This window comes from Panicum virgatum, chromosome 3N (genome assembly GCF_016808335.1).
Source record: "Panicum virgatum strain AP13 chromosome 3N, P.virgatum_v5, whole genome shotgun sequence".
NCBI lineage: Eukaryota > Viridiplantae > Streptophyta > Magnoliopsida > Poales > Poaceae > Panicum > Panicum virgatum.
The window spans coordinates 4,516,991-4,587,384 of record NC_053147.1 but is presented as its reverse complement, the minus strand read 5'-3'; the positions used below and the strand labels follow the sequence as shown (position 1 = coordinate 4,587,384).

At 47.0% G+C, this 70,394-nt stretch overlaps 4 protein-coding genes across 7 annotated transcripts; 1 reads left to right on the top strand and 3 right to left on the bottom strand.

The window, feature by feature from the left end:
- Window positions 1-32,773: 32,773 nt before the first annotated feature.
- Window positions 32,774-39,804, bottom strand: LOC120663791 (chaperone protein ClpC2, chloroplastic). The gene is made up of 10 exons (XM_039942700.1): window positions 39,577-39,804; window positions 38,353-38,937; window positions 36,782-36,897; window positions 36,562-36,684; window positions 36,303-36,488; window positions 35,509-35,724; window positions 35,135-35,352; window positions 34,862-34,937; window positions 34,682-34,771; window positions 32,774-34,132 (listed from the first exon to the last, which is right to left on the bottom strand). The coding sequence occupies exons 2-10, from the start codon at window positions 38,912-38,914 to the stop codon at window positions 32,954-32,956; spliced, it is 2,766 nt and encodes a 921-aa protein (XP_039798634.1). The 5' UTR covers window positions 38,915-38,937; window positions 39,577-39,804; the 3' UTR covers window positions 32,774-32,953.
- Window positions 39,805-41,577: 1,773 nt separating this feature from the next.
- Window positions 41,578-44,670, bottom strand: LOC120663790. 4 transcript variants are annotated; one of them, XM_039942696.1, is made up of 3 exons: window positions 44,570-44,670; window positions 44,419-44,451; window positions 41,578-42,948 (listed from the first exon to the last, which is right to left on the bottom strand). In XM_039942696.1, exon 3 carries the CDS (start codon window positions 42,907-42,909, stop codon window positions 41,731-41,733), a length of 1,179 nt encoding a protein of 392 aa, XP_039798630.1. In that variant the 5' UTR covers window positions 42,910-42,948; window positions 44,419-44,451; window positions 44,570-44,670; the 3' UTR covers window positions 41,578-41,730. The 4 variants fall into 4 exon arrangements, with proteins under 4 accessions (XP_039798630.1, XP_039798629.1, XP_039798633.1 ...); XM_039942695.1 differs by lacking the exon at window positions 44,419-44,451 and having other exon boundaries at window positions 44,570-44,667; XM_039942699.1 differs by lacking the exon at window positions 44,419-44,451 and having other exon boundaries at window positions 41,578-42,930; window positions 44,570-44,657.
- A 14,610-nt stretch (window positions 44,671-59,280) lies between these two features.
- Window positions 59,281-61,975, top strand: LOC120663789. The gene is made up of 3 exons (XM_039942694.1): window positions 59,281-59,814; window positions 60,497-61,015; window positions 61,611-61,975. The coding sequence occupies exons 1-2, from the start codon at window positions 59,300-59,302 to the stop codon at window positions 60,756-60,758; spliced, it is 777 nt and encodes a 258-aa protein (XP_039798628.1). The 5' UTR covers window positions 59,281-59,299; the 3' UTR covers window positions 60,759-61,015; window positions 61,611-61,975.
- Window positions 61,976-63,811: 1,836 nt separating this feature from the next.
- LOC120663788 (protein NRT1/ PTR FAMILY 4.6-like) lies at window positions 63,812-66,449 on the bottom strand. The gene is made up of 5 exons (XM_039942693.1): window positions 66,288-66,449; window positions 65,947-66,164; window positions 65,272-65,712; window positions 64,977-65,098; window positions 63,812-64,885 (listed from the first exon to the last, which is right to left on the bottom strand). Exons 1-5 carry the CDS (start codon window positions 66,373-66,375, stop codon window positions 64,042-64,044), a joined length of 1,713 nt encoding a protein of 570 aa, XP_039798627.1. The 5' UTR covers window positions 66,376-66,449; the 3' UTR covers window positions 63,812-64,041.
- Between the last annotated feature and the right edge of the window lie 3,945 nt (window positions 66,450-70,394).

Below are 70,394 nucleotides of genomic sequence, written 5' to 3'. Positions count from 1 at the left end.
AATTAGTGATCCTTAGGTGCCCTTCCAATCCTATTTAGTTCAAAATTTTGCACTGATTCTGAGATCTCATTTTGAAGAATTAGTACAAAATTTTGAACTAAAGAGGATTGGAGGGGCAACTAAAGATCACCAATTAACACCCCTATCAAGAGCAATATATGGAAAATTGTGACTCCTGTAAAAACACTCTTGGCTTTTATCATATGAACAAAGGTCTAGTTAACCAAAAAAAATTGCTAGACTATAGTAACAGCTCAGAAAGATAGAAATGATGAACTGATCTTACAATGAAAAATTGAACGTTAATCATATCAACTGAAATATGAAATCCCTTAAACTTAACAGAGATGTGGAAAGATATGAAGGATGAAATCGATCGCCTATGTTTAAATGTGAGGTTCAAAACAAGGGAAAAATCTGGTTTATACCCTTAAACTATCGCATAAGTCCTATTTTCAACCTTAAACTACAAAATCAGATAAGATAGGCCATCCAACTATCAAAACCAAGCAAATTTGGCCCTTATGGTGGTTTCGAAGGTGGTTTTGTATTTAAAAAAAATAAAAAGTCTAATTAGATCTAAAAAATCAAAACTAATTCATTTTAAAACAGAAAAATATGAAACTAGTATAAATTTTTTTCTAAAAATGTAATCTATCTATTGTTGCTCTATTTGAATCTTATTTATTCAAAATAATAGGCATAACTATAAGCAAATAAGTACTATGAACATAAAAAAATTAGATTTGAATAACTGACAAGTACAGTGACAATAGATAAGTTACACTTTTAGGAAAATTTTGATACCCGTTTCGTATTTTTTTATTTAAAATGAATTAATTATGAATTTTTTAGTTTAAATTTGAATATTTTTATTTTCATAAAATGGAAAATCATCTTCGAAACCACTCAAAGGGTCAAATTTGCCCGATTTCGATAGTTGCATGGCCTATCTTATTCGGTTTTGTAGTTTAAGATTGAAAATCGAACTTATGCGATAGTTGAAAGGTGTAAACCGAACTTTTCTCTAAAACAACAAGTTTTGACTGGCCCACACAGGTCTATCTATATCCATCTTCGATAACTGACGATGCACATGGTTCTTTATCTTCGTCCATCGCGTGTGGTACGCCAACCACATGCAGCGCCGCAAAGAGCGCAGGCAACGATCGAGCACGCGCGTAGGACAGGCAGTAGTACACAGGTTGTTCATTATATAATCTGTTGTTGCATTGTCTGAATGAAGGGAGCTGCCGAGCTCATTGCACACATAGCAGGACGCATCGACGTCCGAACCACAAGCTAACGATCGATGTAACTACTTTTTCTTAATAAAAAACTAACAATGTACTCAGTTGTGAAGCTATGCACAGAACGAAGCACCCACTAAAGCTATCAAGAAATAAAAAAATCACAAAAGACTTTGGTATTGAATGAAGAATAAGGTTAACACACTTAAATATCAATTGTTATTATCTTCTTTTTTTATTTGTCGTGTGATGATGTACCATCGTCATTTCGTTGTAGTCTGATCGAAGAAAAAGGAATCCGCTGTAGTCCATTATCAGAAAGTTTCTGAAAATTCTGTTTTATTATGTTCGCTGGATCAAAGTCATCCCCGGTGAAGTCGGTGGGACGGAGATGGACAAGGTGGAACCTATCTCGTCCGAAAAAATTAAAGCTAGCACTGACTTTTTATCCTCAGCTCCCAGCACCACATCTACCCGGCCTTGCCGTGTGATGATGTGGTCTATGGCTACTTAGGTAACCGGACAAATAAGTGGTGGGCAAGCATGCAGCAGCAGCTCACCTAACAAAGAGAACAATTGTCGTGTGATGAACTAACTATAGCTCCTTCAAAAAAAAAAAGCTAACTAGCTCGAGCTATTAACAAACCGAGACGAGCGGCTATTTTTGCTCGTTTTTGTTGGCGTAATATGTATGTGAGCGCCACGTATTAAGGAGAGAGTTGAGACTACACATAAAGTGAGCTGCACTACTATCGTGGACCTTTGGACGACAAAAAAGAATTATTGAGATTATATTCCAAATCGCCAAAAAGAAGTTAGCAACATTGTCCGAATCCTTGCAGTTAGCAACGACCGACGAACAGTGGCACAGGCCTGCCAAAAAGAAGTTTATTCCTACCCACCCACACACACCTACGAGGTCGTCAGGTCCGGTCAAGACGAAGACGTGCCGACCTTATTGGTACACGGCCGTTGCCGACAAAGCTCCTCTTCTTACCGGAGCGGATATCGCTAGTACACAAGCGGCCTTTTATCGCCGGTAACAATCCTATTGATCCTGTTTTTAAAACCGGGACCATGAATCCGGACAAAAGGTTCGCACCCTTAGTCCCGGGTCTAATAACCGGAACTAAAGGCCATATATAAGACAAAAAAAATTTTGTGCAATTCATAATGTCTTGCCTTTTGTGTAGCTTCTTTATTACCATACCCCACCTACACAGACTTTAGATATAATGCATTCTTGTTAAACTAACCCGTGAAGGACCTAGTTCTAGTTGGTGTCACCAACCTAAACTTTAGTCTGGATTAGAACCACCAACTAGAGCTAAAATGTCATCCTTTAGTCCCGGTTGATGTTATCGTCCGGAATTAAATGTCCAAGACTTTTGGTCCCAGTTAAAGCCATCAACCGGAATTAAAGGGTGACTTTTAGTTCTAGTTGATGGCTCCAACCGGTACTAAAACTCATTACCGCCTCCTAACTATTACCCGGAACTAAATACTTTATTAGTTCCAGATCCAATGGTGGTCGGGACTAATGGGTTGGATCAACCCAATCGCCGACGACGATCGATCGATTGAGCCCGACGGCGACGACGCCGGGCGAGCATGAGCAGCGAATGATTGCCCGTCGGGAAAGATTTATTATTCGATCCGATAGGTGGTTGCGCGCCTTACTGCTAGTGCGGCCGAAAGAGCGGCGGCCGGAGATCTGCCGGTAAAGCTGCAGCGCCCGGCGCATGCCTGCCTGCGGCGGCGCCGTGCGATGTGCATCCCGCGGCCCGGCCGGGGCCGCCGCCGCGCGCAACTTGCGCGCGCCGTCCGTGTCGGAGCTGCGATCGTATCGTCACCAGGTCCACGCAGCCAGCAGATTGCTACGTGACATCATGTGTGTATGTGTGTATGTGCAGGCAGCACAATTCTCGAGAAAACGTGTGAGCTAACGTGTAATACATGGCCGACCTCGATCTATACATGGGTCTTGTTTAGAAACACTCAAAATTTCACTACTTTACGAGATTTCTCATCACATCGAATCTTTGAATATATGCATGAAGTATTAAATGTAGCTAAATAAAATAACTAATTATACAGTTTGACTATAATTTGCGAAACGAATTTTTTGAGCCTAGTTAACCCATGACGGGACAATAATTACCAAATATAAATAAAAGTGTTACGATACTTTACACCCAAAATTTTTCGCATCTAAACAAAGTCTTGACTGAGGATTCCAGCTGCAATTTCTGTTGCATAGCAGAGGAGGAAAGCATATCAACAAGTACTGTACCAAAAGTGCTGGACCCATCGATCCTGATGCGATCTAGGCACTTTCCTTTCAGCTACACAGAGAACCTTACTAATGCTCATGGACGATCGAGTCGTGAAATTCACCGGGAAACCTGCATGCCTATCCGGCTATCCGTTTTTCAAGTTTCATTAGACGCAACAAGTACTCGTATTTACGGTTAATTATTATTCTTACCACGATAAATGACATATCTGTGCGTGATTATATTATATTTTATAAAAATTAGTAGTAAACACATGCGTAGTTAATAAATCACAGTTGTAGTTTCCATTAAAATTTTCAAATAGATTTAGAACTACTTTAAAATTCGCAGATATTTTAAAGTAGACTACTTGCATTGACTTCCCAATCAAAATTATAGAAAATTTTCTATAGTCAATATAAATGCTTATATGTATATTGGCATTTATTCTTTCGAATCTCACTAGTTTATGTCATCTCACTCTCATAAGCTTCAAGACAAAATGAGGTCAACATCACATAATAATAATTAAAGAGCATAACGACACCAAGCAATTGGTGAAATGGCATCATAACATGGTTCGCATCCCGTGGGAGCGATGTGGCGATGATGGAGGCCTAGTATTAAATAAGCAGCAAGCAAGGTGAATTATTTGTGCAGTATTTTAAAATAATAAGTATTATTATTAAGGTTATCAGGAGGACAATGTCGATCGATACCACCTTAATTTCTAGTCTCACATGTGGATGCTAGTCAAATAAAGCAACGAGAAAATTTGGTCAATTAATTGACTAGAACAAAAAAAATTATTTGTGTGGAACAAAATGTTTGAATACCTATAACAAATAATGTAAACCCATGAAACAAAGTTTCTTTCGAGTGCAACATAACTTTGTGTACAATGAACAAAACGTTTGAATGCCAGAAAACAAAACGTATTATAAGGCCATCAATTTGAAAATAAGGAGACAAAAAGAAGGATAATGAGAAAAGAGTACTCATGAGAAAATAAGAAAGTAATAAGGGAAAAAACAAATTAAATTAGTAGTGGGGTGTTTGCGCTAGCTTCCATTGTATTAATTTAGTGTGCCTATTTGTCAACTGATTGAAATTTTGGTTATCTATCAATCACTTATTGCAACCACTGGATCTGGAAAGAGAAATGAGTTCAACTTCCACTCCTCCTACCTTATCTTCTTCTACTCCAAGGTCTCAGCAACTGCTCGCCACCCACTGCCTGTCTGCCTCCTCCACCGCCAGCCGCCTCCGCACTTGCAGGCGGGAGCTCACCCCCGCCACCTCTGCACCCCGACTGACTTCGGCACCGCCCCACCGCCCGCCGCCGCCCCCATGCTAACCCATCTCGGTGCTCGTTTACCACCCCACTACCGCCGGAATTCGCCTCTGACCTCACCGCCGGCCGGAGCTCACCCCTGTCACTTCCACAGGCCGACCAGCTGTCCACCAGCCTGTTGACGCAGAATTGGCCAACACACAAGCGCTAGAACGCGCGGATCGCAACGATCAGATCACCAGCGACGAAGCTCGGCGACCGGTCAGACCGGTCGCGCCAACCGGTCAGACCAGTTGGATGCAGAGAACGCCGCAAAACCTAGAACCTCAAGCTCGGGAGGGACCCCGCCGGAGCTCGAAGATTTAAGGTTGTCTTGAGGTCGGCAGGCCACTCAAGACGCCCGTGAACGCCGTCGAGACGAGCAAAAAATAGCACGAGGTTGGAAAAGCTAGAGTTTCGAGAAAAATAGGAAAATAATAGATTGATTGATTCGATTGGGTAGAAAGACCTCAATCGGCCATGGCTTTTATATTTATAGGCTGGGGAGGATGTACCACTTCCAAATCGTGTTACAAACGGACTCTACAACTCAGATCTAACCTGATTCGGATTATACAGGACCAGACCGGTCAGACCGGTCAGCCCGACCGGTCAGACCTGTCGGCCTTCGGCAGTACCAATTTTGGCTGCCAACATATGCCCCTGTTTTTTAGTGAGCTCTGCAAACTAAAAAGTAAGTACCAGAAGCTAGCCTAGTTACATAGATTTCTACAGAATATACAAGGCTAAAAATAATGCTAAGAGCGATATTCTATACCGGCCGTCTTCATCCTTCAAGCGTCTTGCCACACACTGGGATAGTATTTCTTCAAGTATCTCCCATTAAGAGCCCTTGGAAGACGCTCTCCTTGCATCTTCTCCACCATATAAGAATTCCCAAAGATAACCTTGACGATCTTGTATGGTCCTTCCCAACTTGGTGACCACTTGCCAAACTTATAGCTCTTTGTCCCAAGAGGTAATATTGTCTTCCAAACCAGCTCACCAACCTGAAAAGATTTTGCTCTTACCTTCTTGTTGTAAGCTCTAGCCACCCAAAGCTTGTCCTTCTCAATTTCCTTCAAAGCTTGTATCCGCTTGTCACTTACTTCATCAATATTGTCCATCATCAAGTCATAGTAATCAACAGCAGAAAGTTCATTTTGTTTAGCCAATCTATAAGCGTCTAGATTCACCTCAACAGGCAAAACGGCCTCTTGACCATAAACAAGCTCAAAAGGAGTAACTTTAGTACCACCATATCTAGATATACGATGAGCCCACAATGCCTCAGATAAAATCTCCTGCCACCTCCTGGGATTTTCTTCTATCTTCTTCTTGATGAGCTTTATCAAGATTTTATTACTAGACTCGGCCTGACCATTGGCCTGAGCATAATATGGAGATGAATTGAGTATCTTAATCTTATATGATTCGGCAAAATCACGTACCTCCTTTGAAATAAAAGATGAACCTTGATCCATTGTCAAGGTTTGAGGAATACCGAATCTATGAATAATATGCTCTGTAATAAACTCAATTACCTCCCGGTGTGTCATATTCTTCAAAAGAACTACTTCGGTCCACTTAGTAAAATAATCCGTAGCAACCAACACGAAGCAGGCACTAACTGAACATTACCAAATCGCTGACATTCTTCACACCCTTTATAATATCTGAAACAATCCGCCATCATAGGTGGCCAATAGAAACCGGCTCTCCTAAGTAACCACTTCATTTTAGGAGCCGATTGATGTGTACCACAGATGCCTTCATGAACTTCCCTCATAGCAACACGTGCCCGATCAGAATCTAAGCACTTAAGAAGTACATCTTCGGCGGTTCGACGATAAAGCTCATCGTTGATCAAAATGTATTTAAATGCCAAATGCCGAATATTCCTCTCTGCGCCATGACCAGGGTCCTTTAAATATGTCACAATAGGCACCCTCCAGTCAGCAACCTCAGCCTTCCCTTTGGAATTGGAAGTGGCGGCCGACTCGCTGTTTTCAGCAGGGCGACCGGTCAGACCGGTCTCTGGACTGGTCAGACCGGTCTGGGCGGTCAGACCGGTTGGGGCATTCGGTCTGACCGGTTCGTCCAGAACCAGTAACTCGGCTGTGGCTCGCATCGGCTTTCTCATGTTAAAATATTTTTTAGTAACATCATAGACAGATGCTTGCTGAGCCAGAGCATTTGCCTTCTTATTATTATCTCTTGGAATATGTCGGATTGCAAATTCATCAAAGCAAGAGATAATATCAAGGCATCTATCAAGATATGCATTTAAAGAACCGTTATAGCATTGGCATACCTTGGATACTTGCTGCACCACTAGAAGCGAATCACCACAAGCTTCCACATGCTTAATGCCCATTGATTCCAAGAACTCCAAGCCAAAAAGAAGTGCTTCATACTCGACTTGGTTATTCGTGCGCTCTTCTTCTAATCGATTTGAGAACTAAAAAATAGTACCATTCGGAGAAATTAGAACGGCACCAATCCCTTGTCCATCATCACAAGCCGATCCATCAAAGAACAACTTCCATGGCGTGCAAGTAACATAGCCGATTTTCAAATTATGCTCATCATTAATCCGATGTTCAACAATGAAATCCGCTACAATTTGGCCTCTAACAGCTCTCAAAGACTTATAGGCCAAATCAAATTCAACAAGCGCATAAGCCCACTTTTCGATTCTACCACTTAAAATTGGCTTTTGTAGCATATGCTTAATAACATCAGCTTGACAAATAACTATGCAAGTTCTTGATAAAAGATAATGCCTCAACTTGGTACAATCATAATATAATGATAAGCACAATTTCTCAATAAATGTATATCTTGTTTCCGCATCAATAAGTCGTCGGCCAACATATGTGATAACATACTCTTTTCCTTCGGTTTCTTGAGTCAAAACAGCACCAATAACCTTGTCTTCCGCGGCCACATAAAGCCTAAAAGGAATACCTCTCTTAGGCAACTTGAGAACCGGTGGTGAAGACAAATACTTCTTGATCTTCTCAAAAGCCTCTTGCTGTTCTGCCCCCCAAGTAAATTCAGCCTCGTTCTTCAACCGAAGAATATAGGAGTAAAAGCATCTATCTTTTCGGACAAGTTAGATATAAACCTTCTCAAGTAATTCACCTTACCCAGAAACTTTTACAAGTCTTTCTTGCAAGCAGGAGCCTCCACTTTCTTCATGGCTTTAATTCTTCTTGGATCAATCTCTATGCCCTTCTCATGAATAATGAAGCCCAAGAACTTCCCAGCCGATGCACCAAGAGCACACTTGAGCGGGTTCATCTTCAATCCATACTGATGCATCCTCTCAAGAGCAAGTCTTAAACCAGCCAAATGATGACCTAAGCTGGCCGATTTAATCACAATATCATCAATATAAACTTCCAATATAATACCAATTAAATCATGGAAGATCAAATCCATAGCTCTTTGATAAGTAGCACCAGTATTTTTCAAACCAAAAGTCGTGACAACCCACTCAAATAAACCAACAAAACCAGGACATTTAAAGGCTGTTTTAGACGTATCCTCTTCGGCCATGAATATTTGATTGTAACCCGCATTACCATCAAGAAAACTGATAACACGATGTCCAGAAGCCTCATTGATCAACATATCGGCTATAGGCATAGGATATTCATCTTTAGGACTAGCTTTATTAAGATCTCTAAAATCAATGCAAACTCTAATCTTGCCCGAATCTTTCTTTTCAATGGGCACAATATTAGAGGTCCACTCCGCATAACGACAAGACCGAATAAATCCAACATCTAATAAACGATTGATTTCTTCTTTTATTCGGTCATACATAATAGGATTATAACGTCTAGAAGGTTATTTATAAGGTCTAAAACTGGCCTTAATCGGCAGCCGATGCTCAACCAAATCACGACTCAAACCAGGCATCTCAAAGTATTCCCATGCAAAATAATCGACATATTCTTTCAATAACTTTATTAAATCGGCTTTACAATCATCCGATAAGTTTGCATTTACAAAAGTCGGCCTAGGAATAGAACCATCTCCAAAATTTACTTTTTCTAAAGGATCAGCTGACGTAAAACCTTGGCCTAACATATCTAAGTCGCCCAGGTCTTCAATAGCCTCGCACATATCGTTCGCCTTGTTCCGATAGTGCTCAATGCATTGCTGTAGCCACTCTGCGCTGGACCGGTCTGACCGGTCTAGTGCACCGGTGTTGGTATTTTGTATCGTCACGAATAAAATCCACAAGCGCACAGATACCTCTGTAGCTTTCACCCCAAGAGTATTCCAGGGTATCGTATCCACTAGGGAACGTGAGTACACTACCTACGGGTTCAGGCTGTCCAAGGACACACACTGGTGTAGGAGGATAGGAGAGAGAGGACTTTCTAAGATCTAGAATCTATGTTTAGAAGAAGAGATCACGTCGCCATTATACTTCGAGCTAAAGGTATCGACCGGCTTATACAAGCCAATAGTTCCAATATGTGCTCTATCCAATATCCGAACGTGGAGGATTACAAAAAGGCTCGAACAGGCTATCACCACCTGCCGGCTACCTCTACAAACCGTGGGACTATCAGACAACTGAGTGGTAAAGTCCAGCCTAGACACCACGTCTACGCCTTTCCCTACTAACTCTAGAGGCGTACAGGGTTATCCTTTTCTATCCGGAGCCCAACTCTAGAGTCAAATGCTACTCGCTAGCATACACATCATCTAATATAAGGCAGAGATGATAACTTGCGATCTAAACTCTAATTCTAAATAAGCAAAGAAAGTCTCGAACACTTACAACCGAATAAGCATCCGTCGAGGTACAAGCAGAGAAGAGCGCCGACAAGCCCGGCACATCCCCCGACTATCTCCCTCACTCTCATAGAGGTACAATTTGGAGAAGAGTGCTGTTGCCGGCGCCCCTCCTGAGTACCTCTACTCCTAAACTCCCTAAGACTATTCTCACTCAAGTGAGAAGAGATGGTGTTGTAATTCTCACCCCCTCCCCTTGTATTTATAGGAGGGAGCCACCCCGGGAATGCAGCCAATCCTCCTCAAACCGCCTTCTAGAGCCAATAGGGAAGTGACACGTGGAAGCTGGAGGTGAGAGGGCCCAGTGCTAGGTCGGGCGACCTCTTGGTCGGCCGACCTCTGGCCACCGCCTTTCGCCCCCAATTTTGGACACGTGACTGATGAGTGGGCCCTTAGGTCGGTTCTTGGTGACTTGGTGCGAAACTATGTTGGTTGCATGCCCTGGTGGGTCCATGGATCTTCTTGCTCGCGTCTGATTGGTCGAGGTGGAATTGCTTTGGATGGATGACGTGTCACGTGTGTGGGCTGAGTTTCCCTCTCATGTGCAGCTGCCAAGTGGGCCCTTTTGGCCTTTGGGCTTGCTTGTGTTTGGCCCAAGAATTTATGCCTTGGATAATATGCTTGTTACATGCAGTTTTGGCCCAAATTCACCTGCACACATTCTCAGACCAGCATCTGTGGAATTCGTTAAATAATAATCATGTGCTAACATTTATTCCATCTGATGCTTGACTTTTGCAGGATAGTTGACAGTCAAAATGGGTCGTTAGTGACCGTCAACAACCGGTCTGACCGGTCGGCTTTGGCCGGTCTGACCGGTCAGAGGAAGCGGTCTGACCGGTCGATTCTGTGTCGTTTCCCTGCTGCATCATAGAAGTAAATGTAGCCAATTCTCCATCGGCTTTAGGACTGCAGAGACAAAACCTTCCTTGGTACAACTGATCAAGTCATAATTGGTCAAGTCCAGGCCTAATAAACACTTGATGTTATCATGTGCACCAACGAACTCGGAGTCGGCGGTACCAATGAAGGAAGAGGCATCACCATGCACAACTTCAACCTCATCGCCGATCCACTGAATAAGAAACTGGTGCAAGGAAGATGGTACACATTGATTGGCATGAATCCAATCACGTCCAAGTATGAGGTTGAAGTTACCTTGCACCTCGGAGACGAAGAACGCTGTAGCAACCGTCTTGCTCCCAACAGTCAACTCCATCGAAGCAACCCCCTTGGGACCAATGGGATCACCTCCTCCAACGCCGCTAACCGTCATGTTCGTCTTGATTAGCTCTTCATCTGTCCCGCTGAGCTTCTTGTAAAGTGAATAGGGCATCAAGTTCACAATTGCCCCACTATCCACAAGCATACGAGAAACTGGCTTCCTGTTGATGTGCCCCCTCATGTAGAGAGCCTTCAAGTGATTATCTGAATCCTTGGGCTTCTGAAATATAGCTTCGCGGGGCCCAAAGTCCAGATGTGCGGTCTCCTCTTCCGGAATCGCCCAATAGTCATCAGAAAAGCGCACAATATTGATCTCCATGTTCGTGCATTCCGGAGAAGCCTCATAATCCACCAACTCCTCATCCTCTGCTGTAGAAGGAGCTGCCGGAACCTCTGATGCGCCAGGAGCCGAAGTGGGAGTATTCTCTTCGGCTTTTTGCTCAGGCTCAGGGTCGACCGGTCTGACCTGTTGCTCTGAGCGGTCCGACCGATCCGGGACACCGGTCAGACCGGTCGGCTGGAGCGGTCCGACCGGTCCTACGGGCTGGTCAACTGCCTTGACCTGCCACACCTTGCCTTGAGGGATTCTTGGCATGTACTTGTCGAACTGTTCATCCCTCAACTTCTCCACCTCCTTTTCCTTCTGTTCTTGGCGGCGAAGACGCTGCAACCTCCTTTTCTGAGTGTGTGCCAACCCCAGTGGGCACCACCTGGGCTGGAAGTACTTCTCCTTGTCTTGGTCTTTGGGGTTGCTGTTGCTGGCCTCAGATCATAGGCCAACACAAGCTTCTGAGAAACATTGACCGGCTTCTCAACGATCACTGGTCCCTCTTGTGCATCTTGAGCTTTTCCTTTCCTGCCTTCAACTTGCACAACCTTCGCAGCTGGAACCTTCTCAGAATCAACTTGCATTGGCACTGGTTTGTCTTTCTTCTCTTTGACACGATATTCTTGGCGAACTGGACGAACTTGGGCCGGCCTCTGCTGAGACCGGTCTGACCGGTCGGGAGAGACCGGTCTGACCGGTCCGGGGTTCTGCCCCTGACCAGATTGGTGCTGACCCAATCGGTCATGAACCAGCTGCTTCAACCTGTCAAACACAGGTCCTCTGGAGCTTCCCTCCCCCTAGAAGTGTGGCGGATACGGCATCGGATAGCATTGCATCCAAAATCCTCCGTTCTCCCATGCGGGAAACTTAGAATCCGACACCGGTGGAGCCCATGGCATTGTAGCATACATCGGCTGTATCTGCTGAGGAGGGAATAAGGTAACCACATCACCCCTGTGTTTGCTTGATTCTCCCCTAGGAGATGAAGGTCCACCTTGACGCGGAGGTGACCTCGGTCTCTTTTTTATGGGCCGATCATTTCGAGCGGCCTTTGAGTACTTGTTCAACAGTTGGCCAAAGGTAGGCTTCTGATTTTGCGATCTTTCCCTGCACCTTTGGCTGATTAGTCTTCCATGTACCCACTTCTGGATGTTTCGGCTTGAATGTCCAAGGCTGACCACCAGGGCGGTCGGACCGGCCGTCAGGACCGGTCTGACTGGTCGGAGAGACTGGTCTGACTGGTTTCTGCTGAGCAGCAGACCAGTCGCCCGAAGAAGAATCCCCTTGCCCCCCGAGCATGCGAGGCTTCAGTATGATTCTCAGATTCTTCTTCCCATCACGAGTCTTCTCCTGAATCACCTCCCTGGCCAGAATCTTGTTATCAACAGTCAACGGACTTTCATCACCAATGATCACATTCTTGCCCTTTACTCCTTCGGCTTGATCCGGTCGAATCAACACCTTTGCATTGTTGAGATCAATGGTATGAACCGGGAATGGAGCTTTATCTATCTTCATCTCCGGAAAGGCCAATTGTCCTTCATTTATGACCGATTGTACCTGTCGACGAAACACATTACAATCATTAGTCGCATGAGATGAAGAATTATGAAATTTGCAATAAGCGCGCCGCTTTAGCTCCTCAAGCATTGTTATAACATGAGTAATTTTCAAATGCCCAAGTCATGATAATTCATCAAAAATGCGATCGCACTTGCTAGAACCGACTTCTCCAAGTTGAGCAATATATTGGCTAATATGCTCCCAAGTGGATCGGTTATCATCACCGCTAAACTTGACAAAATCGGGAACACGCCAACTAGTGGGGTAAGGAATCAAATCAAATGCATCAACGTACGGCCTACGATATAGCCGACTCCTACCCGCAACAAAACCAAGTTCTTCTTTAAACATATCGGCCAGATCTTCTCTCGTCCTAACAAGATCGGCCTCATAGTTACCGGTAGATGTTTGGCCGAAATGATGTGTAGCAGGATCAGTAGTGGACATCGTTTATGCGGCATATTGTGGATTAGCCCTAAGCAAATCATCCCAAACATCCTTGGGCAACGGTGGAGGAAAAGGGGGTTCACCGTATGACTTCGTCGTATACGGCGGCACAAAATCCGCCAATTCTTGCTCCAGGCTATAATCAACCGAAGTAGGAAGAGGCGCGACTTGTGGCTATGACGCAGAACCGAGCACCATGGCACCGGTCTAACCGGTCTAAGTGACCGGTCTGACCGGTCCGCCCGTCGGGGTACCAGTCTGACTGATCGGGGCGACCGATCTGACCGGTTCGGCCCTGGTCGGCCGAACTGAGCCCGGCGGGGGTGTCTGTCCTGCGAAGTAATTTGGCGGCATACCATACTGATAATTCCCTAAAGGTGCGGCCGAAAGACTAGGGTTAGGGGAAAAATTGGAATAATCATTGACTGTTTTCTTCCCCTTGTTTTGCATACTCAAGTCCATAAGTGTATCTTGCGTAAGCTTTTGGGACTGTTCGAATCTACTCAAAAAGGCATCGGCAAACTGCTTAATAGAGTCGAAGGTAAAACTTACCTCGCTTGGAGTGGAAGCAGATGAAGTAGTAGCTGTAGCCGTAGTAGATGGGTTCGGCAGTGGACTCGAGCACATTTACAACTTTGCCAGTCCGTTCTCGCCTTATGTCATCGCTATCGGAGGTCCCACTTAGTCTTTTCGTCCACTTCCGACCTTGAGTATCGTGTACGGCACGTCAGTCTTGCTCACAACCTTCGTGGTTCAAGTCTCTCGTCCTCGTGACCTTCTGACGGCATCGAGGAGAATTTGAAACCTCCGAATTAAACCGCCCATCATCCTGTCTGCCCTTGATCTTGGATCGAAGGTTCCTGTTGTCCTTCGAGTCCCGTTCACCAGTTGTCGACGACCTTTGCACACCGTCGAAGGTTCGTTACCTTCCAGAATGCACCAAAGCGAACCAAAAAATGGTCAGCGAGGGTTAGATCCAGACGTCTGGTGTGGCTGCTCATGGGTTCACAACCTTCGGATATGTATCTTCCGGAGGTAGCGATCCCCAACAATAGCCCCTCACAGGGGAAAGAAGCCGCATGTTGTTTTGGTCGGCGATCGGGATTCATGTGGCAACCTACGGAGAAAACATCTCCCCCTGCACGCCAGTGTTCCGCCGTAATGCCGAAGGTTGTGGAGGTGTGAACACTGACGTGCCGTTTTGTGATTGGGTGTCGTTTCTTATTCTTCTTGGTTTTGCCGTCGAGTTACTATACGGTTTTACCGCACCTATAAAAGGCGAGGGTGGGGGAGGGAGTGAAAGGGACGTGCTCTCTTGTCTTTCACAACATTCGCTGGCCTTTTTGCCATCGCCACATGTCGCCGCTTGACTCGTTGAGCTGTGTGTGGTGCTTTGCGAGGGTTTTTCTTCCCCGAGGGTAGGGCTCCTGGTTCTTTCATCGATGGCTCGCATTAAACAGACTGCAAGTCTTATCGAAGGTTTGGTCTTGCTAACTGCCAATCTCTTCTTTTTCAGTTATGGTAAATATTATGTGCATAACTCGCTATTCGGATCGCAAAGGTGCTTCAGCTAACGCTCAGGCCAGGGATACTTCCACTCGACCGGATCAAGTTGCTTCGGGGGAGAGCTTGGGTGAAGTCTCCGTGAGCATGTCGGATCTGATGGCTCCAGAGAAGCATAAGGCCTTGCTCCTTGAACCTTCTCTTGTTTCGGCCAATACCCTAGAGATCTACATTTCTAAAGGGTATTTTAAGGAGGGGGATTGTCAACCTCCGAAGGGGGAATCCACTCCCGAGCCGAGGGACGGTGAGGTGGTGGTGTTTTGGGATTTCTTTACGGCTGGCCTGAGGTTGCCAGTGGACCCGGTTGTGCCGCTACTTATGGCGACGTCCAATGTGAAGCTCCACCACCTTACGCCAAATGCCATAGTTCAGCAATCGAAGTTCATCTGGGTAGTTCGGACCTTCAAGGGCGTGATCTCAGTAGATGCTTTTTGCCGGCTTTATGAGCTCCATTGCCGAGGCTAAAAAGTTGTCGAGGAAGGCGAGGTGGAGCCTAGCAAAGCGCAAAATGCGTGATGTACCTTCGTTCCACGGAAAAATAACAAGAAGGCTAAGCTGGATCGAATTGAGCTTTCCACCTCTGACAAGAACAAGTGGGAGGATGATTGTGTGAAGTACTGGTTTTATGCTAAGATTGGGTTCCTGAAGCCAGGCGCACCCTTGGAGGTTTATTATCCGTTAGCTTTGGGGATTGAACTATTTGAGCACACCTATCAGCCTGGATTCAACAAGCACTCTCAAGAATTCAAGTCTTGCCTGGGTGCTTTTGTTACTGCGAGCCGGGCTTGCGGAGGTTGAGATATTGTTGAAGAGTTTGTTGCGGCGAAGGTTTGGCCGCTGTCACCTGGCTGCTACCCCTTTGGGCTAAGGAAGGTGAAGTTTTCTTGTTTGGCCTTTGAGATTGATTGTCCTGTTCTTGGGCTGAAGAGGCCCGAAGGTTTGAGTGATCATGCCGTTGTTTCTGACGTGGAGAGGGATGCATGCAACCTGCTTGGTCCGTGGAATCGGAAGTAGTATACTTCCTTTATGGCTATTTGCAAGCATGGGGGGCGCATCAATCATTGCTTCAAGGAGATGAAGGTGTGCTGCGAAGCTCGTGTGGTTCCCTCACCCCCGTCCTTCGTGGGGGAGGGGTAGGAAATGTTGGCTCTGAACTTCCTGCAAAGGGGAAGGGAAAGGGGAAGGCGAAGGTGGAGCGCTCAAGAGCCGGCCTGACGAAGCCGTTTGAAAGAGAGGCTACGTTGAGACCTTCGGCACGGTCCGCTGCGAAACCTTTGTCCATGAAGGCCACAGTGGCCCGCGCAGAGAAGAAAAGAAAGGCCGATGACGCAAGTGCCGACCCTGTCGGTGTAGATGATTCCGGTAAAGTTTCTTTTATGAAGGAGCTGCGGAGGACTGAAGGGGGGAATATTTGGGATGGTTCTACTGCTATGTGGACACTTGATGATCTTGATGATGAGTATGGTACTATACGCGTAGGTTCTGGCCCTCGCCTAGGGATGGCGAGGGCCACCATGGCGCTTCATGTGAAGGGAATGCCCGCCGCGAACAGGAAGCATTTGGTGAGCATTATGGGGGATTTGTCTGATGATGAGGAGAGGAAGGATGAAGAAGGTCCTGGCGTCAAAGCTCCAAGGGTGACTTCTCCCAAAGTTGTTGCCTCGGTGAGCGAGGCGCCGGGTGACAAGGCGGACGAGCCGGAGATGGAAGCCCCGAGGGATGCAGCGATTGCCGAGGACGACAGGAGTGCAGGGACGATGCGCACTGTGGAATCTGATGACGCAGTGGCTGCAACGTCTTCGGAAAGACAGCCTTCGGAGCGAAGCTTCGATGAGAAAGGTGAGTTTTGCTAGAGTATTGATTGTCGAAGGTTTTTTTCTCTAATTTTTGTTGATCCTCTATAGCTGTTGCAGCTTCGATATTAGAGTTGAGCCGACTCATGACCAAGTCTGATTCGAGGAAGTTTACCGAGGCGATAGCTGCTTTGGAGATTGATGATGCGAGTACGATGCTCTTTTTGCACTAAGGTTTTACCTTCGGAGAGTAGCAGCTATTTGGAGTGAGGTTTTTTTTGTAGCGCGAGGCTTACGCTTTCCTCCTTTTTTCTAGGGATGGAGGCTTCTGTTTCTTGCTATAGTGCAGCAGCGATCGCGGACATGGCTGCAACTCTCACTCAGAGCTTAGCGATGGTTACGCGTATCACCACGCGGAAGATTTCTGTTGAAAGCTCCGATCGAGGTGCACAGGCTGGGGAACTGGCTCTGGTGAGGAAGGAGAACGAGATGATGAAAGGACTGGTAAAAACCTTGGAAGATCTAAAGGTTTCTCTTGAGAGTGAGAATAAAGTTCTGAAGGAAAATAATGAGGAGAAGAAAAGAATCATTGCTAAGTTGGTACAGGACCACGAGAATAATGAGAAGGTTATAGAGAACCTTTGAGGCTTAGTTGAGGAGGAAGAGAAGGAGGTCTCGGAGCTGAGGAACCAGGTGAAAGGGCTCGAGCTTGCCGCAAAAAGGAAAGATGAGATTCTGGCGAAGGTGGCAGACGAGACCAAGAACGTGTAAAATGTCTTTAAGGAGATTGTGGTTAGGAGCGAAGAAATTTATCAGTCTTATAAGAAAGCACTAGCCACCTTTGAAGCCGAGCCCTTGCCACTTCCTCCGCCCGCCAAAGGTCCAGACGGTGTTCTTCGACTGTTCATATGGTTGCTTGACGAGTTTGAGGGTCTGCAAGAAATTGCTGAGACTGCCGGGGATAACGCAGCTGCAGTTGCTTCAGAGGGCTTGATGGCTATCTTGAGGTGTGCATGTTGTGCTGACCTGGACAGGCTTGCCGATCGAGGGTTCGAATTTCCTTCGTATGGTGAACTTGCTTCAGAGATGGAGAGTGTTCAGAATTTGAAGAAAGTTTTCTTCCGGCATTTCTGGCGGTGTTCTTCGACTGTTCACATGGTTGCTTGACTGTGCGTGCCATAGCCGCCGCACGGCTAGAAGCTGTAAGTGTTTTTGAGTTGCAAGCTTTCACGAGCTTATGTTGTAAGTGTTTTACTGATGTCTCTCTATGTTTGGCAGGAAAACATTGACATCGAAGGCTCTGGAGGGCGGGTTGATGCTGACGAACCTTCGACCCAGGCTGCGGCTTTAGGTCAGGATGCTCCGGGTCAGGGCGACACGGAGAACTGGAGGGAACAGGTGTAGCTCTAGGCTATTTGTGAGAGTTAGGGTAGTTTGAAAAATAGGATGCTAATTGTAATATTCCTGGTATTCAGGGGCTTAGGGCTCTTGATGAACTGCCGAAAGGCGCATCATGGGAAGGATTTTGTCAGGCTCGGCCTGGGGCCAGCGTCATGGAGTACTTGATGTGGACAGGGGCGCGAAGCATCTGATTTGGCTGTGAAAATCATGCGTTTGTTTTATGATGTTGTGGAGTTCTAGGTGCCTTTTGCTTTCTGTTTGCTAGATTTCAGCTTTGGACGACACAATTTAGAAAACATCTCCCCCCCTCCCCTTGCATCATTGGGAGATGAAATCTTTGGGGTTTTGTGGATGTTTTTCATTGTTTCAACTTTTCTTCGAAGGTTAACGTTTTGTGTATACTATTTGGCGAGAGTTTGAGTACACTTGTGCGAAGGTAATCGTGTTTGTGAGGAATTTAACCCGGCGGTGCCTTGGTGTTGCGATATTGATTGCTTCATTGTTTGCCGAAGGTTTGGCGACCTTCCGGCCTCTCCCTGGCTGAAGGTTTTTGAACCTTTTATGTCCGGTAGGCCCTTGGCGGGTTTGTGCATTAGGTACTTGGTAGCCGATGGTTTTTTGGCTTCGAGTCTTAACTTGACCGACAGCCCCGTGGTGTTTTTGTGCACTAGGCACTGGGTAGCCGAAGGTTTTTTGGCTTTAGGTCTTGATTGACAGCCCCTTGGCGTTTTCGTGCATTAGACACTTGGTAACCGAAGGTTTTTTGGCTTCGGGTCTTAACTTGACCGACAGCCCCTTGGCGTTTTCGTGCATTAGGCACTTGGCAGCCCAAGGTTTTTTGGCTTTAGGTCTTAATTTGACCGACAGCCTCTTGGTGTTTAGATAAGTATGCGAAATTTGCCATGATTGCAAATTTTGCTAACTTACCGTTATGCATGAAATGCGATGATCGATGATTGCAACTCTGTAGTTGCTTCGAGTCAGAGCATTTGAAGGGAAATGTTTTTATTTCTTCATGGGGAGTTTACATTGGGTACGCCTCGTTAAAAACCTCACCTCCGATGTGGAGATTACTTCTGTGAGGAAAAGAGTATGTCCCGTGACTCAAAGTTGGAAAGTAAAAGACTCTGCTCGGCTTCGGTCTAGGGTTTCTTATAGTTGCGCAACCTATCCCTTTTTACACTATAGTTTATACATAGTACTTCTTCAGGCTGTCAGCATTCCATGGATGTTGAAGCTCATTGCCTTCGAGATCCGCTAAGTGGTAGGAACCTGGCCTGTTGGAGTATAGAACCAAATAAGGTACATCCCATTTGGACTGCAGTTTACCGACGGTTTCAGCGTTCGGCTATCTTTTGAGGACCCAATCTCCTACAGAGATGAATTTGTCGACGACTTTTTTGTCTCTCCACTTTCTTGTTTCTTCTTGATATTTGCAAAGGTTCTCCGAGGCTTGCAAGATATCTAGTTCTGCTAGGTCTCCTTCCATTGAGGGTTCGATGTTGTTGCACTGCGACTTGAAGCATTGGTGTTTTAGTTCCTCCGGGGTCATTGCTTCTGCTCCATACAGGAGTCTAAATGGGGTGAAGTTGGTGGCCCTGCACTCGGAGGTGTTATGGAACCAAATAACCTTCGGGAGTTCGTCTGCCCATTTTCCTTTCTTTTGATCGAATAAACACTTCTTGATGGCTGTGAAAATTATGCCATTTGCTCTTTCCACCGTACCGTTTGACTATGGGTGATAGACCGAGGCAAATAGGAGCTTCGTGCCAACTGAGTGGCAGAATTCCTTAAAGTGCTGAGAGTCAAACTGCTTGCCATTATCTACAGTTAGCTCCCTTGGGACTCTGAATCTGCAAATGATATTTTTCCAGAAGAATTTATGGACGGACTCGGAGGTTATATTGACTAGCGGCTTGGCTTCGATCCATTTGGTGAAGTATTCCACAGCCACGACTGCGTACTTCAAGTTGCCTTGGGTTGTTGGCAATGGTCCGACAAGGTCCATTCCCCATCTTTGGAGTGATCAGGCTGGAGGGATCAATTGAGTTGGGTTCGAAGGTTTGTGGGATTAGGGGCCATCATCTGTCAACCCTCACAAGTATTGACAAGGTGTTCTGCGTCCTTCAAAGCTGATGGCCAGAAGAAACCCTGCCTAAATGCCTTTAACATGAGGGGTCTCACTCCAATGTGCGAGCCACAAAGTCCGGGGTGAATTTCTTGTAGGAGCTCTCTTCCTTCGGTGATTGAAATGCACTTGAGCCATGGGGCGACCACGCCAGACTTGTACAGGTGCCCGTCCGATATTGCATAATTTCTTGCTCATTGGAGGTAAGCTATGATGGGGGATCTCCAATCTTCTCTGAGAATGGCATTGATTTGCTTCTCCTTGTATTGCTTAGTCGAGGGGTTTGTTATCTTCTCATAAAATATGTCTGGTGGCAGGGCATCTTTGTGGGCAGCGGCCTTTGCAAGTTTGTCCGCTTCTTGGTTTTCATCTCTTGGGATGTGAATAATCGTGAACCCCTTGAAGTGTTTCTCCATGGATCTGACAGCCTCTAGATAGAGTTTCATTTCTAGCTTACGAGCATCAGACTCTTTCTCGATGTGGTATGTTATGACCTTCGAGTCAGACTTTATGATGAAGTTTGGATGGCCTAGGGCTTTCATCTTTCGAAGGCCAAGCAACAGTGCCTCATACTTGGTGGTGTTGTTGGTGCTCGGGTCCAGGTCGCTGAACTCGAGGCGAGCAGCATATCTGAATCTAGTCCCCGAAGGTGATTGTATGATCGCAGAGATGCCCACTCCGTCATTACACCACGCTCCATCACAGTACATTACCCATGGTTCTATTGGGGCCTCCTGCTGAAAGGTAGGGGAGGTCCAGTCGGTGATGAAGTCTGCTATTACTTGAGACTTTATGGCAGTTCTTCTTTCGAAGTCTATGTAGAACTCCGATAACTCCGCAGCCCATTTGCTGATTCTTGCCGAGGCTTCTCTATTGTGGAAATGGATGGGTTGGCTCGTTACTACTATTATTCTATGACCCTCGAAGTAATGCATGAGCTTCCTCAAAGCCATTATCACTGCATAAGCAATTTTTTCAAGTTCCCAGAAAAATAACTTGGAGCCTGAGAGTGCCTTTGAGACATAGTAGACTGGGTGCTGCTTTTGGTGACCTTCGATCAACCTTACGACAACAAGTGTTGTGCTAAGAGTTGATGGGGAAGCTGAGACGTAGAGCAGTAATGGGTCATTGGGGTCAGGTAAGGTCATTTTGGTCATGTTTTCCAAGTATTCTTTGAGCTCATGGAAGGCCTTCGATTGTTCCTCTCCCCATACAAATTTGGTGGCGCTTCGAAGGACTTTGAAAAACAGTAGGCTTCGATCTGCTGATCGGGGGATGAATCTGCTTAGTGCTGCTATTCTTCCAGTGAGCTTCTACACTTCTCTGACAGACTGCGACTCTTCCATCTCTTTCAAGGCCTTGATTTTGTTCGGGTTGGCCTCAATGCCCTTGGTTGATACCAGGCAGCCCAGAACCTTTCCCTTGTGCACTCCAAAGACACATTTTTCGGGATTTAGGCTCAAGTTCTCCTTCCGGAGGTTAGTGAAGGTTTTGGCCAGGTCAGCTACGTAATTTTCTCTGTGGGTGCTGATAACAACAATGTCATCCACGTAGGCTAGTATGTTCCTTCGTAGCTGGGAAGCAAGTACTACTGCTAACATTCTTGAAAAGGTCTGTCCAACATTATTGAGACCTTCGGGCATCCTTACGAAGCAGTAGGTGCCGAAGGGGGTGGCAAAGCTTGTTTTTCTCTTCGTCCTCTTTTCTCATCCATATGTGACAGAACCGCAAAATTAAAACTCTAAATTAAGCGTAATGGCCGTCATTTGAACACATCGGGCGCATTAGCTTAATGGCTTAATTTGGCGATCCTTTCTCAACCCACGGCCCGATCGAAACAACACCGGTAGTCCCACGTGAAGGTGGGCGCAGATGGTACGAGCACAACACAATACTTAAAAATACAAACATCAAATGCTCTGAAATATTTAGTTTACAAACCGAGTTCGAAATACATAATATCATACAAGTGTATCTGCCTTTTATACAAAGTTTGATAAACATGGAATCTGCCCACTACAATATATAAGAACGGAAATGAATTACACACTCAGCCCACGATTATGCAATTCCAACACTCCAAAGCTACGCGCCTGGGTCCTCGACGTTCCACCCATCCGCATCCAGTCAAACGAACTTGGCGCAACACGGACAGAAGTCTATGTGTGCGGGTCCTGAAATCATTTTTCCAACAAAACCCTGAGTATACTAATACTCAGCAAGACTTACCCATCTAATGGGTATACTTAGCCCACATATCTAGACATGCAAGGCTTTCTGGCTGGTAGTTTGTTTTGCAGAAAAAGCACCTAAAAGTAGATCCTTGATTTTAAGATTTTAGCTCCAAATTAAAGCAATAGATTTGCTAAATATCTATGGTTTGCATGTATATGACAACCAACGCGAAAACACAATTGATTAAGAAATATCAACATTAATCATATCATTCCGTTTCACTTCCTTACTACGATGTGACTCGAAGATCAAGGTGCTCATGTCCGAGAGCGACTGACGGTGAATCGATCCGATTTAACCTTGCAAGGTGGACCTAACCAACACGGCATGCAAAAGCCTCGTCAGACTATACATGCCAACCATTCCCCTCCCCGCCTCGAACTATAGAACCGCCCCACCTGCATATAGTTAGCCGAGCCCTACGAGAGACCACCAAAAGTAAACTCATGCATCCCAATTCTTCGCGGCCACTCAACTTGCCCTAAGGGGTGGGTAGAAGTTCTGTACTTTCGAAACAAGGCAGTACTCGGCTTACCGGTTTCGACTACCTCCTACTCCCGTCATGTGGTTAGTACAATTCAAACATGATCAGCAGGGCCAACAAAGGTACGGTCCTCAATCGACTCGGACAGGGCTAAGACACCCAGGAACCCTGTCCTGCTGCCATACCTATACATCATCATCATTCCCTGCCCGGTCTCATATTCCCATATCAATTTCAACAACTCAGGTACTATAGATAAGTATATAACCTATATCTCGCGAGTAACCGGAAATTACTCGACTTCTAAATATCCTATATCTCGCGAGTGCAAGAAGTCACTCGACTTCTATCGAGAACTATTAAGCATAGCATTTCTATCATCCTATACATGCTAGTATAACTCACGGAAACCTAGGGATCATGCAACTATGGTTCCAAATCAACTCCTGAAATGTAATACACAAGTAATAAATACATATATATGTGTCATAATTTTAAGTAATAGGATGTGCACCGGGGCTTGCCTTCGGGCTGCTGCTCGACACTGGGCTCAGCTGGGCCTTGGGCCGGGTGCTCACAATTCTCCTGCTGAAGTTGCCCCCGCTGCTCCTGTGGCCCGGCGATCACCTCGTACATGGCTCCTTCGGCGGTGGCGTCTACACGTATGCATATGACATGAGAATGCATGCAGTATGATTTATAATTTTGAAACAAGCCTAAACCGTATACACGCACCACTACGCGAGACAACCCGACGTCAACAATTCTGCAAAATTGGAATATCTGGACTTAAATCCGGAATTTCTGGAATTTCTGAAATTTCCGGAGTATCCGGATTAATACCCGGAGTTTCCGGGTTCCACACAGTTTTCGCCCCCAAACAGAAATTTTGATTGAGACAAAACCAACCCACAAAAATAGAAACCCTCCTAGACCCTAGTAGAGTGATTCATAAGAAGATGATTGACCCAAAAGAAATTGCTTAAAACATCCTAGAACGATCAATCCATTTAGCCCTAACTTGGGTACCTTCTCAAGTTGAAATTGAAGCCACCCCGTTAAAACTGAAGCCACCCCATTGAGGAATGATTGGAAGGGATGGTCCTCCACTCCGATTTGCAGCTTTCGAGGTCTTGATATGGATTTGGGATGGTGGATTTGGTGTTTAGGGCTTGGGAAGAGAGAGAGCACGGGGAGGGCTAGAAAGGAGAGTGAATAACGGTTTATAACGTTTGGGAACAGCAAAAAGGATCAAAACGTGTGATATAAACTTCCAGGTCCGGAGTATCCAGGTGAAATACCGGAGTATCCGGATGTTTCCGGAAGTTCCGGGTCCAAATCCGGAAGTTCCGGTTCCAAATCCGGAAGTTCTGGTTTCCCCCAACTCCCGATTTTGAAAACTGAGCTTGGATCGATTTCTAACTCAATTCGTAACCGAAGTATTAGGTCACTCATTAGCTGGTTAATTCCCAGGTCTAACACTCGGGTGTTACACCATATTTGATGATACCCAGAGAAACAGTCTAGGAGGGACATCATCTTACTGTTTGCAACATTGTCGATCACCTTGTCCATTCTGGGTAGTGGGAAGTCATCCTTCAGGCAGGCCTTGTTTAGGTCTGTGAAATCAATACACATTCACCATTTTCGATTTTTCTTCTTCATGGGGATGGTGTTGGCTAACCAAGTTGGGTGCTTGACATCTTTGATGACCTTCGCATTGAGGAGCCTCTGAACCTCCGTCTTGACTGCTGCTACCTTGTCATCGGACATCTTCCAAAGCTTCTGCTTTTTGGGTCGGGCTTTGGGGTCGATGTCTAGCTTATGCTCGATGATGTCGCAGCTAATGCCGCGAAGGTCATACGCGGACCATGCAAACACATCTTGATTTTTGTTGAGAAAGTCTAGCAAGTTTTGCTCTTCTTCTGGTGCGAGGGTTGCACTTATTGTGACCTCCTTGTCAGGCAGATATTTGTTGAGAGGTACTCTTTTAGTTTCGGACTCTTGAAAGTTTTAATTTTCCTAGTCTCTTCTTGGCTCTTTGAATGGCGGGGGTTGTCTGTCAGCTTCGAGGACATGAATATTTCTCTGGCCAAGGGCGACGCCCCTCTCGATGTCTCTGGCCAGTTGTTGGTTGCCTTGGACAGTGATAATGCCTTTTGCGGCGGGCATTTTCATGCACAAGTAGAGTTGATGGACCACCGCTTCGAACTTGTTGATGAGGCCTCTGCCAAAGATTGCGAGGTAAGGGTAGTTCATTTCAACTACATCGAAGGTTACATGCTCTGTTTTAGTGTTGGATGTGTCCCCGAAGGATACAGGCAGTGATATCTTCCCCAGAGCGTTTACCCTCTTGCCTCCGAAGCCCATTAGCGAGATATCTGCCGGCTGTAGGAGGTTGCGATCGATGTTCATGCGATCGAAGGTGTTGGAAAAGATGATAGCAGAGCTTCCGGTGTCCACTAAGATTTTCCCAATCGTCCATCCTTGGATGTTGGCTTTGATGACCAGGGCATCCGTGTGGGGGTAGCTGAGGAGTTGGACATCTTCTTCTAAGAAAGTTATTGGGCAGTGAGACCATTGTGTTCTCGGGAAGATGCCTTCGGGCATAATAGAGTGAACTAGTCTGAAGTAGTTTCTTCTCTGCTTCTTGTTCTTGAAGTCGAGGGATGAGCCCCCAGAGATGGGCATGATCATGCCGAAGGTTGGTAAGGGGTTTGGTTGTCCTTGTGGGTTTGGATTTTCTTCTTTGGGGGGAAGCCCTGGAGGTGGTGGTGGGAGTTTTTCTTGGGGGTGTGGTTCGGAGGTTGTGATGGTGCTCTTTGGGCATTTGGTTGTTGAGGCTGCCAGTTAGCTGGATACGGGTTGTAGCTAAAGGCAGGCGATGGCTGGAAAGGGTTGAACGGTGGTGCTGATGGTAACATTTGTGGTGTGGGGTTGTAATGCTAGTTTGTTTGTGGGTGGCTATATGCCTGGCTTGTTGATCCGGACTAGCTTGTGTGGCTGACCAGTTTTGCCTTCTTCTCAGCCTCCATTCTGTCAAGGGTTTTCTTCTTCTCTAGGCAGTGATTAGTCGTGTGGTATGACTTTGCACCATGGAAGTGGCAGAAAAACTTTCTTGGCTAGTCCGAAGGTCCTTGCCCTCGGCCTCTTCCACGCCCTCGGCCATGGGTAGATCTGCCTCCTCTGTTGGAGTCGTGGCGATGGTTGCCAGACTGTGGGTTGAATGTTTGCATGGTTGGAGGTGTCATGTAAGGGTCGGCTTCTGAGAGAGATGTTTTCTGTGAGGGTTCGACGAGGAAGATGTACTATGGATTGTGCCTTGTGTTGCTCTGGTTGCCATGTGGCCAACCCTGTTGCTACCTCATGAGCTTTCTCTGTTCAACTCTTCTGCGATGATCTACATCGGATCTTGCATATTTTTCCACTTTAGAGTATAGCTCTGCCAAGGACTTCGGTGGTTCCCTGGAGAGGTGCGAAGCTAGTTGACTTGGCAGCAATCTAGCGATGCACTTCTCTATGACTGCCTTTTCCGAGAAGTTTGGAGTTTGCGCCTTCTTCTGAACAAATCTTCGAAGGTAATCAGGTAAGGGCTCCCGGTCCATTTGAAAGCATTGAAACTCTTCTACGGAGGTTATGGCTGCTTTCTTAAAGACTTGGAAGTCTTGCTTCAGTCTTTCCCTGAGGTGGAACCAGCTTGTGATCGATAATGGCTGGAGATAAGAATACCATGTAGCGACTGGACCTTCGCAGGCCATGATGAATGACTTTGCCATGATGGGATCATCCCCCCAGCCGAGGCAATTGTGGCCTCGTAGGTCATGAGGAACTGTGTTGGGTCCACAGATCTGTTGTATTTTGGTAGCTGCGTGGGCTTGTAGCCGAGGGGTGTTGACGCTCACTAACGACCATTTCCAGGCGTCAACTTGATCAAAAAATAATGAGAGTTTGCATTTCATACACGCATCCTTATCCAATAAAGTTTCTAAATCACACTTTACCTTTTAGAATATGCAAGTTGTGTTTTCAACCAAATATGCAGGTTACAAGCACACTTTGGCCCGACACAAAATTACAGAAAATATCAGAGTACCGATTCAGACTCAAATGGACCAAGTGAAGCCCAAGAACTGAAGCAAACCCAGCTAGGGTAGGTCGTGCCTCAATTTTAGGACAAGGGGAGACCAAGACAAGCCCACTCCAGGAAGTTGGGGGCGGTTGGCGGCCCGGGAAGGCCGACCGACCTACCTGGTCGGCCGGCCAGGCCCGTGGGCCCCACCGCCTCAACCAAGGCACGTGGCGCTTCCCTGTTGGCTCACAACGTCGGTTTGGGGTGCTGCGGCTGGTGGCTCCCTGCTATAAATAGAAGGGGGGTAGAGAATGGAACACACACACACCACACCTCTCACTTCCTCTCTTGCATTTCTTGCATAGTCTTTAGGCTTAATGGAGTTTAGGAGAAGTCTAGGAGTCATCGAGTCGCCAGAGTTGCTCGAGAGTCTGGTATGGGTTCATCTCTAGCTCTCTCTTGTAATATTTGGTCGTTTGTAATAGAATTAGACTATGGTTACCGATATCTGCTTGAAGTCTATTCTGAGTTATCGAGTATATGCTTCTTGTCATGGTTGCGTTATTATTCAATGCTTGCATTGCATGATCGCTCTATGCTGGAGATGGTTAGTCTTTTGTTCTTAGAACTCTATCAACTGCTCCAGTATTCATATGATTGCTCTAGTGTGATGTCTGTCCATCCGGAGGGTGGGGGCTCCGCGCGGGACACTAGAGTATTCCTTACTAGTGTAAACATGGTGTCTAGATTAGCTAAGAGTTGCTGGATGTCAACTATACCCACGGTTTGTAGAGGTAGCCGGCAGGTGGTGACAGCCCTGTCCATGCCTTTTAGTAATCCTCCATGTTCGGTATGGGGGGTAGGAGGTACATAAAGTCGCCGGGGTGTATGGGGCTCCTCCCGTTACTTCGATAGCGATTTCCCTATTGTGTAGTTTAATCTCTGACGAGCTAACTAATGAGAAAGTGTAGATATAGCTAGCCTAGCACAGCTGACTCGAGCTCTGACTTTTACCTTGCTCCCGGCCTAAAGTAACCTTTATTCTTTTATCCAAGAGAGTAGTTTGTGTGTGTCACACTACCTCCTACCATGTTATTATCTTACCCCTGTTTATGCATGAGAATATCCAATCTAGATAGAGCTCACCAACTGATCTATATATTCTCTCACTCATCGCCTTCCCTGCGGAAATATAAATGACACCCCGGTATACTCCCGGGTAAAATGCTACAGCTGTATTCCGTGCGCTTGCGGATCTATTCGTGGTTCATGAAATACTGCTGTCCCAAATTGGCGTCTGCGGGCGTCATCGCTAGGTGACGTTGGTAGGCACCAACAAGGGGCCAGGGGGTGAGCTGAAGCGCTGAGGAAAGCGGGGAGGTTGGGTCGAAGGGAGAGTTTGCTTGATAATGATGTTGGTGTTGATATTTGTGTTGATTTTACTCTTGGCGAAGGTTGTTGACATGTGCATGACGGTGAGCCTCTGTTTTACCCTGATCTTGTGGACCCTCGCAAGCCTTCTCGAGTTGCTCGACCTCGGCTTGCATCTTGGCAAGCTTGCGCTTGGCCTCGGCTAGCTTCTTTGCTTGTGTCACTGCCCTCTGCTTGGTTGCCAGTTGAGCATTGAGGTTTGCCTTCTCCCTCTCGAGGGCTTTGATCTTGAGGGCAGTTTGTGTATATTCATCTTCTTGTGCGGCTTGGGTTTCATCATCCTCAGAGAGCTCAGGGTCTTGGTTGACTATAGCAGCTTTGTTCTTCTCTTGGGCGATGCGTTGAACTTGAACTTGCTTGTCTGCTCCGAAGGTTTGGGCAGCAGTTTGCTCCGGTGAGACAGCAGTTAGGATTGGAACGTTGTGGAGGTTAGAGGTTTCTGCTTCGGTGGTGCTTTGGTTGGTGGCCTTTCTTTTTGTGGGGGCCATTGGGATTGTTTTTCGGAGCTGGGACACGGTGGGCGCCGCTATCGGGTCCTTCGCTGCCGAAGGTTGTGAAGATCCACAAACAGACAAGAGGAAAACAAGGACTCGATGACCTTCGGAAGCAACACGATAGGAATTTTCCGATGATCAAAAAAGTTGTTACAGTGAAGAAAACTGGGGGTATTTATACCTCCAGACCCTCGACTACAATTACTGTTTTACCCATCCTCATTTGTCTTACATCATCGTTATTGAGAACCTCTTCTAGTATTTCCCTAATGGACTCGAGCATATTTACAACTTTGCCCGTCCGTTCTCGCCTTATGTCATTGCTATCGGAGGTCCCGCTTAGTCTTTTAGTCCACTTCCGAGCTTAAGTAACATGTACGTCAGTCTTGCTCACAACCTTCGCGCTTCAAGTCTCCCGTCCTCGTGCCCTTCTGACGGCATCGAGGAGAATATGAAACCTCCGGATTGAACCGCCCATTGTCCTGTCTGCCCTTGATCTTGGATCGAAGGTTCCTGTCGTCCTTCGAGTCCCGTTCGCCAGTCGTCGACGACCTTCGCACACCGTCGAAGGCTCGTTACCTGCCAGAATGCACCAAAGCGAACCAAAAAATGGTCGGCGAGGGTTAGATCCGAAGGTCTGGTGCGGCTGCTCACGGGTTCACAACCTTCGGATATGCATCTTCCGGAGGTAGCGATCCCCAACAATTAGCTTCAAGGAATATATATACCATTCATACAGTGAAAAAACAAGAATCATTTTCAATGATTTGTTGGCACACAGCCTTAATCGGATCAAAACGATTCAAGTTACTACCACGATTGAATTCGAACCTTAGAATTTTTTTCTACTAAAGGAAAGAAACACGAAAACGGTATGCTACAGAAAAGAAATGGTGATCGCGCGTAGAAACACGCGACAAGACAAGACAGCATAAACGGTCACACATGTACAGGGTTACGGTAACCGCTTCTTCCCCTTCATCGAAAGTTCAAAACTACCGCTCTCTCGCCATTATTTCTCCTCACGTACGCGCCATCAGCGCGGTCTCGCCGGCCGGCACCGCGCGCGCCCACGACAACTCTCGAGCGCGAACGTAATGGCGGACGGGCATGGCGAAGCCACCGAGTGGGAAGGGCCCTACGACCCGCTCCTTGTGCAGGACGACTTCGACGACGACGTCATGTACTTGCTCGACATGCCCGCCGTCGTCCTCGACCCGGCGCCACTGGCGGTGGCACAGGACAATCTCCTGGAGTGGCCGGCTCCTAACTATTTGAACAACAACTCCGTCGACAGCAGGGTTCCTGCACACGATGCCGCTGTCGCCGGCGATCGTCCTTGCAGCACGCAGTACGTCGGCGGCGGCGCTGGCACATCGGCGACCGCATCAACGTCGGCGGCGGCCGCGCACGACGAGAACGCGTTATTAGATTGCTCCGGCTGCCAAGTACTGCGAGAAGTTCTGCACTCTAATGGTAGACGCACGTACTGACAATCTGAATGCCGATCAAACACAGATGCTTAATCATACATGTACGTGATGACGAATTGAATTTCTAGGGCTCGAGGCGACGAAGCTTTGTGTCCATGGGGCCTCCGGCGTGTTCTACCATGCAACCCTGGATGTGTATCGAATCAACTCCGAGGGCATGGCGACAGCACTGACGCATCAGTCATACATCGAGTAAGTTTATTGGAGAGACTCAAATAAATTCCAACTCGACAGGCATCATCTACAAGCAGCAAGCAGTTTATATTATTTGGTTGAAGCGAGGGCATGCATCACTGCAGTTTCAGGGGTCGGGACTACGTGTGGGTGAAGCACTACCTGACGGACTACGCGCAGCGGCGCGCCGGCGGAGGCTACGCCGTAGTCCACGACTCGATCTCGGCGTTCCACGACGCCCTCTGCGTCAGCATGAACTACTACGGCGGCAACGCTGACGGCGGCGGCGACTACTGCCGTGGTGAAGGAGCAGGAGCAGTCGGAAATGGTGGTGGTGGTGATCAGGGGCAGCAAGAACTTGCCGGTGCAGCTGCTGAAGATGTTCTCATCGACCAAGGTGACCTGCCTGCAGCAGCAGGTTGGATATTGTGCATCTACCCACTCCTCCATCAGCTCTTTTTCTTGCTCTTTACATTAATTATTAGGTTATGATACGGTTTTAGTTGTTGCATGCGTATTCAGTTTATCAGTTACAAGCAAAATCAACCACTTCAAATATATAGGGCCATCTGAACCAAGTGCTGGTAACGAGCAGGAGCAACGAGAGGTTCGCCAGCAGGTTGGCAGGAGTGCACTCGCTATCCAGGTAGTTTTGTATAGACATACACTTAAACTTTTCCTGGTTGCAGGAAGAGATAAAAGAGGCTGACCTAATTAATGTACTCTCATACACAGTAGTATATGTTAAGAAATAATACTGCGTCTGATGACCATCAGTTGATTGATCCGGTTTGGCAGAGGGAGAGGGCGAGCAATCTGCAGCTGAGCGACCTGGCGCGCTACTTCCACCTCCCCATGACCCAGGCCGCCAGGCAGCTCGGCGTCTGCGCCACCGTCCTCAAGACCACCAGCCGCAGGTTCCACGTACCTCGCTGGCCTCACCGAAAAGTACGTACTCACCATCCAGTTCATGACCTAATAGCTTCGTCCTAATCGATCTCCTAGCTTTACTAATCGATCAGTGTAGTGACAATGGAGATTTATTTGTGTGCAGATCAAAAGCATCGACAACCATATTGACAAGCTCAGGAGGAGCGGCGACAATGGCGGCGCAGCGGCGAAGCGTGAGATGGAGAGGCTCATCGAGTCCAGGAGGAAGATTTACGCTGACCTGCTTGGTCAGTAAGGGCTAGATACATTTTCTAGTTTTTTTTACATTAAAGATTTACTTGCGATGACCGGGGTGTCTATTCCTCGCACATGCGAGCTCGCGCGGAGCTGTCGCAGAAGCCGTCCTCCGCTCCGTCCTCTTCTCCCCCGCCATCCCCCGCCTCCCCTGGCTCCGGCGCCGCCTCCGGCGCCTCCGCCGCTGCCAACCCTAACCGAGCACGCCGCCCGTCCACCGCCTCGCCCCCGCCGCCGGCCACCGCCCACCGGTTGTCCGACCCCGGCCGGCCGGCGGCGCTCCCGCGCTGCCTCACCCTCCGCCGGCCGAACCGCCGCCCCCGGCCCCCTCCTCTTTTATAGCCGGAGGCCATGGAGCCGCCCCGGACCCCGGCAACCCGAAACCTAAAGGCCGCCGCCACCCGCCACCACCCCGGCCACCGCCGGCCGCTCCCCCCACATACCACCCCCGGACCCCGGCCACCCCCTCCCCCCTAGCTCGCAACCCCTCACCGGCCGCCGTGGCTCGAGGAAGAAGATGTACAGTGCTTCTGCGATGTGTCGTCGGGAAATCGCATATGCGATGAATAGATTTCCCGGCGCTGACCTGCTTGGTCAGTAATGGCTAGATACATTTTTTTTACATTAGAGATTCGAAATAGCTAGTAGATACATTTCCTTTAGCAGCAGCCTCAAGATTCAAACTTCAACTCAAAAGGATTGTCCACTACGAATCCTCTAGCAATGTAGGCAATCTATCATGTCAAAATGATCAATTCTATGGTTATATGAAAGTCATGTGGGAAATTCAAACCATTGTGCAGATGTCAGATTATTTTTTGAATATCATGGTTTTGCGTTACAACTTACAAATGACCAAATTTTACTCACTTACAAATGGTCTTGTGGGAAATTTTACTCAGTCAACGGTATACGCCAGCACTAATATTCAGTTTTACCATCAGTTCCCTTGTGAATCAACGATGTCATAATGTTTATTTGGTATTTTCTCGTGCATCAGATGGTAACTTTAGTTTAATTCAATATCATTCCAGACCTCATCACTTAAAATCAAGCGTAACTAGCTAGTTTCTACACGTTATCATTCCAGGTGAGATTGATTTCACAGAGACAAAAATACTTGAATTCGAAAAGGAAACTCAAAGGCAGCATTGATTTTTTCTTCGACTATACCACTACATATACACAGTTATCCGCTAGCTATATGATAATGTGTTTGAAACGAAAACTCAACTATTTTGTCATCTGTTATGTTACGTACGATCTAAACGGTGACCGCAGGAGTTGAGAGCTCCGGAATGCCGCCCTGGCCATTGAGCACGACGACCTTCCCCTCTGAGTCAACGTCCACAATGGCAGAGTCACCCTCCTTGACCTCCCCAGCAAGCATCTTCTCCGCAAGGCTGTCCTCCAACAGCCTCATGATAGCCCGCCTCAACGGCCGTGCACCGTAGCTGGGGTTGTAGCCTTCATCCACCACCCGCTCCTTGAACTTCTCAGTGACCTGCAGGTTGATGTCCTTGGCCTTGAGTCGGTCGAAGACCTCCTGGAGCATGATGTCCGCAATCTCCTTGACCTCGAGCTTGGTGAGCTGCCTGAAGACGATCATCTCATCAAGACGGTTGAGGAACTCAGGGCGGAAGTACTGCTTCATCTCCTCGATGACGAGGCTCTTGATCCTGCCGTAACTGCTGTCCTTCTCATCAGAGTCGAGGTCAAAACCAATCTTGCGCCCACCCTTCTCGATGACACTGCTCCCAACGTTTGAGGTCATGATCAGGAGGGTGTTCTTGAAGTCCACCGTCCTTCCCTTGCTGTCAGTCAACCTCCCATCTTCCAAAATCTGGAGCATCATGTTGAAGACATCAGGGTGTGCCTTCTCAATCTCATCAAAGAGCACAACTGTGTATGGCCGCCGTCGAACTGCCTCTGTCAGTTGGCCACCCTCAGTGTATCCAACATATCCTGGAGGCGAACCGATCAGCTTGGACACTGTGTGCCTCTCCATAAATTCACTCATATCCAGCCGGATCATAGCCTCCTCAGAGCCAAAGTAATAGGCAGCAAGGGCCTTTGCGAGCTCTGACTTCCCAACACCAGTGGGACCTGCGAAAATAAAGCTTGCAATTGGCCTGTTGGGGTTCTTGAGGCCCACACGAGCACGGCGGATGGAGCGACTAATTGCTACAACAGCCTCATCTTGGCCAATGACACGTCTGTGCAAAGTCTCTTCCATTTTAAGAAGCTTATCAGATTCATCGCTAGAAACCTTCTCCACTGGAATGCCAGTCCATGACGATACAATGTGCTGGATATCTGCTTCATTAACCATAGGTCCTGTCTCTCCAGATTCCTCCTCTGCTTTGCTCATCTCCTTGCTCTTGTCAATGAGGGCTGTTATCTGCGCCTTCAATTCCATTTCACGGTCTCGCAGCTCTCCAGCCTAATGGCAAGACATAAAAAAAGGAAATTAGCTATAAGCGTCAGGAAAAAAAAGGTGCATGCAATTAAGTAAACAAAAGTATAGGCATGAAAGGCAGAGCATAGGCGTCAACGCATGTGATGAAAGCAGGAAAAGTAATTAAAAGAACAGGCAGAGGGAAAGACAAGTGAAATGCAGATTAAGGAATATTTTACTGTCACTGGTAATTATTTCCAAAAATACAGAACAATTTGTTTTTTAACTTGTTGTTCTAGTACATTTTAAAACATAAATGGAGAACTTCACTCAAATAAGATAAGCAATGAACAGAACAAGAATTGCTGCATCATCCTAAAGTATTTGCCATCTGCCAACTACATAGGTAAATAACTGTACAAAAAAACTATATAGGTAAATATTTTGTATATACTAGTGAGCATTGTCAATAGAAAAGTTATGGTGGATGGAAATTATGAAGTACTATGATCTACCAGGAGGCCTAGTACAACATTTAAGTTGCAACACAAATCTGAAAGTGATGTCAAATTTAGTAAATCTTATGCCACTTACCTTTTCAAAATCCTGGCTCCGAACAGCATCATTCTTCTGTTTTGTGATTTGTTTGAGCTCCTTATCAAGTTCTCTTGCTTCCTCAGGAACCTGAACCGGAAGTTCCATTTAGAATTGTTTAGGGCATGCAAAAATTAAGCATCAAAATAAATGACAGTAGATGACTTGGGATACTTGTACCTGTGCATGCTGTAGCCTAACACGGGAACCTGCTTCATCAATCAAGTCTATTGCCTTGTCCGGGAGAAAACGGTCACTGCAAACAAAATGTGCTGTCAGGTGATGATAAGGATGCAACATAGAGCAAAGGTAAATCATCTGTGAACATGGTCAGACATGAAGTGCACATTTTTCTGAAATGTGATATAAGGTTGCAGAGTACTTTTCTAGTACTTTTGTTACATGATCAGCTGACGTGAGTATGCGACATTTCCTTATTCACAGTTCACAAACCTGATGTATTGATATGAAAGCTTTGCAGCTGCGATCAGTGCTTCATCGGTGTAACGAAGTTTATGATGGATCTCATATCGTTCCCTAAGTCCTCTGAGAATTTCTATGGTTTCATCTACTGTTGGCTCTGGCACTTTCACTGGTTGGAAACGCCTTTCCAGGGCTGGGTCTTTCTCAATGTGCTTCCTATATTCATCAAGTGTAGTCGCTCCAATGCACTGAAATTTACCATAACAAGTTAGTTGTAACAACCTCAAAACAAGCAAGAGTGCTGAAAATCACAGTTGAAGGGGCAAAAGAAAAATGATACCGGACAAACCCAAAAGAAAAGAAAACAGATAACAACATAGGATAATGTAATATTATCTACACACCTGTAATTCACCTCTTGCTAATGCTGGCTTCAAAATATTAGCAGCATCGATAGCACCTTCAGCTGCTCCTGCTCCTATCAGAGTGTGAACTTCATCAATAAAGAGTATTATCTCGTCACTTTGCTTGATTTCTTCCATCAGCTTCTTTAATCTCTCTTCGAATTCTCCACGGTATTTTGTGCCAGCAACCAGAAGTCCCATGTCAAGAGTAATGACCTGTGGTAAATTTGTTGTCCATCATTTCTTCACAATCTCATCAAAAGATTGCAGAAACATCGCAGAAAAAAATTTGAAAAGTATGGTATGATAATGTCCCCCATATACTCTGAAACTACTACTAATCTACATCTACCAGTGAGCTGAGATTAATTCACTTGCAATTCTGTATAACAAATAAGTATAAATATTTAATGCATACTTTGCTCGTTCATTTGCTCAATTACTGTATGCATCAGAGCAGATGATTACAAACTTCGGTAATAATTTGAATGCTTAAATATAATATTGGTGCTAGTATGACCCGAAATATCAAGCATACTCTTCAATCATTAACATTGTGCCTAACCCAATGGAAGGGACTGCACAAGTAAAATGAACAAAAAAAAGGGCAAACATGTGCATGCACCCTCATGTACAGCAGCAGAAATATACCATACACAACAAAACAGGTGTATGTAAGAAGAAAAGATTATTCCTAAGCTCATATGTTCACATTAGCTGCAGAATCAATTAAACAAAATACAATGTATAGAAACATATTGCATATTTGCTTCAAAATGATGGGAAAAGGCTACCTTTTTCCCTTCTATCGTTTCAGGCACATCGCCTGTAAAAATGCGTTGAGCAAGCCCTTCAGCAATTGCAGTCTTTCCAACACCAGGCTCTCCAATCAAGCAGGGATTGTTCTTTGTTCGTCTGCCTAAAATTTGTACCACACGCTCAATCTGTGGCTGCCTACCAACAACAGGATCTAGCTTTCCCTGCAGACATGATCAATATTACTTCTAATCCAGCACTTGTGCCTCTTATAATGTAGTAGGTCAGAAATATTACCTCTTCTGCTAATTTTGTTAAATTAGTTCCGTACTCCTCAAGCGTTGGCATCTTATTACCACTACTCCCTCCTCCAACTCCAGCACCAACAGCTTCTGTGGTCTCACCAATCATTCGGATGACCTAGAGGTCCATGACATTAAAAGCAAGCTAAATAAACAATGTTTCTTTCAAACAGACTACTTCATCCTGTTCAAAAAAGAAATCAGATATAGTTTACCTGTGTACGGATATTGCTAGGGTCAGCTCCGAGACTCTCAAGTACACGAGCTGCCACACCTTCACCCTCGCGAAGCAGTCCAAGAAGCAGGTGCTCAGATCCGATATAATTGTGTCCTGGAAATGCAAGTATTCAGTGCTCGAAAGAAATGTTCTATGTAGCTTAGTGAGAATTGGAAGATAATGATAAAATCAAGTGCTCTGTGATATGATACACAAAGGATATGAATATATGATATTCTGGTTAATATAATGCCTTGAGAGTTAACAGCACAGGAAGTCTACATATTTGCATGAGGAACAAGATAAAAGGTGTGTTAATATGGCAGTAGATCCACCATAATAGATGAGAAAGCAGGGTGTGATATTTTACATATACAAGTGGACAACGACAAAAAAATATATATATGGACACAGCAAGACAATGAAGAAAACAATGCATCTATTAGTTCAATTGCATTTTAAAACCTGAATTGTTAAAAAGGACAAAATTATTATGTATGGATGATGCAAAACAAACATGCCCTTAATGATGCAAATTTGTAAAGTTTGGAAGTATCCAGTATGATTGTATGAAGCTGATAGTGGAGACCGAAGCCACCTGTAATTGGGGCATGTTGTTATTTTCCAGCTTGCAAACTATTTGTAGTGTTACTAAGAAATTTTCTTTGATGAAGATACAAATATAGCATTAGCAACTTCCATTCGATACTTAAAGAAGTGGCACAATAGACAAATGGAAGATCAACTACATATAAATATTGCAATGAACTGTCCATTATCAAATCAGGATTCCTCTCAAATCAAAAAAAAAAGATATTCATTGGATTTTAAGGGAAAGGGCATTGGTAGAAATGTCAAGACGCCATCAGGTATCTTCATATCTAAAAATCCACAAAACTCTACCACATTTTTTAGCAAAATCTTTTGTTAAAAAAAAACGCAGTCTGTGAGCTTTACCAGGACTATTAGAAAACACCTAAATCTGGAAGCAATCAGGAAAAGAAATTTCATTCTGGGAAAAAAAATGTTGGTCAACAGAGACAATCCTTCTAATATGTTTTAATTCAATATAAGTACCGAATTAAGGACTAGAACACACAAAAGGGTACCACAAGAATCTGGAAAAGCATACATTACCTAGTTGGCGATTCCTTCTAGTTTACTTTAGTTGTCATAGTTAATTAGAGAGAAAGTTTGGACATGTCCAACGAAGGACTCCTGAGGCGCCGGTGCGTAATGGGGTTATTGAGCGGGTCGATAATGTAAAGAGGGGTAGAGGTAGACCTAAACTGACGTGGGATGAGTCGGTTAAGAGAGACCTTAAGGATTGGAATATCTCTAAAGAGATAGCTTTGGATAGGAGCGCTTGGAGACTAGCTATCAATGTGCCTGAACTTTGAACTTATTTCTTTCGGGTTTCATCTCTAGCCTACCCCAACTTGCTTGGGAAAAAAGGCTATGTTGTTGTTGTTGTTGTTGTTGTTGTTGTTGTTAATTAGAGAGAAAAGGAACTGGAATTGAAATCATCACGACAAGGAGTAAGTTTCAAAGAAGCATTGATTAACCTACCTAACTGGCGAGCTTCCTCCAATGAGAGCTCCAAAACACGTTTAGCACGTGGTGTGAATGGTATTTCAACAGCAACAAAGCCGTTGCCCCGTCCAATGATCTTTTCCACTTCCACACGTGCATCCTTGAGATTTATACCCATGGACTTGAGCACCTTTGCTGCGATACCAGTGCCCTCTCCGATCAGACCCAAGAGAATCTGCTCGGTTCCAACAAAATTGTGACCCAGGCGCCTCGCTTCCTCTTGCGCAAGCATGATGACCTTAATAGCTTTCTCTGTAAACCGCTCAAACATCGCACGAGTAACAAAACGAGAACGCCTTGTCCGCCGTGACGATCTGTAAGACGCAACTGCTGACCTGGAATTGGACACTGTCGGTGTGATCGAGAAGCTATGTACTGATCTTAGGCCAACAAATGCTGACATCTTGACAGGGCGGCTAAGCGACATTGCCAACATAGAGGCAGGCCTCCTGGCGCCATGGGACCTCCATTGCTGGTTGCTTATGCGACCTGCGAATGTTGTTCCGAGGGCAACTGACTGGAGTAAAGTTCCTGCCATGGTCAGAAATACCGTCCCTTAACCTGTGCAAAGACATTAGATAGTTTAGGAATAGTTAGTACCAATCCTCAAATATCAGATGGACACGACGGATGAAATCAAAACATTCACAGCAACAGTACAAGCCAAATCTTCAACATATCGCCCTACATCAAGGTGATACCCCAAACAAATTGCAAAAGCAAACTGTGCTGAAAGTTGGAAAATAAACTACGCTACATCTTCCTAACAAATAATCCGTAACAATCTGGATGGACATGGACTGGACATCCGCAAAAGAAATAACCATTTCGATTTGGGGGCACGGAAAAAAAGAGTTTTTTTCGGGTTCAGAAAAGGATCACGTCTATGAACTGCGCCTATCGATCGAATTAAATAATGTTTCAACCTCACATTGGCATCGATTATAACTAAAGAGGCAGAGGGAGATCAGCCATGCATCTTATCCAGAACCAAAACTAAACTAAAAATCAATATTTTCCCCACAGAACAATCTCTAGATTCAGGGCCAAGAATCACAGCCAACAACCCGACAACGGGTGATTGACAATCCATCAATCGAAGAACGCGAAACCACGACGCGCGAATCGGGGGCGCAAACAAGAAATTACCCAACCCACGAACGAGGAATCCAGAGGGAGAGAAGCGATGGTGGCGCTCACCTCCGAGGAGAGAGGAGGAGGAGGGAAGGGCGGTGCCTTGGTGCTGCGTCCTCCCGTGGACCCTGGAGATAAGGGGGCGCTTGCTTGGCTTGGCCGAGTGCCCAATAAGAAAGAGAACAAGAGACCAATAAGAAAGAGAACAAGATATTGTTCTCTCCCTCCCTCCCTCTCTCCCCTCCTTTCGTCCAGGCTCCTGATTCTGCCTTTTGTCTGTTTCCTAAGTTTTCTATTTTCTGTTTCTGCATTTCTGAGGACGGGAAATTTTTGACAAGTCCGCAATTTTGTTCATGCCACGCACTGTGATAGATATTTTTTGGGGGGTAACAGATTTTTTTCCCCAGAGTGTGAGAACAGAATCAGCTCATCATCACTCATCAGCATGTGTGTGCAATGCAAATGTTGAAGGGCAAACAGTAGTTGGCAAAATTGGCTGAGGACGCCTAAGTAATATAAGCACTTTTATTTTTACCATGTTATGGATCGTAGTGGAGTCCACGTGGCATGGTTGACCATGGCAGAAATTTGGATCAAGGCTTCATATATAGGATCACGATTTCAATGTAGCTTGAAAACGATATGAATAAGCGCATGCAAGTTCACGAAGAAAACAAACATTTAAAAAAAACTAACACCAATCTTAGTATATTTGTTTGAGTACAGGTACAGCATGTAGACTCGGGCCTGTTTGGTTGAACATCGAAATGTTTTTAAAAAATGTGGGTGTGTCAGAATGTAATGTGCGTATGCCAATTTTTTTTACCAAATTTTTAGCAAGTTTAGAATGGTACTTGGTTAGTGAGCTACTTATTTTTCTTTAACTAAACGAGTGCTAAAATTTATAGACTTGCCTATATTTTGGTACAGTACATTCTTGAAGCAAACTAATCAGATCCGTAATACTAAGATATACTTTCTCTTGCCAAACTGTAAGTCTCAATCCGTTGAGGCACATAACAAATCATTACTCGTTTTTACACATTTCCCTTTCTGATCATTTACAAGCATGTGGTTGGCAGATGACATGAACACAAACACACGCTTAAAAAAACTTGAAATGGCCACTGTTGAGATGGGGTGTTCCTTCACGCAGGCGCCAGAGCCTTGTCGACCATCAGTTTTTGAACCGCCAAAGGGTTTTGTAGTGGGCACCGCTGCTTAGGGTTTTTTTTACCGACCAGTGGGATCAAACCGCCGCTCACCGGTAGCGGTAAACCGGTCTGGTTTGACCGGTTACTGGTAAAAATCGGTCAAATTCAAAATTCAAATCAAAGACATCTGTTCAACCGGTTCCTATCGGTAAGCCGACCGGTTAGACCGGTATACCGGTCCAGTTTGAGCGGTAACCGGTCGGTTTGAGTGGTAACCGGCCAAATTCAAATTTTTTTCTTTTTTGGTTTAAATTCAAATGCCCGCAAAGTATACTAAATGAATGTTTGTATAACATATTTTAGCCTAAATGAACCCTCTACTTTTACATTAATACAATGTATTTGTATACCTTTGTATGCACGTTTTTTTGTTTAATTTCACATGCCCGCAAAGTATACTAAATGAACAAATATTTGAAAAATTTTGACACCATTAGATTCGTCGCAACTTGAAGTATTTTTAGAAATTTTTTGGGAATTTTTCATTTTTTGGAATTCGAATTTGAATTTTGAATTTAGGCCACCGGCCGGAACCGGAACGGGTCCGGACCAGTTTGACCGGTTACCGGTAAAACCGGACCGGTTCCGGTCGGAATTCTTAACCCTGCCGCTGCTACGGCAGCGACAGCTTTCAAGCTTTTGTGGCCGTCTGAAACGATTGCTCTGAACCTGAACAGATTTTTGCAGGTCTGTGAACAGTTCTCCGCCTGCCAAACAATCCACCACGTCACGGGACAAGTTCTCCGAAGAACACAGATGCGACTTGTACATCTTTGCGAACTTAGACAGCCATGCTGCGAGGGCCCAAAAAACTACAGCTTGAGTTGAGATTTCATCTAGCATTGCAGAGACGAAAACGAAGAGAAACTAAGATGAATACTGACAAAAATTGACCTGTAACCAGTATCAGGCAACTGGTCCGGCATCGACAATTACAAAAGCACATCAAGCCTTTGCTACAACGTACGGCAGCATGGTACACAGCAGGCTGCTGATTGCTACAGAACTATGGAGATGGCTCATGCTTGATTGTTGTACCATGACATCTTGGAGACAACCATAGACAAAATTGGTAATCTGGAGAATCCGAACCGATGCCTTCATGGCCATTAAACTCATCCAATCCAATCAACTCTTCGATCCGACTCTTCTTGTCCGCTAGGTTTGGGATGCCGCGTGGTCCAGTCTCTTTAAGAGGATGATCTGTCTCTAATTTTGGAGTGCTCACCTTTCTTGGGGGGCCAAGTTTCAAGTGTGGCGGCCTTCTTCTCTGACAGTTGATTGGCACCTGGTGACTGGAGGGTGCAGATGCTTTTGTTGTCCTGCTCAATCTGGACGGAACTGCAGGTGCCTTCTGAATCTTCTCTTGGGAGGAGACTTTGGTTCCTTTTGGGCATGAATTGGCACTCCCTCGATGCGGTTCAATGCTCTTCTTTGCTGAAGATAGTTTGTTCTTACGGAGCCTCTGCAAGACAGGATTTAACTGACGAACTTCAGCATAACCCATATCCATTGTGTTTCTACGAGGTGACAAACTGAGGAACTTTTCAAATTCAGGGCTGTTGTAGGCAGTGCGCTCAAATGGCCAGAATATTGGTTCATCAGACTCGTTGGCTTCTTTCCTCTCCGATGTCCCTGGAGTAGAACTGGAAGGACCAAATTGGAGGCTTCTGACTGCACTGAAAGAAGGGCTTGGAAAGTCAGAACTGAGACCATCAAGAAGCTGTTCCTTGCTTGGCAGCAAAGCGGAATCCTCTGCATCAAGATCTAAAGAAGAGACCCAGATATCTGTTTTGTCAAGATCCACAGACTGAGTATCTGACTGTACTGTGAATGGTGTGCTTGGGGTACTGATTGTAGATGACTGTTCGCTGAAAGAACTATCATATGAAGAATCACCGCACTCTGAGTCTGACAGAACAAAGGGAAAGCCATTCTTTTCAAGCCTCCATCTAATCACATCCTCCTCAGTAGCATCCTGCTTAAAACTCTTTAGTGGCAAATTAAGGATGGCTGATGGAACCTCCTTGTCAGGACACTGAGAAGCTGCAATTTCCTCCCTGTTCATGGTCACATCGTTGGAACTAGATAGCGATAACTGCGTCGAGAACTGATTATGAAGTGAAGTTGCTTTGCTGTCAATTTCAGAACCATCAAAATCATGGGTCCCCCAGCTGTGCTTCATACAGTTGTATTTTATATCACCCTAAAAGATTGATTCAACCTAGCATTAACAGAAATAAGAACTGTAAATGGAAATAAGCAAACACTAGCAGAACTGTTGAGTTTTTCCAAGGAAACGGTAGCACCTCCAGTTAAGACAAGGTATTGCAGATAGAAGCAAGATAAGCGAGGATAGCACCTTAAATATTGCATTGAAGCATCCATCAACATTGTGATTTAAATTTTACACCAGCAATTAATATCTACAAATGAGGTTTCCGGGGGGTCAAACTAATTTGTTCTGCTTGATATATAAGTGACTCAAATAAAACAATCTTGAATTAAAATAATACATGATATAATTCTTTTTTGATACTTCATCAGTATTCTGAAAAGTATCGCCATAGAATGCGCAGCTGTATAAGTATTTGTCATTCAAAGGCATTTTGTCTCAATTGACCAGGATTTTATATCTGCTCAACTTCCTAACACAACACTGCTTTTGTTAACCACATCTGCTACATGCAGACTTTTATATATAAAAGAAAAAAGAACCTACTCGGCTACTCCAATCTACGAAAGTAACCTAATGCGTGGTGTTGTTTTCATATATCACATAAACAAGTTCAGGTGCCCCAATATGGGGAAAAGAATCCATTTCTTTAATAGTCAGATAGGTTCTGGAAAAGAAACTCCACCAATAGAACACTAAAATCAACCAGAGGCTCTAGTCAAGGAAACAGTCGCATGCCTTATGTCATCACTTGTCAGAGTACTTCAACTTCAAGGAAACAAGTCCATTAACGTAATGGCAGGCTTTCACAGAGGCCTCAGAAATGGTCAGAGTAGAGAAGTTGAGATAGTGATATGATGCAAAGAAATTTCCTTTCGTTTCAAACGTAAATTGTTGACATTATGACTGCTGTTCAGATTTATCAGTCTAAACATACAGTGATGCGTAGTAACACTCACTACAAATAAAAAAGTTATAAACATGTGGAAATTTTGTGCGGGTTTAAATGTTCACTCAAGTTTTTTTTTTTTGGGGGGGGGGGGGGGGGGGGGGAGGGGGGGGGGATTAAACAAGACCCCTAACATTACTCTGTTCCTGGCGCAGAAATCAAATTAAGAACATATCACCGAACAATAGTTTCAGAGTTACACCAGCATGCAGAAATCAATCACTGACACTATCTAAAAGCTCTCGAGGATGAAGTGCCGCACTGCAGCTCTTTTCCAGTGATAAGCCTGTCCTGCTTCTAATCTAGAACTTTACTTGTAATCAAGAACTCAACATGTAGAAAATTTCCCCTAGTGCTACTGAAGCCAACAACTCAACATGTAGAAAATTTCCCCTAGTGCCACTGAAGCCAAAAACTTCACTTGTAATCAAGAACTCAACATGCAGAAAATCTGCCCCCCCCCCCCCCCCGATTTCAGTATCTTTTATGATACGGAGGTACGAAACTTTACCATTTACCATTTTAGCAATCGAGAAACAGAAGGGGCAAAACAGAGAAAGAACTGAAACCTGAAAGAAATCCGCTGCAAGGGCACTTTCTTCCTAAAAACAGGTTAAATTCGGGAAAAAGAAAGAAGGATGGAAGAAGTAAGCGACCGAGGTATAGAGATTGGTGGATGATTTTGAACTGAAGAAGAAATGGGGAGATAAGAGTTGCTACCTGAATCTGGCGCGCCTGGACGAGAAGCCGCCAGGCCCTGTTGCGCGGCTTGTTTCTCCCTCCGTCGATGGCTCGAAGCGGTTTTGAATGAAGCCCCCTGGCTCAGTGGGTTTTTTCTTTTTTATGGGCTGGCTCAGTGGTTTTGGTAGAGATTTCTTCTTGTTCGGACCTCGGATTCGTTAGGTCTGACATGTGGATCCTCAAAATTTAGTGATTTTTTTAATAACTGGTCAGCCAGCGGGGGTATTTTTGGTGCTCGTGTTGTCGTGTGAAACCGATCGCATCTGGGTTCCCTAAATGATACAGTATCTTTCTTTTCCTAAATCACACATATATTGTGGGCCACTTTCCATAAGTTCTTTTTTATCGAACGCTTCCCATAAATTCTTGCATTGTCGGCATGCCAGGTACAGTATACACAATAAATTCTTGTATATGTACTTATGTAGAGATAGAACACCACACAAGCTGTTGCGTGTGTTTTTTTTTCTGTTGCTAAATGCGTATATTGATCTTGATCTCTAAGGGTGTTTCAAAAAAAAGATCTTGATATCTAAGATAGTGCGGTGGTCATTCTTATTATATTTTGATTGGGACATTCAAATTATTGCATTACCATACCAGTAAAAGGTTGTTTGGTTCCAGGGGCTAAACTTTAGACTATGTCACATTCAAGAGAATATTGATATTTATTAATATTAAATAAAATCTGATTACAAAACTAACTGCAAAACTCTGGGGCTAAATTACGAGACGAATCTAATGAGGTATATTAATTCGTAATTAGTGGATGGTTACTGTAGCACCACTGCAGCAAATCATAAATTAATTAGGCTCATTAGATTCGTCTCGCAAATTAGCACCCATCTGTCAAAAAAGTTTTATAAATAAATTTTATTTGATATTCCTAAATGGTAAGATTTTTTTAATGTGACAGGGGCTAAAAAAACTGATGGAAAGGTCTGAGTAGTTGTAACAGTTTTATGTTCGTACCTTTCTCAGAAAGTTATTGTGAAAACTCTGGATCGTTTTCCTCTTTAAGCTGTATACTTAGCCCACCCATCATCCCGTTCACATCGTTTCAGGCCCAATCCACGGCCGTAAGGCCAGCGACATGACAGCCCATTCACTTGCTCGGATCCCTACCTTTTTGCGGAAATGAACCACCCACGTCCGATTGAGCAAAAGCTCGGCCCAACGTAAGTTGGATCCACGTGCAAAACGGCCCACAATGCCCAGACCGAAGGCTTTACGGCCCAATAGCTCCGTTGGTGCCTAAGCGGCGGCGCGGGAGGACTATTGTGGCTTGTCAGCCTTTCATACTAAATCAGCATTAGCCACCAGTTACTAGTTAGTTAGCAGTACTATTCTCTCATAATAAATCAGTACCAGCCATCAGCCACAGCCAAGCGAACACAACATATATCACTCCGTTCGTTTCACTTTTTTTTGGCTTCTTTCAGCTTCTTTCCTCTCACATAAACCAGCCGAAATCAGCCAAAACTAACCGAAATCAGCACTGCAATATATGAATCCATCGCCTGAAACGAATTGGCAGGTCGGCGGGACTAAATTCAGCCAAGTAACACTTTGCTGGCCGCATGCAGCAAGCAGCTTTGCTGTGCGCGTTAGTGCACACTGACATGGCCCAATTTAATTAATTTCATTGCAGCCTGCACATATACGGATGATGAGATGGGCAGGTAATGAGTCCGTTGGACCAATAGGAGGCGGTGCATGTGAGATCTCACCAGTAAAAGAATATATTTTTTATTTTATTTTCTTTTTTCTTATCTGGATCTTGAGGCTTTGAGCAAGCGACCTAGCCCAAGCATTATTTTATGCCTCTTATTTGATTACATTCATAATATTTGCGCATGACTCGACAAAAGCTTTTCTTTTTCATCTTTAGTTTCTTTCTTCTTTTATTTTCTTCTCCTTTTTATATTTATTTCCTTCCAACCTTTTATTTTCCTTTACTTTTTTACACTTCTCATTCTTTCTATACATATTTATTTATTTATTCTTTCTCTTTATTTATCTTTTTTCCTTTTCGAATCTCATGTAGGAATTTTAATTCATCTTTTTCCATAATTAGTATCGTTTCTATTTATTTATTATATAATCAAATGAGTTTACAGCTGGAGTATTTGTTCACTACGCAAAAGTATTTGTTCTCTTTGTAGATTAATTTTTTCAACGACGTTGACTAATTTGCATCTTTAATAACTAATTTGTTTGCGATGCAAAATTATTTGTTCTCTTTGTAAACTAAATTGTACGGTGTTATTGACTAATTTTTTCGTGATATGCATTTTCCATTATTTGTCAGATACAACTCAAATGTTCGCGATGTTTAATGTTTTATTCATAGTATGTTATTATTTGTTCATCGTGTTTAATCTTTTATTCATTGAAAATAATAATTTGTTCATGTCTTTAAGTATTTTGTTCCCAGTAGCCGAAATTAGTTATTTAGTATTAAAAAATTGCTTTAAAATATTATGCAAATATAGGCAAGTGTGGTCTTGATTTCAAGATCTTATCGTAAGAAAGTTATTGGTGCAACTCAAATTTAAACTGGATGCTCGATTTAGTTGTTATACCTTTTTTATTTCAATTCAGCATGCATCTAGGTGACATCATCATGGTTGTCCTAATCTGCATGCATGGAATCTCTCTACTCTTTAGCTGTGGAGATGTGAGCCGTGAGGAAACGGACTGTGTGGGCTACATTACTGGACTGACGGCCCATCTATTCTGTTCTGATTAATCTCTTCTGGTGATGATTGGTGGGACTGTCGCCTTTAGCGACATATAGACTCACCCGCACAGGTCGCCCGTCATGACAGCCCTCGGCAACGCCGGGAATGCACCTCGCTGCCGCTGCTCCGATCGAGATTAATAAGAGCCCCTTCGGGAGAGCTTCCTCCCATACGGCTCCAGCTCCACGCTAGCACTGCAGTGACACTTTTTTGCACTGTAGCAATGAGATGAACCGCAAATTGAAGCCTAAAACGAACTAGGAAAGACGGGAGTCGGTAGAGCTGAAAGAGCCTGTTTGGGACGGCTCCCTCCGGCTCCAGCTCCATCCCTGTAGCATCCTGTAGTGCGGAGCTAGGGAAATGCAACTCCAACTGCTCCTTCTACTGCCCAGGCAAATGTAGCAAGGAGCCGGAGCTTTTTTTTTCATCGCTATAGTGGAGCACAGTAGCAAGGACTATAGCATGGAGCCGGAGCCCCCGGAAGGAGCCGTCCCAAATCCACTACTCCGGCTCCGGCTCCAGGGTGCTAAAGTAGTACTATAGTGCGTGGAGCTGAGCACTCCGAAGCTCTCTTAAATAGGCTCTAAGTTCCACTTCCACCTATATTTTGTCTTTCTGCTCTTAGATTTTATCGATCAGCTAAAGGCTTTTAATTAAAGTGTTCATGCGTTGCTACGGGTAATATAAATTTTACCCAGATCTATATGAGACCACTAATTTTTTGCTCTTTCACTCCATATACCAGCCATGCTGTGACTGCACAAGGTTATCGATTGTCTAGGTTATCGATTGTGATTCATATTGATTTGTTCGGGTTTAGATTAGAATTTCGATTTCCAATTGATTTATTTAGGTTCCGATTTGGATTTCAATTGATGGGTTCAAAGAATCATTGCTTGTCTTAGAAATAAGTACGCGTGGTGCACTGATATTATGAGGATGGTCTTGCCTCTCGCGGCTTCTCCAGGGCTCGTGGACAATGCATGCAAAATTCATGGTTGCACTCCTCCAAAATAGACACCAGGCTTACTCGCTCTACAATCTAACTAAACAAGCTTCTGCCAAAAAGAAATAACATAGAACTTTCATTGCCGATATTTCTCAGAGCTCTTAATCTCGATAGGAACTTAATGCACACACTACTAAAAAATTATTCTCTCAAAGAACGTTTATGGTTGAATAATCGGAAAAGAAAATGAATCAGAAAATCTTAGTAAAGGTTGGCACCCAAGATGACACATCCATCTCGTAGGCTATTGTTGAAGAAGCTGAGGAATAACAGCACTTGCTGATATCCTTGGACCGGAGATCAAGCAGGAAAGTTTTGGAGTCTGGCGCTGCGACGAGCACGACGCCGCTCCTCTCGGCGAACCACTCCAGCCGCAGGCTCCCTACCCTCCCCTTCATCACCCCGCAATCCCTGACCAACTCCGGCCGCTTGGTCCACTTCCCCGTCCGCTCCGACTGCGCCCAAGCAGACACGATGTCATAGTTGACGACGAGCACGACGGGGCTCCTGCCCGACGGCGACGTCGCCATGAGGATCTGCGCCGTCCTGTCGCGGGGAGGGAGAGACCTGCACGCGCGGTGGAAGCTCTTGGGGAGCTCCGAAGGTCACCCTCGCCGCCCCGACGTGGAGCTTGAGGACGTAGTAGCTCCGGTTCAGGTGGTACAGCCACTGCACGGTGTCCCCGACGACGACGGGGTTCCCCGGGCGCTGCAGCTCCTCGTCCCCGTGCATGATCAGGGGGCTCGAGCTCCGGGCGCGAGGGGCCCACGTGCCTTGCTCCGACGACAATGCGTGGATCTGCAGAGAGCGCCAGCCGCCCGGCGGAGTCACGAAGCAGGCCTTGAGAACTTGGAACGGCCGGCCAACGGCGCCGCCGTCGCTGTCGCCGACGAGCAGGACATACTGGCCCGGGATCCTCGGTCCCGGAGGCAGGGGCGCAGGGCTTGGCTACGGCCGGTGGCGGGGCGGTACATGCATAGCTTCTCTTCAGACCCCCGGTCAACCATGCATTGGAAGAGGATAAGACCGTCGCGAGCCGCCAGCGGCCGGCAGTGCGCGTGGCGGCGGCCTTTCCATCTGCGCCCCGGGGGAAGCACGCGGCGGCGCGGAGCAGCCCGGTGACCTCCGCCGTGGCGTCGTCGACGAGCATCAGGTTGCCATTCCACCTGTCGACCAGGCCGCCGCGCAGGAGGGAGGGGCGGACGAACCGCTGGTCGGCGTGGCGGCGGAGGCGGAGGCTGGCGCGGAAGGCCGGGTCGGCGATGTGGCGGCGGAGCTCCTTGCACGTGGCGGCGCAGCGCACGAGGGTGGCCGGGTCGGAGCGCGCCGCGATCTCCGGTAGGAGGTCGAGCGGAAGGGAGAGCGGCGCGTGCTTGCACCCCCTCGGTCGTTTCCGCGAGCTGGGGAGGATGGCGGCGCCCGCCATGGCTTGATTCCCGAGCTGGATTGGATCCATGGGAATCAACTGGTTCTGGCGGCGTTTCCGTAGGGCTGAGCTGGGTATCCTCTACTCCTATGTTTGTGGGATATCCTACCATAATATTGTTAGATTATTAGTACGTGTACGTAATAAAAAGTGTACAATGGATTTGATGATTGATACCCTTTGATGGTTGATGCGAGTAATGCGATACATCATCTTAACTTTATCTAGTTAAATTTCACGTGATATTCAAAATCCTTTCAAATGAAATATTGGTCATTGGCACACTCTATCCATATATGAATGAATGCTTTTGAAAGACTGGTGGCAAACATGAATCTATTATCGACGCTGCATTACCTACCATTGAACAAATATTTAGCTGAAAAATAAAGGCAATTAGAATATATGGCTTGGATCTAGGAGATATGATGCCTATTGATCTGCACGCCCATCGCAGTGCGCGAAGGTCTCGTCCTTGAGCCCACCTAGGCTATGGTGCCGGAAGCACCACCGTGGAGCGGCGATTTGATTCACGGGGGCGTCGGTCAATAGCAGGACCCGATAAATTGGTAAACGGGCGCATAAACTCATGGAGGCAGACCCGATTAGCACAAATCGATCTGTTACGTCCGTCGCCGATCGGATGGCGCTGCATGTCGATTGACAGAAAAACTGAATCTCAATCATCAGTTCATAAAGAGCAAATCTGTTTTGTTATTATAGATGGCCAACGGGCTGGCCCAGCACGATGTCGGGCCGGCACGGCATGGTGATGGACAGTCCTTAATGGGCCATCGTGCCTCACGGGCCGTGCCGCTGCGGGCTTCGTGCCTGGCCTTCGGCCCAGGCACGACACTACGAGCTGTTTTTCATGCCGTGCCGGCCCGTAAACCACGGTAAATTTTACGAGCTGAGCCAACCCACAGTCGGGGACGGTCGGAGTTGGAGGCGAGCAGCGGCCGGCGCCCGACGGATCTAGATCAGCGCCAAGTCTCTGCTGCAGCCGACGTTCCGCAGCTCGCCGTCATCGACCCACACAGGATCCTCTCGCTGGGGCGCGTGTCGCCGATAGACTCCGAGGGCGCGCTGGTTGTGGCTCCCGCGGGGGCTGAGGAGGAGGAGGCGCTCCCGAGGGTCCATGCAGCGGCGGCGGCAGATGGCGCCGTTCGTGGCTATGCAGGAGGACGAGGAGGGAGGGCGGGGCGGGCTGTATCTGAGGCCGTCCCTGCGCGGGAGCTGGGAGGGACGAGAGGACGCGGTGCCGCGGCGGGGGTAGGACAGGGGATTTTAGGGTTAGGGTTGGGGGGTCGGCAATTTTATATGGGGGAGGGAGGAGTTTCGTGGGCTGGGCCGGCGGCGAGGGGAGAGTCATTGGGCGCACCGGGCCACTACCGTGTCGTGCTCGTGCCGGCCCACGTGCCTGGGTGCGGCCCAGGCACAGCCTGCTCTCTCGGGCCGTGCCAGCCCAAGCCCGTAGGTCACCAGGCGGGGCCGTGCTTGGGCTGAGCCAAAAAAAAACAGGCCTTGGGCTGAGCTAACGGGTTCGGGCTGCATGGCCATAGATATTTGTTATATAGGTTCTAGTACCCTGCGTTGCACTACGCATCAGGGGCACACGTCTAGATCGATCTATCGAGCCATTGACCATGGTGCCCGCCGATCGTCGCCTGTTGCGGCGGCTGGGTTCTGCTGCCGGCGCCGTCGCAATCAGCAGCGAGGGTGGGCTATCGGTGCGGCGGAACTCCATACTGAAGCGGGCAGGGTCGGTGGGGCCGCATGCGCGTGCCAAGAACGACGGCTTCCGCCTAGACGACGAGGTTCTCATCACCATCCTCTCACTCGTCGGCAGCACCGCTGACCTCGTCAGGTGCGCCGCCGCCTGGTCTCCACCAACGCGGCCTTCATCTGCCGCCACGCTCCCCGCCTGATTCTGTCCAAAAGCTTCATCCGTTTCTTCGACCTCAACAATAGTACGGTCGACGCCACGTCGTCGGCGCCACGGCCCCTTTGGCTCGGCAAACCCTTACTCGGTGGGCTCGTCCGCGGATACGGGCACCGGATGCTGGACACCTCCTCCCGCGTGGTCGCGTCCCGCGGCGGCCTCCTTGCCGCCGAGATCCGTCGCGCCGAGAGCGGCGGCAGCGCTCTCAGGCTGCGCGTGTGCAACCCCGCCAGCGGCGAGGTGGACTGCCTCCCATGTATAGATGGCAACGGGTAAAATCCGCGCGGATACTAACTTCGTAGACCCGCACCCGCACGCCCAAACCCGTGCCCGCGCCCGAGCCCGCAACCCGCAACGGGTACAAAACAATACCCATACCCGCTATCCGCGGATACCCGCGTACCCGCGGGCATGCTCGTATACCCACAAAATTCAATGAATCAAGCACAAAATTCAGGAAATCAAGCTCAAAATCAAGCACAAAATCATCGGGGAGGAGGGGCGGTGAAGCCGCCGCCGCGGCTCCCGCCGAGCAAACTGAACGCACGTGCGGAAATCAGAGCCCCCGAAAAGCCACGCCGAGGCCATGGCACCCGCGCGCCCTCCCGCTGGTGGTTGCCTTGGCGCTGGCGCACCTCCTCCCGCGCCACGCCGCGGCACAGCAGGCCGACGAGGCGCGGCTGCTGCTTCGGATCAAGCGGGCGTGGGCGTGGGGCGACCCGCCAGCGCTCGCGTCGTGGGGCGCCTCGGCCGCGACCTCGCACTGAGGGGCGGAGGCCGGACGGCCGAGGCCCGAGGGGGGCAGGGGGCTGGTCGCTTGGGCAAGCCGCTCCGCCGGCGGGTGGCGCGACTCGTGGCTCCGCGCGGCGCAGGCAGCGGCGGTGAAGCGGCGTCCGGCGGCAGGCGGCCTGGGGAGGAGGGAGGGGCCGGGGCCCGGGGGCGGAGGGGTGAGGCCACGATGCGAGGCACGGCGCTGTGGGCGGAGGGCGTTTGCGGATTGGGTGGGGGGCGGCTGGGAGTGGGACTGAGAAGTGGGGAGGAATGAGATAAACCCTAGAGTTGATTTTATATACAAGGATGGTTGGACCCCACTTGTCAGCGGGTATGCGGGTTTTCGGGTTCGGGTATTAAATTTTCAGACCCGTTATAAAATACCCGTTGGGTTTGGAATTGTACCCGTGCCCGCGCCCGCATGCACAAATACAGACCCGAATCCACGCCCAGCGGGTCGGGTATCCACGGGTTCGCAGGTATTTTGTACCCGTTGCCATCTTTACTCCCATGCCTGCGCGGCAACGACAGGCCCGGGCCGTACGCATGCGCGCTGCTCACCGCTGACGACCTCCGGTACTTCCAGGACGCCACACCGCCGCCCCGCTCGGCGGCGTCTTATCGCCTGCTCCTTGTCTACAACCGCCGGAGCTTCACGGCGGCGCGGTGCTTCTCCTCCGACGCCGGCGGCTGGGGGCCCGAGGCGCAAGTATCCGGCGCGAGAGTCGGCAGGGCACAGCTGCACGCCACGAGGTCGCAGGCCACGCGCGCCGCCATCGTGCACTGCGGCATTGTCTTCTGGCCCCGTCTCAGGCTAGCCCTGCTTGCGCTGCCGACCGAGGGCGCCGCCGTCGTCCGTGGCCTGTCGACATCTCGTCTCTACGACCGGGAGGGAAGCATGCTTGGGCTAATGCCGGACGGCAAGCTTTGCTGGGTCGATCTGGTCGGGAGTGTGATGCGTGTGTCCTTACGAAGCCACAATGTGGACATGCTCTGCCTCCGTGACGGCACCTTGAAGGGATCTTGGCTGCCGCCATGGAAGATCGATCTGAGGTTGATGCCGGAGTTCTCATCAGCGACGTCGTCGGTGACGCCGCGATGGTTCTACGAGAAGAGCGGCACCATCTTCGTCACAGCCAAGATTGGCCATGGCGTGGGCGCCGGGGAGCGCTGCTACACTCTGATGGTTTCTACCAAGGGGATCTACAAGTATTGCGCGGTGGCGAGCGCTGCTACACTGCTACTTTGATGTACGGTTATGAGTTGGACCCAGAGAAATTCTTGGGATCACTATCACTTAGCCTGGGGTTGGGTGAAGAGCCGGAACACAACTGATCGATGAGAGCATCTCCAGCAATAGCCCCCAAATCACAGCTCTCATATAGTTTCTGGGGGCTGGTCCCCATCTCATACCATCCAAATAATACATCCAACTCCAGCAGAAGCCCTCATATTTGAGCTATCATCCAAGTCTAGTGGGGCTGGTGAGTATGGCTCACAGATGGAGGGCTCCTTAGAGACCCCCAGGCTTAGGGGGTGGAGGGAGAGATTTGGAGGCCTCCCTAGTTTAGGGACTCAAGTAGAGGGCCTGCTGGAGTTGTTTTTCTTGATTTCACCCTTCAAATTTGGGGTAGGGGTTTGATAGAGGGTCTGCTGGAGTTGCTCTGAGTGATAACCAACCATGTCAATACGTCAAAATAGAATTTTTAAACATTAATAGTCAATACTTTTCAGTTAGAATTTTCATTCCCTGATCTGCTCGAGGATTACCCCATGCATATGGCTAAAAAGGACAATGTGATATTTTGTTATCTAAAACGATAGTGCTCTATTGTACTGCATCATGAGGCGCACCCAGCCATGGACTCCCAATAAAAGAACTACATACTCCATCCGTTTGAATGAAAATATTAGACGAAGTGTTGTTTGACTTGGCACAAACACATGGCACTGGGTCTATCATGACCATCCATTTGCAAATCAACGGTTGGATGTGTGTGAGAGAATCATGAGTGGATGAGAGAATCAACGGTTGAGCGATATGAACAATCTAGACAGATCATGTGGCCACAAGTGCATGAGTGAACGAAGATCTTTCTTGACTTGGCAGGATCTTTAGAACCGGATCGACTCTAACAGCTGATTTCCCATATATAGAGAATAATATCTGTTGCAACAGCATTCTATATAATGGGAACATATTAGGTGCAAATCAATCTCTTCGTGTAAACCATGGAAACTTCAATCTGGGCCATCGGATCAACATTCAAGGGAAGGGACGCAGGGGCGTGGGAGGAGGGATTTGCAAAAGTGTGATTACCCAATCCAAGAGCGGTCGGTTAATTAAAAAATTATCCAATCCCCATATGCCCTTTTATGTTATATACTTAAACATTGCTAGACAAATAGTTGATCAATAATTATAAATTAAGTTTGAATATTGGGACGCATGAACGCCTTATACAATTGATCGGAGAGAGTAATATATAATTCTAATGTGAAAGTTAGCCCTAGTGCAACATTTAGAGATGCAAGTTAGATAATTTTTGAGTAATTAGATCGATCCAAAAAATTTAATAAAATTTAATAAAATAAACTAAAATGGCATTATGTGCAAATAATTTGCGAGGGGAATGAACTGGATTTACATGCTATCATAATTAATTAGCTGACCCCAAAAACATCATCGGGCACACTTGCATCCTTAGCAGCATAGTATATATGACACGCATTTGATGATTGTTGTGTAACATTATTTTTTCCAGACGTAGTAAAAATGTTTTCCTTGCCGAATGTTATGATGCCTGATGGTATATATAAAGCAGGGAGCTAGGTGATATATAGAAGATTTGTTGGATCAATATCGAATAGACCATATCCATCAATTGTGGGCAGTTGAGAAAACCGGGCTACAGTTTGAACTCGAGAGATACTACACGTGACACAGTTTTGTCTACTGTTAATAGACTATTGAATAAAGCTTCAGCCGAGCAAATTAAAAACGAACCATGCGTAACACTGTCTAATTAATCACGGTTTTTTATGAAAAAAAACTTCATGTTGTGCAGACTAATATATTATATAGAGTATGACTTATCTTCAACACATGAAGTCGTGCATGGATGCCACGATGACTAATAACAGAGAGGATCACATTCAAAAGGAGCATGTGCAAATTAGAAGCTTCTACCAAATGTTGGAACCCAAGACGACACATCCATCTCGTAGGGGCAGTTCATAGCGGATTCTACGGTCCACTGGCCCGAGGACGGCCGCCTGAAGATCTCCCTGGACCGGAGGTCCAGCCAGAAGTATCGGCCGCCCGCGGTGATGAGCACGACGCCGCTCCTCTCCGCGAACCACTCCAACCGGACCTTCCCCTCGCTAGCCTCCTGTATCAGGAATCTCCCCATCCGGCTTGTGAAGGTCAGCATGCCGTCGATCTTGATCACCGCCTCCGGCCGCTCGCCCCACCTCGCCGGCGAGCGCCCGGACTGGGACCAGACGGATATCTTCGTTTTATCGTCGGCGACGAGCACGCAAAGGTTGCTGCACGTCGGCTTGGTTGCCAGGAGGATGTGTTTCCGCCCCGCGGCGGCGCTGCCGTATGCGGCATGGAAGCTCGCGGGGAGCTTCGTCGCCGTCACCTGAGCTGCTGCTGCTGCCCCTCCGACGTGGAGCTTCAAGATGTAGTACGAGGTGTCCGACCGGCACAGCCAGTGCACGGCTCCGTTGGCAACCAGGGGCGCTCGCCGTAGCCAGCCGCCGTGCACGTTGGGAATCCCGATCCGGATGCGGGGGCCCCATGCCCCCTGCACCGAGGAGAAGGCTTGGATCTGCAGGCAGCGGCGGCCGCTGCGTTTTGACAGCACCGAGGTCACCTTGAGAACACGGAAAGGCCGGCCGACGTCGCCGTCGCCGTCGCCGACGAGCAGGACGTACTGGCCGTGGAACCTCGGCCCGCGCGGGAGGGTTTGGCCGCGGCCGGTTACCGGATTGCACACGCGTAGCTCCACCTCTGCCTTCGTCTGGCCAGTCGTGCGGACGAGGACGAGGCCGTCGCGCGCCGCCACGGGCTCGTGCAGCCTCGGGGCGGTCTCGCCGATGGACGGGACGAAGCACCCCGTGGCGGCGGCCTCACCCGTTGCGTAGTCCACCAGGAGCTGGTCCTGGCCCCGCGTCTCGACCAGGTGGCCGCGCATGAGGGAGGGGACGAAGCGGTCGGCGTGGTGGAGGCGGAGGCGGCTGCGGAAGGCCGGGTCGGCGACGCGGCGGCGCAGGTCCCTGCTCGCCGCGGCGCAGCGCACGAGGGTGGCGGGGTCGGACCGGGCCGCTACCTCCAGCACGAGGTCCAGCGGGAGCGGGAACGCCGGCGGCGAGGGCCCTCGCCTGGAGCGCTTCTTCCGCATCGCGATCCGTCGGAATAATCGATAGGTTTATTTTGGCCTTTTGACACGAGAACTCCTTTGTTTCATGCACCCATGTTTTTATATATTTATATATGTATGTATATATACATATATATAAAACAAGCGAGCCGTATATTGGCACATAGATAGCAGCGGCGGCGTAGTACAGACAGATCGATCGGTGGACCATGGTGCCCGTTCATCGCAATCGTGGTGGGCAGGGTCCCGCCGCCGCCGCCGTTGGCTGCCGGAGCGACCGGGTGTCCGTGCTGCGTAAAACCCCTGACGCGGGATAGGGCACGGCAAGGCACGCACGTGGATAGGGCACGACGGCTTGCCCCTAAGGCCTCCTCCAGACTCCAGTAGCACTGGCGAGGTCGTTGGACGGCCGAGCACCAGCACCACCTCGGGTTATGTGCATGTGAGGGAGGTGAGCGCTCCCGCTAGCTAGAGGATTTTTGCACTGTTCATGGATTAAAAAACTGTTTTAGCTGACGACATCGCGGACTTTTGGAGGAGGCCTAATGGCGTCCCTAACGGTTGGCGATTTGACTGGTATTTTGATTTTTCTAATCGGTGAACAGTGATAGCACAGTGGTCGCTAGCGACGTACTAGCTTGCACGCTCGCCGAGAGAGCTCGCTCTCACGCGCGCTCTGCCCAAGCGTCTGCCGTCCGTCTCAGTCTCCTGCCCAAATCGCCAGCCCGTTGCGGGTGGCCTAAGCGATGAGATCCTGCTCCTCATCATCGCACGCATGGCCGGGGACTAGTGGACGGTTAACTGAGTTTGCCTTTGGTGTTACCAATGACTAGTGGAGATATACGTGTTTTCATGAAGCAACGATGTCAATTATTTTTCTACACATCTGTCTTTTACTTTTATAAAACAATGATGTCAAATATTATCCTTCCAAACAAATAATGATTCGAATTATTGATGAATGCATGTGCAATAAGTAATACAGTAAACTGCTGGTGTAAAAAATATTAGCATTTCGGCAGAAACATTTTCTTTGTATCAAAAAATGGTCTCCACCCTCTTTCATCAAACTTTTTGACCTCACAAGTGAGACTTCCGTAAAAAGTATGGTGGATTTAATTAATCTTGGTGAGAAAAGATTTCAATTATTTCAACTTTTGTAGTACAAATTATATTGTCATTGCCACTAACATGTTTATCAGAAAGTGTATTCATACTTTAGTACTATGGTTTTAAATAGCGGGCTATTACAAATAGCGGCGTATTTTTTCCCAAAGCTAAGAGGCTATAGCAGAGGCTATGGCAAATAGCGGTTTACTACTAAATCATAAAAAATATAAGTAGTAGATGCACAAAAATATAGTAATTAGTGAATTTCATAAATATAAATATATTTCTAGGGCTACGAGAACATTATTAAGTTGAAAATACAACAAAATTCACACAATCAAATATCCAGTTGTCCAAAAGCCCAAAGGAGCAGCATTGAGATAAGAAAAAGGTTATAGCGGCGCTAAAGCTACGCCATTTAGAGCAGCTATAGCCCAACTTAGCGTCCATAGCTGCCATCGCGGCACAAACACAAATAGCGTAGCGGGGACCTTCTAAAAAGGCTATAGTGGAGTTATAGCGGGGCTATAGCCCGCTATTTAAAACCATGTTTAGTACATCTCATCATATTGAACAATGCTTAAAAATATTTTAAAAAATAGACTAATATATAACATGGAATCCATCTGTTGGGTATTATTGGGGATGGTATTTTTTTTTAGAAAGACAAAAGAAAGATGTCTCATATCTGATTCATATCAAGAAAAACAATTGGTGGTACAAAGAAAAGACAACTTGACATAAAACGACATAGAGAAAATAAAATCGCATTGAAGAATTCTCTGGTCGTCTTCTTCATTCGATTGTTCGTCATCCATCGGAGCTTAAAAACTGCTCTGGAAAGACATCAAAGAAAAGGGACACCTGCAAATCACCACCAAAAGCTTTGAAGATTGTAAAAATCACTCACTGCTTAGAACAAAATTTAGCAACCACTAAAAGAACATTGGCTAGAGAAACACCCCGACTAATATAGGCTTGCAATTTTTCACCACCAAAGTTGAAGAAATCAGATCTCATCGCAGAACAAATCGAAAATCGAAAGAAGAGGTCCTGTGTGGAGTCTGTTGCTGGTGATTAAAATCAGGCCCACCTGCCAGCCCCTGGTGAGGCAAACAGCTGGGCTGCCCATGAAATGGGCCGAACAAGCTGCTTTTAATCGGGCTTACCTGGACCCAATTTGCTCTCAGACGGGCCGTGCTGGTGCGATTCCCCTGCTGTTCGGCTCCGGCCTCTCGGCCCGGCGGGCCAGCCTTTCTGGTACTCCGCCGCCTGCTTAAACCCCAAAACCCTAGCCGCGCACCACCCCCGCCCATTCCATGGACGAGCCCCAGCCGCCGCCGCGCCCGCCGGTGCAGCTCGCCGGCGCGGCGCGCGACGCGGAGCTCCGCCTCGCTGCGGCGCTGTCCCGCGAGGAGGTCCTCCGCCGGCGCCGGCGCCGCCTGGTGCAGCTCTGCTCCCTCTACCGCGCCCAGTTCTGGGCGCTCGCCGACGAGCTCCCCGCCAGGCACGGCGAGTACTGGTGGGAGCACGGCGCCAGCCCAGCGCTCGACGACGAGCCCCCGCGCGCCCGGTTCCCGCCGTCCCTGCCGCTGCTGAAAGGGAATGGGGCCAGTGCCACACCGCCGGAGAATGGGGGCCCCGTCGGGCCGCTGGAGAATGGCTGCCGCGTTGCGGTCGCTACCCCTGCAGCGGCTGCGGGCGGGAGGGCGGGGTGCGCGGCCTCGAACTGTGCGGCCAAGGCGATGCCCCTGTCCCAATACTGCTTCAATCATATCCTCTTGGACCCCAAGCAGCAGCTCTATCAGCCCTGCGCCTTCCCCACTAGGACAAGGTATACTTCCTGGGTTGACCAGGGGAGTCCAGGATAGGTCATATAATTTCGCTATACAATTCTGGTTTTTGCTGGGATTTGTGTGGTGCCCTTGTCAGAAACGAGTTTAGTTCTTCTACATGAAATTCAGAAATGAGTTTTTTTATGGGTCAATTGTTACCTCTTAAAACTATATGCATGTTATTTCAACATTTTATTTAAAGAATGGATGTTTATGCCATCACCAATTGTTATGTGAAAAAACTTAAATATTGTCACCATTATACTTGCAAATTAAGTTATAATGCTTGAAATAAAATAATGATAATAACTAATGTTATATATTTCTGGATTAGGTAGATATATACCAAATCCAGAATTCATTGGTCTATACACATGGAATTTTGCTTTGACTACTATAGGTTGTAGTCGATTTTGATGCTATCATTTATTGCAACGGAGGGTTAAGGTCTTTGGTATCTGTTGACTACTATTTCATATTTTCACCTGTTTGCTATACACATATAATGGATTTAAATTCTGGGCCCGAGGAACTATGTTTTGCAATCAATACTTGGTCCTATGCACATGCATGGGCATCTGTGCATCATTTATGCTAACAATGCACTGCCAACTTTACTTTTTAGATGTTTTCTCATATTGATTGTGTCTCGTACTTAGGTACTCTGATGATTTTCTGCAGTGGTGCGCCAAATGGGGAAGCAATTTGTGGAAACCCTGTTCTGAGAGGCATTACTCCATTACGATGTGCTGATCATGATCCAACATCTCCAAAAGTCATCATAGAAGCTTTGAAAAATGTAGGAATTGACCTGCCCTTGACAAGTAAGAGTGTTCCAAAATTGAGTCTCTTGATTTCTGAAACAGTCAGGGAAATTCAGATGAAAAGAAAGCTTTCCATTTATGGTGGAAAGACTGCACCTTCTGATATGTCATTGAAATGATTTGTTTGGATCAGCCTGTGATCTCTTTGTACATGATGGCCCTACAGAGATGGGAGATGTTCCATTGTAAATAACAGGTGTCAAGGTTCACCAAATGTTCAAAAGAAGAAACAATGAATTGTTAAACTATCAGATAAGTTATGGTGCAGTGAAGGAAGTTGTGCCATTTAGAACAATTGGCTGCTGTTAAGCTACCCTCTTTAGACCTTGAATGGAAGAAAACAAATTTTGGACTGGGCTTTCAACAGCCACATGAGGTATGCCCGTATGTGAAGTCACTACTAGACCATTGTTTTCTATTTTGAGTTGTTGATATATACATGTTGGCAAATATATTGTTACAAATATGCAATGCAACTCGAAACTGTTTTGCATAGCTAGTAATATAGATAAAAAAGGTTCATTTGCTTTACTTTGAACTGTGAACTAAAATGCCTTGTGTTGTTATAATTCCCTGCTTCATTTGATGATCTTGTGAAAATAGTTTAACCTTTTTGTGCTAGCTTTGGGCCATTCACTAATCACGCTGCACATTTAATTTTGGCCAATAGCTCATGAAAACGAATCCATAATACATGGAAAATATTTCTGCAGTAATAGAAAATATTTCCTAATGGTAGTGATGAGTGAAAGAAACATCCAGAACTAGATATAGAACAGTGTTATACCTGTTATCTTGTTGATAGGTCATAAATTAAATAGAAATTAACCTGTCTTTAGTCCTGATTGTTTACATTTTGTCATATTCAATATTTATATGCTATGCATAGTGAGAGCGCAGTGGTAGAACACCATTTGTATCTGTGTATAGTATAATGAAGTTAATATATCATGCTTGCGGAGTTGTGACAGGAATGCTAAATAAAGTTCAAGGAATTGGAGGGTTGTATTGAATCTTGGATGATCAGTCACGCTACCCCAATGAGCTTAAGACTTGCTACAGTTTCCTTCTCTTTAGTCTTCCCTGTGTGGGAATTTCAGCATGGAAATTTCTTTATCATTAATGTTGTTGCTCAGTATTGGACCAGAAATGATTCATCTTGTTTGTGGTCAGAAATGTTTGTACATATAGTCGTAAATTGTGGTAATTATTAGTTTGGGGGTATAGGGATTTACCTTTGGGGCTGCAACCCAGCATTTGAAATTTTGAACTGGCAGTCGTTTGGGGCTATATCTAGCTTGCAAAATGTGAATGCATGGTTGATTGATTTGTGTTACTTGGGACGTCTGTTCTTGGGTTGTTTTCTTGGGCTAGAGTTGTTTTCTAGTCTAATGCTCAACTCATTCTGTCGGGCTGCTGCAAACCACAGCCGGGTGGTGGAAGGCACCCGCCTAAGCCCAGAGGGTGTGTACTCGGGGGTTAGCTAGTTCTAGTTCTATCTCGCTCAAGGACACGATGAACACAGCGGGATTAGAGTGGTTCGGGCCGCCGGAGCGTAATACCCTACGTCCACTGTGTGCTGTATTGCTCAAGACTGGGTGAGCCTGTGTGTGCTCTGGATTGCCTAGAGTCTGTCTCAGAGATCTCTCTGTCTCCGAGATCTCTCTGTCTCAGAGATCTCTCTGCTAGAAGGAGGGCGTGCTCTCCCTTTTATATGTCCAAGGGGAGCACGTACACTGAGCGGGGCCCCGACATGTGGACCCGGCGATGTATTATAAACTACACTTTGGCCTTCAATGCCTCAGATCCGGAGATCTTGTCGTCGGCTTCTGTGCGTAGCTTCTGACCAGGGATGGTCTTGAGCTGTCCTGTCAGAGTAGAGTCTAGCCTCTGCAGCCGCGCGTCGAGGTCATGATGGAGCGCCGAACTACTGACTCAGTCAACTGTAGCAGCGTGCACTGTTGCTCCAGTCAGTAGCTGGTCATCATGACTCGTCGCCCATGCGCACGGCGCTGAGTATTTAATGCTTGTCTTGGTAACTGACGAGCCGCCTCGGTAACTGGCGATCCACAGTGTGGACTGACAAAAGCTGCCCCGTGCTCAGAGGCAGCAGAGCCTGCCTCGACCACTCGCACTTAATGCGGGTGGGTGAGGGAGCTTCCAGCGGAAGGCTTGCGCCCGCGCCCGCGTCTGCGTGACACGTGGCGGCTCCGGACCCCTCCCGATCAGCTAGCTGAGCCGAGAGCTCACGGGGGTCCGGATAGGCACGTGGAGGTCCCGGACCCATCTGCGGGAGTTCGGATGGCACGTGGAGGTCCCGGACCCACCTGCGGGGGTTCGGATCCGCGGCCACAGGTACTGAGCATTTCCACCTCTAGGACACGTGGTGACACCGGACCCGTCCCCGAGCGGGGAGCGGGTCCGGGACCGTTGGTCCGGTGAGATGGAGTCGGACCCCAGGGGTCCGGCTGCTCAGCTCCTTAGGGCGTAGTTACGGATAACTACGCGAGTCTTGGCACAGTAGGAGTGGGTACCCCAGTTGCAGGATACCGACACATTCATTGTTCAGTTGCAGCCTGTATATTGCTCTATTGTTTTGGTGCATAGCTTCTTTGAGCTTGGTGTCAGGACAGCGTATTCTTGACATTTATTCTTGTCACAGCATCTTCACTTAGTTCATCATCTTAGAAGTAGTGCAGACATGGCCTTCTACATATCTGTCAGCTCACCTGTGAAGAATCACACTATTTCTCATATTGTTGGACTTTACCCCATAAATAAATAGAGATATGTTTAGTGTACTACACCAAGTGCAAAATGTAACCAGTTAGCGATATCTATAAGATGCTAGTGTCTTATATTATATATTTTTGTTTGAAAGATCAGGGCCATTGCCAGATATATATTAATTACAATGAATTAATATACATTTAAGTCCTATGTTTACATGGATATAATGAATTTTGTGATGTTGAAGAGTGCTTACCGAAACATTTGAGTATTTATTTATGACGCAAGTACGATTTTTATGGAGCCACAAATTGTCATAAATCTATTAACTTGAAATTATGAATACTCAATGAGAGTCATTATTAAGGATATCTCTTTATGATTGAATCCAATGGTTAGTACACTATTGAATTATTGATGACACCCTATATAGTCCGGCTGATAATTTTGCAAGTTAGATGATAGACTCACTGCAAAATATATGCGCGAGTGCATATACACCTGGCATCGTAAGTGTCTCCATCTACATCTCACTTTGAGAAAAAAAAACAAAATTATATATTTGCTTAAAACATAGTATTATTTACTAATTCTTATTTGGTGAAAATTAAATCCACCTGGGACCCGCAAATTCACGTCTTAGGATCTGTGTGGAATATAGGAATGTCACAGTCAGACTGTAGCATGCTTCGTTGACGCAGGCGACGGCACCTTCTTGTCATCGATAGCTGCTTGCATCCTCGGATCATGTCTATAGGTGTACCTCCATGCGCAGAGCAAGTAGAGAAAGAAGGAGACGAGCCCGAACAAGGCGAGGAGCCAGTAGAAGAGATCGAGGCGGCTGGCGTTGAGGTTGGCGCCGTCGAGCCAGCCATGGCCCCCACCTTGGCGCGCGGTGGCGCGGTTGACCACCTGGATGAGGAAGCTCCCCAGCCACGACGCGGCGCCGAGGATGCAGAAGACGATGGCGCCGCCGATGGACTTCATGCCGGCGGAGGCCTCGCTGTAGAAGAACTCGAGCAGGCCGACGAAGGAGGTGACGTCCATCACGCCCAGCAGGAAGAACTGCGGCGTGAGCCAGAACACCGACATCGACGGGGCGGCCCCGCTCCGGCGGCGGCCCTCCACCACGGCGGCCACGGCGAGCGCCAAGACGCTGGACACGAACCCGACGCCCACGCGCTGCAGGTGCGTGACGCCGCCGGCGTACCCCGTCGCGCGGCGCAGCCACGGCACCGCGGCGCGGTCGTAGGCGACCAGGATGAGCATCTGGAAGACGATGGGGACGATGAAGAGGCTCGCCGGCGGGATGCTGGTGCCGCCGAGACGGGTGTCCATGGTCCCGCCCTGCTGCACGGTGAGGGAGAGGAGCAGCGGGATCGGGACGTTGCAGAGGACGGAGCTGAGGAAGATGGGCACCATGCGGAGGATGATCTTGGCCTCCTCCACCTGCGTCACCGTGCACAGCGACCACCGCCGAGTGTCGCCGTCGTCCACCGCCGCCTTGTCGAGGAACCTTCGTACATGAGCGGCGAAAAGTCAATCACACCATGCGCCAATTGAGCACGACAGCAAGACAGAGCGACAGGACGCCCCCTGGCCCTTACTTGAAGTCTGAAGTTCTCTGCGTAAATTCAACGCTCGTGCCACTACCGTCGGTGACCACTTGCGTCTCGGTCAAATTTTCAGGCAATGATAGCTTCCTCTTACGAAAGGCAGCTAGGAAAACCTGCCACATACACACAGAAAAAAGAAAAAAGAGGCAAACAAAACCAAACGATAGTTATTCACATGAAAAAATTTCATCAAGTTTATTTTATTTTCCATAAAAACCTTTCATGTTTTTTGATTGTTTAATTGAAAGTTCCATCTAGCTCACTCTCGGTCTCGGGGGATGAATACCTGAAAGATTCTTGTGAGCGGGCTCCCCGTGGGTTTCTGGTGGCGGTAGAATGACAAGCCGCCGCTGACGACGACCGTGCCGACGAGAATCACGAGCGCAGCGAGCGCGAAGCTGAGGCCCCAGCCCTCGTTCTCCTGCACCCACACCATGAAGACGAGCCCCACGAACCCTCCGAGCGAGATGCAGAAGGCGAACCAGTTGAAGAAGCTGATCTTGCCGTGCAGCTCCGCCGGGTCGTCGCCGTCGAACTGGTCGCCGCCCAGCGCCGCCGCGCATGAGCGCAGTGAGCCCTCGCCGACGGGGATCAGGTAAAGGCCCAGGGTGAGCAAGCTCAGGTTCCGGCCGCTCACCGGAGCGCACTCGTTGGGGTGGTTGATCATGTCGCACGGCGGCGGGTGCAGCGAAGGGAGGTGTGCTTGCAACGCTAGGACCATGTACCCCTGCCCATGGACCAAACAGCCTCCAACTTAATTACCGACATGAATTTCATCCGAATTATTGTTTTTTACGTATGCTTTCAACTATAAAATATTTTGCTACATGTCAGAACGAAGTTTGTCCTACTAGATCTCACATATTTGTCATTTATTAAGGGAATGCTTGCTAATAAGAGTTTTAAATGGGTGTAATATCCTGGCCAAGTGGTCATCCATCATCGAATGATCGAGACTCACCATGATCTCGATGGGCGCAAAGATGAGGATCGTGTAGAAGCGCTTCAAGTAGGAGTCAGAGACGAAGGCACCGAGGAAGGAGAAGAAACAAATGGCCCCAAAGAAATTCGTGGAGGTGGTGGAGGCGTCCTTGACCCCCATGTGCATCGTCCCATGCAAGTAGCTCACTAGATTCAGTATCATCGGTATATTGGCTATGTTTGCCATCACAATAAGAACTGTGAACACAGTGAAACATACGTGTTAACAATCTTGGTTTTAGTATATATATTAACATAATTCTCAGTATCATTAGTATATGTTCTATATATGGAAATAAGATAAGGATCAATGTTACTGACAATGGATGAACATGCTGGCCTTCACTCCACCATGCCTCTTTTGGTTAACTGGCCGTCCCCTCCAGTCTACAAGACCTTGCAAGGCCATGGTTTTTGGCCTGCAATGCCAAACAAACCTCCCCTGATTCTGGTGCTGCTCGAGCTCCTCCCTATCTTCGAAGGCAGCATGTGTGGCTCTTGAACTAGTGCTTTTTTATAGCCGTGGAAGACGAGCAACCCGTCGCATGATTCGAGGCGGAAAGCCGCCACGCCAAAATATTCAAACCAACCCGAGGGTTTTCTCTTGTGATGATGCTGACTCGTATCTACTAAAATATCTTTGTGATTGTGCCTCCAAATAATTGTGAGTGTGCCGCCACCAAATCATGACAAAAAAAATGATCTAGATACCTTGGAGTGTTGTACCTCATACATGTAAAGCAAGTTACACTGTCTTGTAGTGCACACATTTTCCTGATGCTACTTGCACGAGATCATATATATTCAGAAGGGGCATGAGGTGTCCCTACCTTTTTCCAGTATGTTATTGTTGCGGCGTTGTGAACCTTCTTGGTCTAGTCAGCTCTGCCACACAAGCACTGATGGTGAGATGTTTGATTTTGGGACAGGGTTGCTCTGGCTTTGATCCCCTGCATTTTGGGTAACTGACATGTGAATCCGGATCTACGACAGCCGGCCCGGTTGATGCCTAGTGCAGCAGCTGTTGTCGGCTTATCGAGGAGGACGTGCTTGGAACTACTTTTCCTTAATCTAAAAAAATTGTGAATCCGGATCCACGCGTCAGTGTCCAAGGCCAAAGTTGGGGAAGTCTCATTCTGATCTTGACGTTCAGCGGAACAATGAATTTACACAACTCGCATACAAATATATGGTGACTTGTTGAGTGGATCAATCACCAGCGAGGTAATAGACGCAGGTAGATCATTATCAAGCCACAACATGTTTCATGGACTGCAGGGGAGACACCTTGTCGTCCTCTATAGAATATTGGATTCTTGGACCCCGAAAACTGAAGTAATCTTGAGAACCAAAAATTTCTAGTGTTGGGACCCGTTTAGACTAGAGGCCTGTGCTTTGTTGACACAAGCGACCCCTTCTCGTCACCCAGCATTGTGGTCGATTGCTGCATCCCCTGATCATGTCTATAGGCGTGTATCTCCACGCGCAGAACGGGTACTCAGGTAGAGGAAGAAGGCGACGACCCCGAGCACGGCTAGCAGCCAGTAGAAGAGGTTGAGGCGGCTGGTGTTCAGGTTGGCCCCATCAAGCCACCCGCCGTGGCCTCCGCCGCCGCCTCCGCCGCGCGCGGTGTCAGCAGGAACGCCAACATGGGCGGGGCGCGCCTCCTGCGGCGGCCCTCGACGGCGGCCGTGGCGAGCGGCACGGCGCGGGACAGGAAGTCCACGCCCACGCGCTGCAGGTGCGTGACGCCGCCGGCATAGCCCGTCGCGCGGCGCAGCCAACGGCACGACATGGTCGTACGCCACCTGCAGGATGAGCACCTGGAACGCGAAGGGGACGACGAAGAGGCTCCCCGGCGGGATGCGGAGGGCGCCGAGGCGGGTGTCCATGGTCCCGCCCTGCTGCACGGTGAGGGAGAGGAGCAGCGAGAACGTTGGCGAGGACGGAGCTGAAGAAGATCGGCAGCATGCGGAGGATGATCTTGGCCTCCTCCCCCTGCGTCAGCCAGCGTCACCGTGCACAGCGACCACGCCCGTCTGTCGCCGTCGTCCACTCCACTGCTGCCTTGTCAGGGAACCTTGTAAGCAAAATAATTTAATACAAGTGTGTGCAAGTCAAACCTTGGATGTGTCACGTTTTGTTGTGATGCAAATAATGCCCGTACCCAGTACACATTTTTCTATTCTGAAAAGCCAATTTCTAGTCGGTACAAATAAACAAGCAAAGTTGTACTAAAAGTTGCCTATTAGTACACAATTCTTTTACTGCACGAGAGTAATTAGAATCAATATAAAAGACTTACAATTAATTATTATAATTATTTATATCGCACCCTCTTTCATCTATAAATATTCTAATATATACTCTAAAATATGTATTTATCGTTATCTTGTAATAGATTTCAAAAAAATTGACATGTGAGGGCCAGGCCACTCCCGAGCATTAACGTAAGAATAAGACCTCTCATGCAGGCTCAGAAAACCACTGAACCTCTACCATACTCTTACACATGGGTGCCGTAACCTATCCTGTAACCTGTGTGAGAGAGGGTAGGGGTGGGCCGGGATCTATTTCCATGTGCTTTGGTGTGTATGCAGGCGAAGATTTTATTTTGCATCACACCTCCATATGTGATTGATAATTTGATATATTCTTATTTGTGAATTGGTATTTTTATCTCTTTTATCATACATGAATATATGGTGACACATATCGTTGGTAGTATTTTGACCTAAATAATATATTAACAATAATAGAAATAGTAATTTAGAATTTTATATTAGTATGCTTTAATATTCTATTATAATTATATAATTTATACTCATATTTAGGGTTATTTTAACTTTTAATAATGATATAATTGGATAATTTATATTTAAATTTTAGGAGGTTATTTGCATTATTTTATAATGGTATAGGTGGGTAATTTACAAGAAGATTAGGGGGTTGCTTTAGATTTTTTGTAATGGTAATGGTGGGTAATTAGATATATATTTAAGGTTACTTTAGTCTGTTTTCATAATAAGTATTTTATTAGAAATGCTAACAAGATCCAATGACTATTATGAATAGAGTTGTCAGATTTATAGTAGGATGTAGCCTCCAATTAGTAGTGGTTAGATTGGTAGAAGAAAATGTACGCTACTATCTCATTTATTGAACATGTAGAAATTGAGAATGTACAAATTTTCAATAGTTAATGAAGGTTATACAAATTTACAATAATTAACCGTCATCATGGATTATTCCTCTTGTCATCTCAGTTACTTAAAAAAATACAAAACCACCTTCGAAACCACCCAGAAGGCTAAATTTGTCCATTTTGGACAGTTGGATGGGCCATATTTTTTGTAGTTGAAGATTGAAAATCGGACTTTTACGATAGTTCAAGGGTGTAAATCGGATTTTTTTTCATGTAATTTCCATACTTGAAGATATATAAACAAAATCGACTCATACAGCTGTAGGTTGTTTTCCCTCTTTTTTCCCTTTGATTTCTTCATCTTTTATAAAAAAAAGTTTTGTAGATAACACATTTTTCTTAAAGAATTTAACAGTCAAGCTGACTGCCGGGTAGTGTTCGGAAAGGGAGGGATTCCTGCTCTTTGTCCAGTTGCGTATGAGTTGGAATTGGACAAGAAAGCCGCCCTTACTCGAAGCCAGTAGTTCTCTCCATAAGTTCAACGTGCCTGCGCCGTCACTGACCTCAGGCCGCATCTCCATCAGATTCTCAGGCAGCGGTAGCTTCCTTTTCCTAAACGCTGCCACGAAAACCTGTGCTGTCCACAAAAATTAGTAAAAAGAAGATCAAACTTGTACCTGCAGTTTGCAGGAATTAATTCATCAAGTTTGTTCACATCACAGGATAGCGAATATATGGTGATGAAACTATGTACCTGAAGGATTCTCGTGACAGGGCTCCCGGCCGTGCTGACGAGCACCACGCGATCGCTGCGAGCGCGAAGCCAAGCCCCCAACCCTTGTTGTCCTGCACCCACACCAGGGTGACGAAAATAAAGAGATCTCGTACCAGTTGAAGAAGCTAATCTTGCCGTGCAGCTCCGCCGGGTCGTCGCCGTCGAACTGGTCGCCACCGCGCAAGCGAGCAGTGTGCTCTCGATGGGGGTGAAGATGATGATGGTGTAGTCGTGTAGAAGCGATTGATGTACGAATCGGAGACGAAGGCAGCAAGGAGAAGAAAAAGAGGGCGCCGAAAAAGTTTGTGGCAGTGGTGGAAGCATCCTTTGATGCTCATGTGCATCGTCCCGATCAAGAAGATCACTAGGTTGAACTAGAAAGTCCGCGGCTTCGCATCCTAGTATTGTGACTTTTTTGGTGAGGCTCTAGGCAACAAGGCATTATAACGAATATATATGTATCTCTATATATAAACCCTGATGTACTAATGATAATTTGGATCGGATC

Bases quoted from the DNA above. Each gene is read 5' to 3' on its own strand.
- LOC120663788 (XM_039942693.1), bottom strand. From the start codon at position 66,375: ATGGCCTTGCAAGGTCTTGTAGACTGGAGGGGACGGCCAGTTAACCAA. The intron at 65,713-65,946 runs GTGAGTCTCGAT...GTCCATGGGCAG, and splicing joins TTGCGCCCATCGAGATCATG to GGGTACATGGTCCTAGCGTT. The intron at 65,099-65,271 runs GTATTCATCCCC...TGTATGTGGCAG, and splicing joins CGCTCACAAGAATCTTTCAG to GTTTTCCTAGCTGCCTTTCG.
- LOC120663789 (XM_039942694.1), top strand. From the start codon at position 59,300: ATGGACGAGCCCCAGCCGCCGCCGCGCCCGCCGGTGCAGCTCGCCGGC. The intron at 59,815-60,496 runs GTATACTTCCTG...GATTTTCTGCAG, and splicing joins GCCTTCCCCACTAGGACAAG to TGGTGCGCCAAATGGGGAAG.
- LOC120663790 (XM_039942696.1), bottom strand. From the start codon at position 42,909: ATGAAGCACAGCTGGGGGACCCATGATTTTGATGGTTCTGAAATTGAC.
- LOC120663791 (XM_039942700.1), bottom strand. From the start codon at position 38,914: ATGGCAGGAACTTTACTCCAGTCAGTTGCCCTCGGAACAACATTCGCA. The intron at 36,685-36,781 runs GTAAACTATATC...ATGGACCTCTAG, and splicing joins CTAGCAATATCCGTACACAG to GTCATCCGAATGATTGGTGA. The intron at 36,489-36,561 runs GTAATATTTCTG...TCATGTCTGCAG, and splicing joins TAACAAAATTAGCAGAAGAG to GGAAAGCTAGATCCTGTTGT.